Below are 52686 nucleotides of genomic sequence, written 5' to 3' on the forward strand. Positions count from 1 at the left end.
TTTAAATATGCTTGGCCCAGGGAGTGGTACTACTAGGAGGTGTGGCCTTGTCGGAGTGGTTGTGGCCTTGTTGGAAGAAGTGTGTGTCATTGTGGGAAACTAAGAGAGGTTCCTCCTAGCTGCTTTAGGCCAGTCTTTTCTTGATAGCCTTTGGAATAAGATGTAGAACTCTCGGCTCCTCTAGCACCATGTCTGCTTGGATACTGCCATGCTTCCAGCCTTGACGATAATGGACTGAACCTTTGAACCTGTAAGCCAGCCCCAATTAAACATTGTTCCTTATAAGAGTTGCATTGGTCATGGTGTCTCTTCACAGCAGTGGAAACCCTAAGACATAAGCCATGCACCACCAGGCCTTCCCTCACTCAATGTTACAGACCACTCCTATTTCTAAACTGGTAGTCATAGCAACTAATTCATGGCCTGCTCAAGGCTGCTTCAGGGGAAGATCACAAAGAAGTACATGGTTTGGGGGATCACAGAATACCAGGTCACAGATCCACTCAACTCAATTCTACACCCGACTCACATCCCACACCAAGGCTTCACTGAGACCCACGTGGAGACAAATGACACAATGGAGCAGACAGGGTCAAATGATCCCCTTTATTATGTTCATCCAGTTACACAGATAGACACTGGCTCAGGCAGGTCAACTGCCAACGAGGGGATAGCGTGTGTCTCTCAGAAACAAGGGGCAGTGGGCACCAGAATGCAAAAGCTGGCAACAGACAGGAGGATCCCCAGCATCAACTGGGCCCTCCCACCCCTCAAGCAAGCCATCTGTGCACAGCCCCATTTCTCTCATTCCCTCCTCATGAAAGTGCATAGTTGCCTGGAGATGCAGCATCCCAGGGCCTGAGCAGCTGGGCCAGACACTGGTAACAGGCTTTCTCAAGGGCAGTGCCAGGCATGGCCAATAGGTCTGAGCCAGGAAAGAGGAAAGGCAGATAGGGCAGGAAATTGACAGGGGTAACATCCAACAACTTGTGGATGCTAGGCTGGCAGCTGGATCACAGCCCTCCTGGAAGTACCAGAGGACGAAGAGAAAGGGAGCTGGGGGGAGGAGGGGGAGGAGGGGGAGGGGGAGGAGGGGGAGGAGGAGGAGGGGGAGGAGGGGGAGGGGGAGGAGGAGGGGGAGGAGGAGGAGGAGGAGGAGGAGGAAGAGGAAGAGGAAGAAGAGGAGGGGAGGAGGAAGAAGAGGAGGAGGGGGAGGAGGAGGAAGAAGAGGAGGAGGGGGAAGAGGAGGAGGAAGAGGAAGAGGAGGAGGGGGAGGAAGAGGAAGAGGAGGAGGGGGAGGGGGAGGAAGAGGAAGAGGAGGAGGAGGAGGAAGAGGAGGAGGGGGAGGGGGAGGAAGAGGAAGAGGAGGAGGAAGAGGAGGAGGAAGAGGAGGAGGAGGAGGGGGAGGAGGAGGGGGAGGAAGAGGAAGAGGAGGAGGAAGAGGAGGAGGAAGAGAAAGAGGAAGAGGAGGAGGAGGAAGAGGAGGGGAGGAGGAAGAAGAGGAGGAGGGGGAGGAGGAGGGGGAGGAGGAGGGGGAGGAGGGGGAGGAGGAGGAAGAGAAAGAGGAAGAGGAGGAGGAAGAGGAGGAGGAAGAGAAAGAGGAAGAGGAGGAGGAGGAAGAGGAGGGGAGGAGGAAGAAGAGGAGGAGGGGGAGGAGGAGGAAGAAGAGGAGGGGGAGGAAGAGGAAGAAGAGGGGGAGGAGGAAGAGGAGGAGGAGGAGGAGGAGGAAGAGGAAGGGCCTAACCCTAGAATCTCTTAGGGTAGCAGGAGCTATGACAACTGCTCTTCATAGAGAAAACAAAAAGGGAGAATCAACAAAGCCTAGGGAGCCACTAGGAAGGAAACTTTCCAGACACTCTTGGTTTCTCTTACAGGGAAGAAGTTAAAAAACAAAGCTCAAGGTGGCCCGAAACCAGGTCTTAGGCTCCAAGGCAAACCAACATGGAATAGTTTTCCAGTCTCCCTAGCCCACGTGGGTTTCTGTTGCAAGATGAGAAACAGCCAGCTGCTCCTTGGTAAGGCCTACCCACCTCAGGCCTCACACAGAGAGGGATATGCTACCAGACAATGTCCACACACCCCTTGAAAGATACAGTCCCAGGAACTAAGATGAGTCTAGAGAGAGATGAGGGTACTAAGAGAACTAAGGAAAGGCCAGGAATCAAGTCCTGTAGTGCTCTTGAATGGAAGAGAAGGCTGGAAGGGCCGAACCCACTAAACTAAAAACTAAAGGCAGAGCCCTTCTTCCCTCTCCCTGTCAACCAGGAATCCTATTCAGGACATTGTGCTTGCAGCCTGAACTGGGCCTGGGAGCAACTCTGCAGAGTATGTCCTGTAGCCAAGGATAAGTGAGACTAGAGAGGTGGGCCACCCTCTCTCCCCGACCCCCCTCCCTTCAGATCTGGCCCTCTGACCTCTATTCTGTCTGCCAGACCCAAATAGAGCAGCAACTCCTTCCAGAGTCCAGTGGTCACTCTGGGAAACTAGAAGCCCTTTGGGCTGGGGCCAGCCACCCCTCCCCCAGGGACCAAAGATGAGTCGCATACCCTCCGTTCCACCGGTGCCTTTACACCTCCAAGTGCCTCATACGACCCAGCTCCACAGGGCATACAGAGCAGCTAAAGGCAGATCTGGGCAGAAAGGGATTGAAACCAGGAGAGGGGAAAGGAGAAGGCTGCCTCTGTGGGCCAGGCTTCCACAATCATGGAGACCGGTTCTGCATTTCCAGACCCTGGGTGTCAAGTGCCAAATGGGCTCTGCATCCCGTGTGCCCCTTCTGTATCAGGGTTGGCTCAGCTCTCACGTCAGCTTCCTGGAACTGGGGAGTGGATTCGGGGGATCTGGACAGTCTTAAAAGCAGATATAACTGAGACACTCAGCCTTCGGAAGACAAAGAAAAGCCACATGGGGAGGAAAAAGATCACTGGAAGCCAGCTAGGGAAATGAGCACAAAGAATCTCACAGTGAGGGAGAAACAAGGGGAGGAGGACGTTGAGGGAGGACTACAGGGAGCAAGGGAACGTCCTCTCTGTCCCATCCCCTCGAACCCGCCTGTCACCATGAACACGAATACTGTTGCTTCCCAATGGGACTAAAGGCAGAAATAGCTTAGGCTCATAGTCCTGCACAGGGTGCCAGGCTCTCTGCTAGGCTGCCCCTGCCCCGTGGAGTCCCTGGGCCAGGGTCAGAGGGGACAGCCTGATGGCTGGAGGGGCTGGTTTAGTTCTAAACATACATCTAGCACCACGACATGAGCTCTCCACTGCACGTTATTTCACAAGGGGACATAGACTCAGCTCCCAATGCACAGAGACACTTCCTGTGCAGTACGCAGCTCTCGGAGTGCCAAGGGCAGGACCCAAAGGGTGGGGGTGGGGATAGACATATACATATACGTATACATATATATATATATATAACTCTGATTCTTTGTACAAAGTTGGGGAGGAGAAAAGGGAAGGGGGAACCCTGCTTGGTCACCACACAGATGATGTGGCTTGAGCCCCCTGTCCCACTGGCCCCCAGCCCTGCCTCCTGGTGGGCTTGGCTGGCTCACATCTCATTGGAGTATGTGTAATTGGGAGTGGCAGAATACTGAGTCTGCGGTTGGTTCATGGCGCCCTGAGCAGCCCCCATGGCTGCGTTCTGGGCAGCCTGCTGCACGTGTGGGTTTTTCCACGCTCCGGTGGTCCACTCCTCCTGGGCTTTGCTGAAACTGCCCCCGCTGCCCCGGTAGAACTTATGAACCTGTAGAAACAACCAGAGGGAATGGCTCGTCAGAGGAAAGCACGCAGGGCATGGTGTTTCGTCCCGCAATCCCTAAAGGGGCAGGAGAATCATGATTCAAGAGGCTGTCTGAAAAATAAAAACCAAAGCCAGGTGTAGTGAGTGCCACGTGCCTGCAACCCAAGCCCTTGGGGAGACAAAGGTGTGTAATTCTTCAATGCATGTTGAGTTTGAGGCCAGCCTGGGTTTCAAAAGTCCCTAACTCAAAAAATAAAAATAAAAAGTTAAAGCTGGGCATGATGGTGTACACCTTTAATCCTAGCACTCGGGAGGCAGAGACAGGTGGATTTGAGTTCAAGGCCAGCCTGGTCTAAAAAGCGAGTCCCAGGACAGCTAGGCAGGACTACAGAAAAATCCTGTCTCAACAGGCCAAAAATAAAATAATAATAATAATAATAATAATAATAATAATAATAATAAATAATAATAATAATAATAGTAATGGTTTAGGGGCTGGAGAGATGGCTCAGTGGTTAAAAGCACTAACTGGGGGCTGGGGATTTAGCTCAGTGGTAGAGCGCTTACCTAGGAAGCGCAAGGCCCTGGGTTCGGTCCCCAGCTCGGAAAAAAAAGAACCAAAAAAAAGCACTAACTGCTCTTCCAGAGGTCCTGAGTTCAATTCCCAGGACCACATGGTGGCTCACAACCATCTGTAATGAGATCTGATGCTCTCTTCTGGTACGTCTGAAGACAGCTACAGTGTACTCATGTACATAAAATAAATAAATCTTTTATTTTTATTTTTTTAAAAAGTGGGTGGGCAGCTGTTCAGGAAACAGATGGGATCCATTTGTGAAAAATCAATCCTGGGAGTAACTCACTCAGAAGACTTCTGTGTTGAGAAAGAGAAGGGGGGCGGGGGGCAGGCAGAGAGAGAGACACAGAGACAGAGCGAGTATGTCTGTGTCTGTGTGTCTAAGACTTCAGGTGTCAGAGGGCAACCTGCAGTCTCCTTTCTTGCCTTCCACTTAGTTTGAGACAAGGTTTCTTTTGTTTTGTTTTTTTGCCACTGCATGCATCAGGCTAGCTGGCCCACAGGTCTCCTGTCTCCATTTCCCATGGTGCCACGGGAGCGCTAGGATTATAGGTGCTCATGTTGCCTGATTTGCAGAGATTCCAGGCACTCACACTCAGATTCTCACATCTGCACAGCAAGTGTTTTCACCCACTGGGGTATCTCCCCAGCAGCCCACTCGTGTGTGTTCATTTGCCTGTCTGTGTAGAGGGCAGAGGTCAACTTCAGCTATCTTCTTCCACTGCTCTGTACCTCACGTTGAGGATGCCCCACCCCTCTCACCCCACCCCACCCTGTGCCCGATCTGAAGCCTGCCCTTTCAGCCAGGCTGGCCGTCCCTAAGCCCTGGAATCTACCTGTTTCTGCTCTGCTCCTGGCCATGGTGTTGCAATCATTTGCCACCATGTCAGGCTGTGGATTCTGGGGAACCCAATTCAGGTCCTCATGCTTATGAAGCAAGCATTTTACCCACCATCTCCTCAGCCTCCTGAATCCTCTTGTAACCTGGAGGAGGGATGGCTTCAGATCACAGCCCCCTCCACAGCCACCCCCTCACCTTTGATGCTTACACATACCATGCTAAGGGCAATGAAGGAAAAGACGGCCACAACCGTGAACATGACCGTGGGGATGAGCATCACCACCGCTGAGCCGATGTTTGTCCCGAAGAAGGAGATGGTGGCGATCCAGCCGCTGTAGGAAGGAGCGAGCTGTGGATGTAGGAAAAGGGAACCCAGGAGCCATCCCAAGGATCATCTCATTGTCACGGGGAGGAGCCACAGAGTGGCCACGTTTCTGATGCTCCCAGAGCTCCTGAGCTAGAAGGCTTCTCCCCAGCTTTCCTGTGAAATCTGACTCTCCTTGGCCACCCAGATACCCCTCCGGTTTTCCTTCCCCTCGAATCTACTGTGAACACTACCACACTACCCCAAAGCCTCTCTTTCGATCTATAACAAGCCACCCTATGCCCACAAAAGCAAAGTATCTTAGCACCCAGGCAAGCACACAATCCGAGTGCTACTCCACCAGCTCAGGCCAGACTTCTGCCTCTTACCAGACACCCCAGCCCGGAATCCCGACAGCCTGGATGATGCTGATGACCAGCTGAGCCATGAAGGTGAAGAAGAATGCCATGAAGCTGAAGGAGCTGTCTGTCCTGTGGCAGAGGAGAAGGTCTGTCACCTGGGCAGAGGCACTGGGCTTCTCTGCACTCAAGAGCCCAAAGCCCTTCTAGGCATAAGGACAAGCAAACAACCCAAGTGCTTTACATGGGAGCGTAAGAAGGATGGCCTTCATCTACAGATCTTTAACGGTTTCCATGAGTTAGGCCTGTGTGCAAGAAAGGGATGTCCTCAGGAAAGGACCGTCCATGGCACATGTATCAGTGACCCGACTGGCATAGAGAGATGGCGCCACTGTGGGAAAAACAATCAGCTCCATTGTCGAGGAACTGGAGCAGGGGCGGGCGGTTCTGAAACAGAAAGTCTCGGTGGCACAGAAAAGAGACCTTACCGACACCACAAACGGTAGCTAATTGGCACATAAATGGTTAGTCCTGTTGACAAAGAGATTAAAGGCTCCATGGCACTGAAATGTATATTCTGCTGGCACCAGGACAGCCTCGTTGCTATATGCAGCCCTAATGGCACAAAAATCGAAAATCCCAGTTGGCACTGGATGGGCACTCACTGGCACCCCATTAATACAGAGACAGGTAGTCCCTGTGGCACGGAGTTGGATGACAGCATTGGCATGGAGTAGCATCAGTGGGTCTTAGATGGCTTCTACTAACTCATGAATAAAGGGTTTTCTTGGTACCGACTCAGTCATTCCCCACTAGTACAAAGATGGACAGCTCCACCAAGACAGCCCAGAGGTAAATCTTAACAAGAAGGATAGACTGAAAAAAAAAAAAAAAGAACTAAAAAGGTCCCACTCCCAACCCTCTCAACCCGACCAGGAACTCCCAGGAATCCCAAGCTCCACCTGACAGTCCCAGTCAAAGGTGAACAGGGAAATAGCAGATAGAGTGTGGAATAGCAGTCAGGGGGAGACAGGGGTAGGAGCTGGGGTCGGCACCAACCACTTACTTGAAGGCCTTGTAAATGGGCCGAAACCAGCAGACGTAGGAGCAAGGTGTGAAGAGGATGAGCCAGAGAAAGGCCAGGCCAAAGTTGGTGGCTCCCCCGCCTCCGATCAGCCACGCGAGACAGCCCACCAGGTTCACGGCCAGCGTGACGCTGTTCACTGCAGACCCAGGAGCACATGCACACACAGAGATAGACACCAGATACACACACAGACACCAAAGTCCAAACAGAGATATGTGAGTGTCCAGACACGGAGACACACACCCGGGATTCCATATAGACTCACGACCAAATACATGGCAAGAACACAGACAAGCAGCAAGATATGGACATACACAGGGACATACATGCATAAATGCAAACACACACACTCGCACGCGCGCGCGCGCACACACACACACACACACACAGTACAGATTATAAGAAAGCTGGGAGCTTGGGTCAATACTTCCCTGAGAAATCCCACCAACCAAGAGTCTCTAGAGCAAGAACCCAGAGCTTCTGCCCAGCAAGGCCCCTGGAAGGATTTCAAAGCCGCAGGGTCCTGTCCTAGTAAGAAAAGTCGCTGGTGTGTTGGCGGGGGAGGGGGGTTAGGAGAGCAGCGTTAGAATTGAGCTGAGCATGCAAGAGGCCAGGATTCTCTCCACAAGACAAGTCAGTCCTTGGTCCTCCCAGACCCACAGCAGTCACCAACCCTAAAGCAAGAGATCCACCTTATCTTTTCTTACAAAGCAAGGACAGGAAATAGAAGGAGAAAAAGACCCAGAAACATCTCTTCAAACTGCTAGGCCACCTTCCTGGCACTTCAGTAGGGCAGACAGCACTGGCTGGGAACTGAGTCCTTGTCTAACCTATGATCCTTTCCTCTGACCTGGAGACCTGGGTTGCTCTGCAGTTCCCTAAGTGGAATTCCAATCAATCACCCTGACTAAGAATTCCTCAGGGGTGAGATCCAGACTGCTATTCTCTCTCACCTCACCTAAAGATCCTAGAACTCATACTATCACTCAGTCACAGCCAGCAGAAGTCTAAAGACTTCACTTTATAGAAAACGGATGTTAGCACTCACACACACTTAGATCTTTAGACATCAGAGAACTCTTCCTTGAATGTTGAATGAATCTCCAAAAACCTGCTAAGTTAACAAAGGAAGGTGGGCTCAATCTTGGCCTCAGTCAAACACCTCTGCTCCAGCTTCTGAATCTCAAGGCTCAGATACATTTTACTTCAGGACCAAAGCACCTGACGGGCACCTAGCAAGGACTTAAGGAGATATTTATAGCTCTTAAATCCAGCTTCTAGACCAGATCTTCTCATGCGGGCAGAGTTCCAGGAGCCCAGGGCCAGGCAGAATGCTCTCCTAACTCTGACCCAGCCTGACTGTGTCACCTCTGCAGCTACACCCACCTCAGGGCCCCCACAACAAATATGGATGCTTCTTGTGCATTTCAGGTGTTTCTTCCATTCCTGTGGATTGCTTCAAAGTTTCCTAGAGCTTTGTTGTTCTTACTGATTTTGTTTGTTCTTTAAAAACAGCAATTTGCGTGTGTGTGTGTGTGTGTGTGTGTGTGTGTGTGTGTGTGTGTGTGTGTGTGTGTGTGTGTTTGCCATGGTGCACACATGTGGAAGTCAGAGTCAGCTCTCTCCTTCCACTACATGGGCCTCTAAGGAACAAACTCAAGTTGTCAGAGTTGGCCTGGAAACTAGTTGGCCTAGAAAAGACACTATCTGTTATCATATTGGCTAGCATCGCTCTTCCCAGGCTCGCCCATCTCTAGCTCACTTGCTCTAGCATTTATATTGCAATTCTCCTCTCTGTCTTTGGGATGGGCACCCCTGACTCAGCCAGTACTTCTCCAGCGATGAGGTATTCTGTCTTTACTCTTCTCCTTGCCCAGCTCAGAGCCTACAATCCTTTGTTATACTCCCTTCCTTTCTTTCTTCTTCTGAGATAGGTTTTCACTGTACGACTCTGGTTGACCTAGAACTTACTCCGCAGACATGGCTGGCACTGAGCTCACAGGGATCCACGTGCCTCTGCCTCCTAAGTGCAGGAATTAAAGGTGTGGATTAACCTAGAATGACCATAACACACATCTTTACCTGAGCTCAATGCACCTAAGGAAAAAAGGTGTTGCCCTTGGGGAAGTCTGAAAGGACTAGAAATTCATAGAAACCAACCTCAGATGTCCCAGAGATCTTGGGAGGATGGGTTTTGCATCCTCACCTTCTGCTACAAAGACGAGGACGCTAACCCCACCTACCTTCCCCAAAACCCCCACCTCAGTCTTCCTCCATATATTTTTTTAAAACTGTTAGCTTTATTTTTTATTATTTATGTGTATGGGTATTCTGCTTGCATATTTATTTGTATATGCATGCAGTACCTGCAGAGGCCAGAAGAGGGCCTAGAACTGGAGTTACAGACAGTTGTAAGCCTCCATCTTGGTGGTGGGAATTGAACCCTGGTCCTCTGGAAGAATAAACCGTACTCTTAACTGCGGAGCCATCTCTCCAGTCCCCTCCTCCTTATTTAATGGGAAAAACAGAAGCCATCAAGTGTTTCATTTTCCTTCTAATATCTATAGGCTACCCATATCTGTCCAACTTCTCCTCTTCTCATGCTATAGAGGGCAGGGGACCCTTCTCTGCCCATAGGCCAAGGCAGGTCATAGAATAGTCTATGAGTCTGACCCTTGGCTACTGACTACTTCCCATGAAGGACCTGTTGTAAGGATTGAGATGAGATAGTCGTTTGCTTGCTGCTGCTGCTTCCTCCTCTTCCTCTTCCCCTCCTCTTCCTTCTTCTCTCTCTCTCTCTCTCTCTCTCTCTCTCTCTCTCTCTGTATGTGTGTCTGTGTGTGTGTCTGTATGTGTCTGTTTGTGTCTGTGTCTGTGTGTGTCTGTGTGTGTCTGTGTGTGTCTATGTTTGGGTCTGTGTGTATGTCCCGTATTTGCCATAGTGCACGTGTGGAGGTCCGAGGCCAACTTTCAGGAGCCATTCTTTTATCTATCTTATTAAGGCACAGTCCCTCTTGTTTCTGCACTCTGTACTCCAAACTCAACCACCCTTCCTAGCATCCAGGTGTTTGTCTCCTGTCTCTGCCTCCCATCTTGCCCTGTATTGGGATTACAGGTATGTAACACCACATCCAACCTTTTACATGGGTTCCAGGTATTGAACTCAGGTTATCAGGCTTGTGGGCCAAGAGCATTCATTCCTCCTTCACAAACTGAGATACCCACTAGCCCAAGACAGCATTCTTTACTAACCTCTTGATACAGCTGAGCACAGGTCTGAGTCAAGGCAAAGTCACACTACAGCCTGTCCTCCCTCACATGACTAAGCAGTATAAGTCAAGTGTATATACCTCATGACAACACCATTCCACTAGCCTGTCTCAGAGCATAACCAGGCACCCTCCAAACTCTCATCCTTAAACCCTCAGAGCATCAGACCCCTAGACCATACAGCTACCTGGAACCACAGCTTCTGTGAGCTGTCCTCTCTACAATATAGAACCTGCTGTTTGGGAAGTAGAGCATCCAAGCCAGATTCCATGTCTCCTAACTCCCCGTCGAATGCTCTTCTCTGAGCAATGCATCAAGAAACACGAGGCTTTAAAGGGAAGGCTCTTCTCCAAATCCAGAATCGTGGCAGTCACCACTGGTTCCCTGGAAAAGTATTCCAGTGGGAAGGGGTAGAGGAGAAAAAGAAACAGCAGAAAAGAAACCCCACTCTGTGACGAAGAGACAGCAAGGAGAGGAAAAAAAGAGAGGCCTACACAAAGGAAACTGAGGCCCAGTGGGCAAGCGGCCAGTGAACGTGAGCTTGCTGGGGAGCAGCGGGGGGATTTCCCAGGCCATGCAGATGCTACAGTTGGAAAGCAGGGTGTGCAGCACCCCTCCCTCCCCGAGACGAGTGCTTCTCCCTCACCCCCACAGCACTCACACATCCAGAGGTAGTAGAGGCGCTTGGTTAAGCTGAGATGCTGAGGAGGGATGTCTGCCTCGAAGTCTTGGTAGAAACATGGCTTCAGGGGGATGAATTTGGGCAATGGTGGGAAGTTGTTCACTTTCTCTGTGGATGAGATACAGGGCAGGGCATCACCGTGGATATCTCCCTTCATGGTCCTAGGGGTCCTATATGCCCCTTCCCTCCTGGCTGGACTGCCAATAATCCTATATACTCCTGGCCTTGTGCCCTGGTTGCTCTGTTACCCCCACCCAAATATCCCTACTTCCTGAACTGGCCAAGACGATGATCCCAAAGACATCAAAGATGCTAAAACAGCATCTATCAAAAGAACACACAAATAAGAAAAGCTGCCATGGGGTAAAGTGTTCCCTACAACAGGGAGCAAGTTCTCTGGCACGTGTGAGTCTGGAGATGTGGGTTCTGGCCTCAACACCATCAATTCATTGCCCCTCTCTAGACCTCAGTTGTTCAGAGGAATGGATCTAGGATACATGGTCTTAAAAGTTCCGGGCTGGAGATTTAGCTCAGTGGTAGAGCGCTTACCTAGGAAGCACAAGGCCCTGGGTTCGGTCCCCAGCTCCGAAAAAAAGAACCAAAAAAAAAAAAAAAAAAAAAGTTCCTCTAGCTTTGGCACCATGTATCTCTGAACTTCTAGAAACCAGAGGAAAAGTCTCAAAGTACAATAGTAACCGCAGAGAATGGGATAGACCACCCACGCTGCAACTTGGTCAGCTGAAGGGTAAGACAGGGCTATCAAGGTGCTCAACTCAGGTCCCCAGGCTCAAAATCTAACACAGGGCTAGATGGAGCCATGACGTTCTCAGACAGGTAAGCTGGAGTTGGGAGTTGGAGGGACAAGTAGACAAGAGTGCACATAGAAAGCAAGACTTCTGAAGGCCAGGACAAGGGCCAGATACTTTATCCTTTTGTTTTTCATGCCTACCCCAACATGGCCCACCTCTCCTTACCTGCCATGATGGACCAGCCAGCTCAGGAAGCCTGCTCACAACTCTTTGTCCTGACCTGGAAGGGAAGAAAAACTAGATGGGAATGAGGACCAGAACACCATCTCACTCAGCTCCCCTCTTCGATCCAGCTTTGCTTCTCGTTCTCTGAGGCCTGACACGCTCGCATTCCCACTGCGGAATGAACCCAAACGCAGCAGCTCTTCACCTCGAGGAGTCAGCATCAGCCACATCCTGCTAGCTGTTTCCACCATGCCTGTTAGTTTTAAATGTCAACTAGCCACAATCTGGAATCACCTGGGGAAGAGAGCCTCAACTGATGTGTTCTTTAAGTCAGGTTGGTCTATGGGTATGTCTGCAAGGGACTGTCTTAACTGTTAATCCATGTGGGAAGACCCAGACACCATTCCCTGGGCAGATGATCCTGGACTATAGAAAGGAAGAAAACTTGCTGAGCACAGCTGGTAAGCAAGCAGCATCTGTTTCCTCGTTTCTGCTCATGACTATGGATGGGATGTAATTAGCTGTTTCCATTCCTGCTTTGACTTTCCCCTCAGTGATAGATTATAACCTGGAACTATACGCATAACAAACGCTTCCCTCTCCTAAGTCTCTTTTGGCCAGCATATTTTGGTTTGTTGTTTTATTTTGAGACAGGGTCTTACTGTGCAGCCCTGGCTGGCCTGGTACCTACTACATAGACCAGGCTGGTCTTGAACTCACAGAGATCACCTGCCTCTGTCTCCTGAACAGTGAGATTAAAGGTGTGCACCATCAACCCCAGCAGGGCAGGGTGTTTTACAACAGCAACAGAAATAAAACTAGAACCACTATTTGCCTCAAGGCACAAAGTCTATCCTCAGAAAACCCCACCCAGGGCTACCAAGATAATTGGGTTGGGTAAAGGCAGCATACACTGATGGCTTTAGTTAGATCCCTGGAACCCACAGTAAAAGAAGAGAACTAACTCCCAAGCCTGTCCTCGGACCACATGTAACACAAACAATAGTAAATAAACAAGTGAACGAATAAACAGAAAGAAAGAAAGCTCACAGAAGGTAGGCAAGGACAGCCCATCCTCTGACCTGCGCAGACTAAGTCGCCCTCCCTCCTGCTGTGTGCTCACTTATGAGAACTTCATTACCCAGGCAGTGGGGACATACACCTTTGATCCCAGTGCTTGGGAAGCATAGCCAGGCAGATCTCTGTGAGTTCAAGGCCAACCTGGTCTACAGAGTGAGTTCCTGGTCAGCCAGGTACTACACAGAGAAACCCTGTCTCAAAAAACCAAAACAAACAAAGACCGCCACACCCACTCCAGTGGAGTCTGTGTGACATGAAGCTTTTGTGCGTTGTTTCTATCCAGACAGAGGCTGTGCCTGCAATGGCTTGGCCTCCTGGAGGTCCCTGGCAGTCTCCCTACAAAAAGATGATGACTAGGGTCTATGCTTGCGGTGGAGGTGCCTTCTGTGTTCTAGCCTTGGTGATCTTAGCAACTTTAAGCCTGTCAACAATATCTGATTTTAAGAATATAGCAGTGTGGGAAGATGGTCATGTACCTTTAGATATCTCAGGAACTGAAAGTTCAGAGACAGAAACGTCTCACACCATCGTGATAAACTCAACAGCTGCGATGAATTCAACTGCTGTATCCATTAGCTCCCAGTAAATAGGAGAGAAATTAATTGCAGTTACTAACAACATGACTGTTCCAGAAAAGCCTTTCCCCTCTTTTTGATAAGTTTTGTTTAGCATGATTCAAAACAGTAATGATTCTTTTAGAAAGATCATAGACAAGTTCCAACAAGTTGAACAAACTTATCAAGAGTTAACTATGGTTACAAAAGTTTCCTTACTAATCTGAGGGGCCATAAATATAGAGTTTAAACTTTATTATGACAAAGATAAATGATGAATGCATACCTGGTGCCCACAAATCTGGCAGTATAACTGCAGTTTTTTTTTTTTTAAACTATTGTTTGCAGTTGAGAACTATTTCCTAGACTGTATGGTTAGCTTTCCTCTTTGCAAGGGACATTGGTGGGGTAATGAATAAGAGCTGGATGATTGCCAATTATGATGTACCTGTTCTAACTGCTTAAATATGTGCCAAAAAGTAAAGCTTTTTGCAGCAGCACACACCTCGAGTTTGTGTCTGTCTGTCACGCCGAATCCGTTCTCGACCTGAAATCCAAGCCTTGGTCCCTCTGCTGACACACTCCCCTGGGTGGTCTGCGGCAAAAGACCCACTTTGTTCTCTGCCAGACACCAAGGAAAGAGACTGAGCAAGACACATGTGGCCTCTGCCCTGCAGTGAAGCTGTCCACAGCCCCCTGCTGTCAGTCATGTCAGAGCCTGCTGTGCTGATGTATACTTGTGGCCCTAGCACTCTGGAGGCTGGCACGGGCTCCACAGTGAGATTGGGATTCCTGAGACTAGTAAGAGGCAAGGCACAAGGAGGTGGATCTGCAGAATAAAAGGATGAAAGCCAGACTCCCATCACTTAGCCCACCAGGCAGATGATGGCGGCCCACACCAGAAGCATGGATGAGAAGTGGTCCAGGGTCCAGGGAGGACAAGCCGTGTCATGGCCATGGTGGGAAGATTGGCAGGCAGGGCTTCGTGCCAGCATTCAGAGTTCATCAGGTCAGAAACTGAGCAGAAGTCTGCTTGGCACATGCCTTAAGTCATCAGTTAAGGCTGGAGAGATCATCTCTTTTGTACTGTGTGGAAACATCACCTGTCAATAAAAATCTGATGGCCAATGAGCTGAGACAGGATTAGAAGGTGGGACATCTGGCAGAGACAGGAACTCTGGGAGAGAGTCAAGCATGGGAAAAGACTCCCTGCCCAGACTCTGAGGAAGTCAGACTATGAAACCGAGGAGAGGGAACTAGCCGTGTAACAGGCAGAATAGTACAAATGAGTTAAATGAGTTACAAGCTCATCGGGGAAGAGACCTAGCTTGGCCTAGGCACTTATTCACGAATAATAAGCCTCCCAGTGGTTATTCAGGACTGGGGTACAGGTAGAAAAGCCCACGCTTACGTAATGTAAGGAAGCCATTGTGCAAGCGCCTGCTAGACCCCAACTCTAAGTGGACACATATGTAATCAAGACCCAAGCAACAGTCCAGTCAAGGGCAATGGCATTTTCAAAGCTTTGCTGACATAAAGTTTCGTTTTGTTTTGAGGCAAAACCAATCTATAATGTCAAAAATGAGGGCACAGTCTGGGCAGGATAGCTCAGTGGATAAAAGGTACCATGGAGCCTGATTACAAAACAAGTGTTAGCAGTGAGTCCATCTGAGTGAAGACACATGCGTCCCCACTACCCTTCTCAGGTCTAAGTGGTGTGAAAGCTTCTAAATAAGAGGCTAGTGGCAAATACAGATAACGTCAGTAATGGGTCACAAAACTCTGGGATGGGTGCCGCCTGGCAGAGTGGCGCACACGCCTTACGTGATCCCAGCACCCACGATGCTGAGGCAAGAGGAGCACAAGGTAAAAGCCAGCTTGGGACATAGGGCTTGATGGAAGGAAATGAAGGGACGTTGGATATCACAGTGGGTGATTACACAATTAGCATGTAAGCTTGAGCAGGCAGGATTTCCTTAATGGGTAAAGTGCCTAAGACCAAGCCTGATGACCGGAGCTCAATCTCTAGGCCCCACATAGTGGAAGGAGAGAAAGGACTCCCACAAGTATTGCGTGAGGCTTGTACACCTATGTGCATGCATACACATCAAATCTAAAAATTAAAAGAGGGAGGGGCTGGAGAGATGGCCCAGTAGTTAAGAACACAGGCTTCTCTTGCAGAAAACTCAGGTTTGGCTCCAAGCACAGACATTACAGCTCAAAGCTCAAAATTGTCTATACTCCAGTTCCTAGGGACTCACTGTTTTCTTCTGACCTCTATGGAAACCAGGCAGGCATATAGTACTCAGTACACACACACACACACACGCACGCACGCACGCACGCGCGCGCGCAAGCAAATCATTTAGACCCATAAACTAAAACTAAATCTTTAAGAAAGAAAGAAAGAAAGAAAGAAAGAAAGAAAGAAAGATAGATAGATAGATAGATAGATAGATAGATAGATAGAATGAATGTACAAGGCCCTGAGTCTTATCATCAGCACCAAAAAGGGGGGCAGGGGGCAAACTCCTTTTTTGTTAGTTTTATTTGTATGATCTTACATGTCTAAGTTTTGCCTGAACGTATGTCTATGCATCCCATGTGTGCAGTATCAGAAAAGGGCACTGGATCCCCTGGGACTGGGATGGTTACAAGCCACCGTGTGGGACTGTAACAGCCAAGGGTTATGGAAGAATGGTGGAGGGAGCTTCAACCCCCGATACCTTGACATGAGATGAGTTGGTTACCTCTCCCATCCCAACCCAGACCATAAAGCCAGCCCCCATCCCATCAACCCTGGCAGGGATTTATGACCTTGACAGCTATCGGGCTTCACTCCTTGTTTGACCTCATAAGGTTCCCCCACCACCCTACAGCCCCTAAGTATGCAGATGAAGCATCTTCCAACACCCCTGCCCTGGCCAATGGGACACAGCCACACAAATCTCACCCCAAAGACCCTGGCCACCTCCCCAGGGGCATGAAAACCCCCTTTCCACCCAATAAACCAAACCAGGTCCCTGAAGCTGTTCCCAGCTGTGTTCTTTACCCGCACACTCACTGCTGACCTCCTGCACCCCAATGGGCCTGGCTATCTGAGGGAGCCGTGGACACAGGCAACACCACTGTGTGGATGTTAGGAATCAAACCCAGGTCCTCTGGAAGGACAGCCAATGCTATCACCACTGAATCATTACAAAGTTCTTTTGATAAAGCAGAAGAAAATGACTGAATTTAAAAAAAAAAAAAATCACCATTCTGGCCTAGAGATATCACTCAGTGGCTTTCTGCACAATCATGAGAGACTAAATAAAGAGCTGAGTATGGTTTATGTGCCTGTTCATGGCTTGTCCTATCTATTTGCATCAGAGACCCCCAAAGCTCCTCTTTTCCAGCTCTCCCCCCTGACTGTTTAACTTTTTTCTACTGTTGTGAATCTGACTCAGTATCTCATGTAAGTGGACTATGTGCCAGTTTGTCTTTCTGTGAACGGCTGTTTTTCTTTTTTCAATAACTAACCACCCTTCTTTGTGAGATGGACCTTTGGTAGTTCAGCTTGGTCTTGAACTCCTGATCCTGCTGCTTCCAACTCTTTTTTGCTGGCACTACAGGCATGCTTGACTGTGTGTGGCTCATCCTCACTTTCAGATTTAACATTTTTTGGCAACAATATTACACAGAGGATTGAGTGTCCTTCTGTGCATACATTGCCTTCTTATTCTGTTATCACGAATGCTAAGTTTAATCATTTGGTTTGCCAGATTCTCTCATTTTAGGGCTATCTTTCCTCAGAATTAATAAGCAGTCTAAAATGTGACACGCACACTGTTGCTTTTCCATAGCAACCTTCTCACACTGGTTTTGGAAGCCACATAATCCCTGCCTATGTTTGTTGTTACGCAGGGATGGCAGGGTGGAGGCGTGCGTGTGTGTGTGTGTGTGTGTGTGTGTGTGTGTGTGTGTTACATTGGTATAAGGGTCCTAAGCCACCGTGTATGAATGTGTGTGCCCATGTGAGTTCACCCAGAAGGGATGGCAGGGTGAAGGGGTGTGGGTGTGGGTGTGTGTGTGTGTGTGTGTGTGTGTGGGTGTGTGTGTGTGTTACGTTACATCAGTGTGAGGGTCCTTAGCCATGTGTGTGAAGATCCTTAGCCATGTACATGAATGTGTGTGCCCATGTAAGTTCACCCAGAGGCCAGAGGAGGGTGCCAGGCATCCTGATCTAGCATTCTCCACCACACTCCCTTGAGACACGATGTCCCCCACCTGGGACTTGCTGGGCTTTGGCCAGGCTGGCTGGTGAGCTCCACTAATTCTCTTATCTTCTGATGCCAAAGTGAGGATGAGCCACACACAGTCAAGCATGCCTGTAGTGCCAGCAAAAAAGAGTTGGAAGCAGCAGGGTCAGGAGTTCAAGACCAAGCTGAACTACCAAAGGTCCCACCTCACAAAGAAGGGTGGTTAGTTATTGAAAAAAGAAAAACAGCCATTCACAGAAAGACAAACTGGCACATAGTCTACTTACATGAGATACTGAGTCAGATTCACAACAGTAGAAAAAAGTTAAACAGTCAGGGGGGAGAGCTGGAAAAGAGGAGCTTTGGGGGTCTCTGATGCAAGGAGGTTAGACAAGCCATGAACTCAGCAGGTGGAAGGAAGCAAATGCAGGCAAGTGTGGGGCCTTGGAATGCAGCGGGAGTCTGCCCCATGCTCCCACTGACCCTGTACAAGCTGGAACGAGAGGGAGGAGGCGAGAGCAGGGCCCTCAGCTAATGGGTGGATATGACACAGTCTAAGTGCTCTGGACAGTAACTCAGAAAGCTGTGGGAATCAGGACACCTCCGTGGTGCCTGCAGCCACAGCGGAAGAAACATCAGATCTGAATACAGGAAGGGCAAAGAGGAGTTAGCTGGACAAAGGTGTGAAGAAAACAGAAGAGGCCAAAAGAGCAGTGGCCTCAGTTATGCAAGGAATACAGAGGCAGAGTGAGCAGAGAGCTTCAAGGGGAGGGAGGACAGGACATGTAAGAGGCTGGAGGGGATGCTCAGTGGTTAGGAACACTTACTGCTGTTGAAGAGGACCCAAGTTCAGTTCCCAGGCAGCTCACAACCTCCTGAAACTCCAGCGTCAGGAGATCCTACAGCTTCTGGTCTCCTGGGCACATGTACGCACATGCACATACACAAACACACACAGACACACACATGTGCACATTATCAAAATATTATTAAGAGGTGGGAAGGGATAAAAAGCAATGGGAGTTATCCCTTTCTTAAAGGCCATGGGACACAGTGAAGGATTTTGTCCTTCCAAAAAACGATAACAAAAACCCTCAGTCTACTTTGGGGTTGGTTGGTTGGTTGGTTGGTTGGTTGGTTGGTTGATTTGAAACAGGTTATCACATTGTATCCAAGGCTGGCCCAGGACTTAATAGGTATCCTAGGCTAGCTTCAAACTCAGGACAATCTTGCCTCAGTGGGTGCTGAGATAACAAACATTCCCCAACAGGCCCAGCTCAGATAGCTTTTATACAGCCAAAAGGCTAGAATTTTTTATCACATGTAAATAAAACTCTGAGATAGCTCAGTGGGAGAAGGCGTTAGCTACACAGACCTGAAGATGAGTTCAGTCCCGGCATCCCAGACAGAAATAGTTAAGGCTCACACTTGTAATCCCATTATAGCAAGATGAAAGGTAGGGACAGGAGATCTAGAAAGCCAAGCTGGCCTAAAGCAGGCAGAGCAGACACAGCAGGAGACACCCTGTCTCAGAAAAAAGGTGGATGCCAGCTACGGTGAGGCAAAGGCAGGCAGACCTCTGTGAGTCTGAGGCCAGCCTGGTCTACAGAGTGAGTTCCAGGACAGCCAAAGCCACACAGAGAGACCCTCTCTCAACAACAAAAAGATGAAAGATAAAAAGCAACTCCCAAAAGTGTCCTCTTACCTCCACATATGTGGCATGACATGCCTCTTTACACTCTTTACACACACACACACACACACACACACACAAATAAATGTACCTTTTTTAGACAGAGTCTTACTATATAGCCAGCCTATATAACCTCACTCCACTGTCTAGCCTAGAATAACTCCGTAGGCTAGGCTTGCCTTGCAGTTGCAGAAATCCACCTATCTTTGCTTCCTAGTGGCTAAAATTAAAGGTGTGGGGGTTGGGCTCAGTGGTAGAGCGCTTGCCTAGGAAGTGCAAGGTCCTGGGTTTGGTCCCCAGCTCCGAAAAAAAAAGAACCAAAAAAAAAAAAAAAAAAAAATTAAAGGTGTGCACCACCACGCTGGGGTTAAAAAAAAAATTTTTCTCTTTACCTCTTTTTTTTTAGAATTTTATATATGAATACACTGTTTACATATACCCTTCCCCCATTCCCTCATGTTCATGTATTTTTAATGTTATTATTCTCATGTGTGTGTACATGTTTAACTATATAAACACAGCAACCTGCTAAGCACATTTACTATTGTTTATACAGACATAGGTTTCAGGCTGACTTGGTATTGGACAGCCAATTAGGGAGCTCATTCCTGGGGAATGATTCTCCCCCCTAAGAACAAAAATTCTTTTTTAAGAACAAAACCAACTTTTGTAGGGCCCATACTTATAAACCTAGTACCTGGGACATAAATGCTTAGAGATCAGGAGTTTGAGGGCAGCCTGGACTATCATGAGATCTTATCCCAAAAAATAAAATATAAAAAACAAAAACAAAAATAAAGGTTAAAGACAGCCCAGTGAGCAAAGGTGACTGCCAAGCAAGCCTCGAGGCCTGCGTTCCATCCCTGGACTCCACATAAAGGTGGAAGAGAGGAAAAGACTCTGTAAAGTTGCCCTCTGACCTCCACATGTCCCCACAGAAATATCATGTGTTCGTGCACACAGTAATTTTTTTTGTTCTTTTTTTTTTTTTTTTTTCGGAGCTGGGGACCAAACCCAGGGCCTTGCGCTTCCTAGGCAAGCGCTCTACCACTGAGCTAAATCCCCAACCCCAGTAATTTTTAATTTGCATGAAATTAAAAAAAATGTTCAAAATCTACTTTCAGGCATTGCTTAAACTGCCTAGACTTTAGGCCTCTCCATTTTTGCTTGTTTTGTAGCAGAACCTCTTGTATGCTAAGCAAGGACTCTATTCCTGAGCCAAACTCCTAGCCCCACATCCTTGCTTCATTTTATTGTACAGCTACATCTATCTCACAAAAATGAGATCAAATGTGCTATGTCGTAATCCGATGTTTTTTTTGTGACAGGGTTTCAACATGTAGCTATGGTTGGCTTGGGATTCTAATTCAATGTTTCTCTCTCTCTCTCTCTCTCTCTCTCTCTCTCTCTCTCTCTCTCTCTGCAAGGTACTTAGTGCATGCAATGCCTGTAGCTGCCAGAAGAGGGCATCAGATCCCCAGGACTAAGAGTTACAGCCAGTTGTGACCTGCCATGTGGGTGCTGGGAATTGAACCCAGGTCCTCCTGAAAAGCAGCCAGTGCTTTCAACCACTGAGCCATCACCTCTTCAGCCCCACTCAACAACATCTTATAAAAATGTTTCAATGCAACTCTCCTGAGAAGCCTATACTCAGACTTGGGAGTGGCCTATCCTTTCCCCTAAGTGCCCCTCTCTCTTAATGCTTGTGCTCATGGCTATGCTAAAATCCTTTCTTAATAAACTCTCACTTTCTCTTTCCGTAAGTGGTACAAGGTGATCTGTGAAAATGGTTCACCTCTACCCTGAGTCATAGAATCATGGCGTCAGTAGCTTCCTATCTTTGTGCTCACTTTAACAACTCACCCAGGAAACCGCTCAAGCTGCAGCATGGTTTCCAAGGCACACATACCCAGAAAGCCAACAAGTATCTGTCCCTTTAAAATAGCAGTGAGTGCCATTCTGAAGGCACAGTGGCAGAGTCAGTAGATGAGCCCAGGCCAAGAAGTGCAACTGGACACAGGATCAGTGGCTCAAAGAAAATATTGATTTTTTTTTTCTTTTTTTTTTTTCAGAGCTGGGGACCGAACCCAGGGCCTTGCGCTTGCTAGGCAAGCGCTAGCAAGCGCTCTACCGCTGAGCTAAATCCCCAACCGAATATTGATTTTTTAAAAAATATTTTCTTATTTATTTTATGTATGTGAGTACACTGTCACTGTCTTCAGACACACCAGAAGAGGGCATTGGTTCCCAATTACAGATGATTGTGAGCCACCATGTGGTTGCTGGGAATTGAACTCAGGACCTCTGGAAGAGCAGTCAGTGCTCTTAACCACTGAGCCATCTCTCCAGCCCAATACTGAATTTTTTTAAGCCAGATCTGGTGGCTCATACTTTAATCCCAGCACCTGGGAGGTGGAGGCAGAAGTTTCAGGAAATTCGAGGTCATAGTTGGGCTGTTTTGAGCTTGAGAATAGAGGCACTGGAGAAAATTAGCTCAGCGATTAAGTGCAGGTACTGGTCTTGCACAGGACCTGAGTTTGCTTCCCAGGACCTGCATCAGAAGGCTTAGAACCTTGAGCAAGTCTAGACATCCAGAAATCTGGCCCCTGGTCTCCAAGGGCATCTATGCACAGACATACATAATTGAATAAAATAAATCTTTCAAAAACCAAAACCATAAGAAGCTCATTCCTGTAACCTTAGCACTTGGGACGGCCTCAAAGAGAGAGGGGGTGAGCCAGCACTTACAAAGAATAAAGCAAAAGCTGGTATTGTGCCTTTAATCGCAGCACTCTGGAAGCAGAAGCAGGCAGACCTCTGTGAGTTCACGGCCAGCTTGGTCTACATAGTTTAGGACAAACAGGGCTATAGAGAGAGACATTGTCTCAAAAAACAACCAACAATAACAAAAAAGGAGTAATACAGAACCTAAGAATTTCAACCCAGGTTCTTTGGTCATCCAACATAGCCAACTGAGCAAAATACCCAAGATGCACCGCTGTCTACACAGACCTCGTGACTGGTTCAACACATTCATAAGTTCCCCTCCTCACTGAGAAGATTCTCACTGAAGAGGAACAAAATCTTCCTAAGCCAGTAAAGGAAGCAAAAGGGTCTCTCTGAAGAAACAAGACCTCAGTGCGCGGGAATAAATACAAAGGAAAGTAAAACAAAAATAAATCCTAACTCTACTTCAAAAGAAAGGAAGAAAGAAAGAAAAGCGTGTGGCATGGGGCTTGACGGATGAAGGCCATCAAGCATGGCAACCTGAGTTATCTAGAACTCACATGCCAGAAGAAATAAACTGATTCCTGAAAGTGGTCTCTGGCCTCCATAAGTATGCTACAGCACATACACGCACGCACAATAAACGAATAAATGAAAAAAATACACAAAAGGTTTATTCAATGTGTTGGGTGTTTTGCCCATATGCATGTCTGTGCACCATCCGTGTACAGTGCCTGTGGAGGCCAGAAGAGAATGTCAAATCCCCCGGAACGAGGGTTACAGATGACCACGTGGGTGCTGGAAACTGAACGAACTGAACATAGTCCTCTCTGGAAGAGCCACCAATGCCCTTAAACACAGAGCCATCTCTCCAGTCCATAAAAATATTTTTAGAAGAATTTAGTTTATGTGCATATGTGATTTGTGTGCACATATGTATGTATGACAGATGTATGCCTGGTACCTGCCACAGTCGGAAGAGGGCACTGGAGCCCCTGTCACTGGAGTTACAGATGGTTGTGAGCCACCATGGGGGTGCTGGGAACTGAACCCAGGTCCTCTGGAAGAGCAGCCAATGCTCTTAACCACTAAATCTCCTCTCCAGCCCCAAGAAAAACATTTTTAAATAAGGAAATAAAAATTTTCCTATTAATGAGTACAGATCTATCTCAATCTTTTTTTTTTTTTTTTTTTGGTTCTTTTTTTCGGAGCTGAGGACCGAACGAACCCAGGGCCTTGCGCTTCCTAGGTAAGCGCTCTACCACTGAGCTAAATCCCCAGCCCCTATTCTCAATCTTTTTAATGACTGGCCAACTGGGTCAACAATGGCCATGGCCACGGAGCAGTCGGGTATGACTTAGGCTGACCCGACAGGCAGGAGGTCACTGCTTCAGGAGGCAGCAGAGGGAGAGCCATGCTGCCAGGGAACTGGGAAGATAGGAGTGAAAAGAAGACATGAGTGAAGGAGTTGGAGGGATGATGTAGTGGCTAAAAACATCAGGTGGCTTCCAACCTGTAACAGCCCCAGGGGATCCGACGCCTCTGACCTCCACCAGCACCTGCACTCACGTGCATACACCTGCGGGCAGTCACACACACCTGCACATAATCAAAAATAAGATCTTTAAAAAAAAAAAAAACCCAGGCTCCACGGGTGCCTGCCTATCATTACTGCACTTGGGAGGGGAAAGCAGGAGGCCAGATCCCAAATCAAAATCAAACAAGGCAAGGGCTGGGGCTGTAGCTTTGTCTGCCTGTACAAGGTTCAGGGTTCAATCTCCTATAGAATGGGTGTGGTGGGACACACCTACGATTCCAGCAACAAAGGCAAGAAGATCAGTTCTAGGTCATTATCAGCTACACAGTGAGTTACAGGCCACCCTGTGCTATAAAGGAACTCCTCACACACCCCTCATGACCTGCAAATAAAAAAATAAAATAAAATAAAAAGGCTAAGGGAACCCCGGGCTGCAGAATGAGACCCAAACAAAACTACAACAGCTATGACACTAGACAGGAAGCTTCCTCCCAGGTCAGGAAATATAACTACATCAACAAACCAGGAGGAAGACATCAAAGAAAGCAGGACAGAGGCTCAGGAGGCAGCGGAGGAGGGACATGACTGACGTGCAGTGATGCTTTGGGAGATACAAAGGGTCAGTATCCACTGTCCCATGTAGGACTTTCTACAAGGACCCTCCTTGCTAGAATTCAAGCGATGCATGGAAAATGCCCAGTGTGGTAGCACATGTCTATAATCCCAGCATTTGAGAAGCAGAGGCAGGAAGATCAATATGAGTTACACAGCAGCCCGGGCTACATGTTGAGACCGTGTTTCAAAAGAAAAAAGAGAAAGAAGAAGAAAAGGGCTAGAGAGAGAACCCAGATGTTAAGCGCACTGCCAGCTACTCCAGAGGACCAATTTCAATTCCCAGCACCCTCCTGGCAGCTCACAACTGTTCTAACTCCGGTGTAGGGGGTCCAACACCCTCTTCTGGCCTCCGAAGGCACCAGGCACTGCAAGTGGTACACAGACACATATGCAGACAGAACACCCATACCATAAAATGAAAACAAAACGTTAAAACTTTAATGCTCATATTTTTAAAAAGAACAAGTAGACAGGGAGAGGGCAGGAACACAGGCATGGCTCCGTCTCCCCCATCACCCTCATCACCCTCTACCTGAGGAAAGGACTTTGAGCATACAGTCCAGGTTGGAATATCCATGCCATGGGACAGGCTGAAGAGCAGGTGAGAGTAAGGAAGAGTTTCTAGGTGTCTTAAATGACATAAGGTTATAACTAAGACAGGACACCCTGGTGAACGCAGGGTTTCACTGCCCTGATCTAACCATTTTCTATACTCTGAGTGCAGCATCCAGAATGAGATCTGCTTTTTGGTAGGGTACATAGGCGAAATGGCCCAGTGACTGAAGGCATGGAACCAAGGATGTGAGCGACCGTATGCCAATGAGAACAAGACACGATGGTTGAGGGGACAACGCCTTCCCCAAATTGAACAGCATATGGAATGAGAGTCGACTTCCAAAATAAAGGCCTCCAGAAAAACAAGGCAGACAAGTAGGGAAGCAGAGGTAAAAAAACTAAATTATAGGAGCCTCAAGGGAGGATGCTCCCCCAACTCTGACTCCAGCCCGACCCTTATCACAGACCTCAAGTCACTGATGGGGAAGCATAGTGACAGAGAAGTCGTGAAGTCGCCTGTGAATGGTCCAGGGAGAAGTCTTGTTTGTTTCTGAAAGCAAGGACTCAGAAGGACTGCAGGAGGCTGAGATCATGGAATCAGAAGTCTGCGGGGTCCTTTGTCCTTGTTCGTGGAGAAAGGAGTGGCATAGGAAATGAAAGAAATCACTTGGCTTTTATAACCAATGCTCTTGGTGGAGAATTAGCAATCTGTTCTTCAGGTGAAAGCCTTTTGCTATTAGGGGATGGGGGTACATGTTACAATGTTCCTGAAAAATATAGGCTTAATAAAACATCTTCTTAGCAAATAAGAAACCACTCATAACTGAAATTTTGGTTTGGTTTTAGTTTGCTTTGACTCAGGCTCTTGCTAGGTATCCCTGGGTGGCCTGAAACTCACTATTTAGGCCAAACTGGCCTTGAAATTCCAGCAATCCTACCTCAGCCTCCCAGCTGCTTAGGTCAGGCACACACTATCACACCTGATCCAACAGAACCTGAATGAAGGTTGTTAACGAAACCTAGACTGCAATTCATTCAATTCCTTAGTGAGACTGGTCCTACAATCGTAAAAATAAAAGTCCAGGGTAAATGAAAGGAAGTCAGCTGTGGCTCCAGGTCCTGCCAGGGGCCTGAGTAGTTCCAAGTGTTCTGAGCTACCAGCAAAAGCCCCTCATCTCTGGCACTGAAGTGGTCATCCTTCTGTTTGCCCACAGCCTACTGGTTGAGACTAACGTTTCTACTTCCTGCTCGACCTCTGACCCTCTTCTCCTCATCTCAATCCCATCTGTAGTCCTGACGCCCAGAGCGCCTCAAAAACCAGCACTCTCCTGGGCATGCTGTCTATCATCAGGCTGCTGATGGCACTGTGGTGCTCTCCTGCAGGTACAGATGCACCTGGCATCGAAAGCTTTATGTCAATCAGCTACACATCCCTCCTCCCCACTACCCTCTTTCTCTACCACAGGCTGAAGTTCCTATACACACAACATTTTGGAGAATACCATGTCTAGCTACCCCAATGACCCCAAACCAGCAGCCTGTCACCTTCCCCAACCCTATCACTTCCCTTCCCAAACATCGATGTTCTGCATCCCACTGTGTAAATTCTAAAGCAGTCACTGGCGCTTAGCTCACCCATCCGGTCTCGTCTTTCATCCCTCACAGGTGAAGGCTATTTTGTTTTGATATAGAGCCTTGCTCAGTAACCCAGGAAGATCTTAAATACCCAGTAATCCTCCTGCCTCAGCCTTCCAACTGCTGGGATTACAGGCATGCGTCTTCCTACTGGACTCCACATAATCTGGAGGTTGAACCCAATGCTAATTTATTAATTATTAAATAATGCTAATTTATTCCGTTTCTTAGTATGTAGTTAGAGGGGACAGGCCCTGCAGTAGGGAATATCGGGTCCATGGTGGAGAGAAGATTTCAGATTGGGCCAGAGAACACTCACCCCATATTTAATACTTAAAGTTTGAATATCATCCCCAGGAAGACTGAAGCCTTCCCCTAAACAGGCAAAGGCCGCGCTTCTGTTAACCCAGCTGTATCACACTTCCTTCAGGAAAGCTTCAGACCCCAAACTGACAACAGGAAGTGTGATGTGGAGAGGAAATCTTGTGAGGAGGAGGCCAGACAGACAGGCAGAGAGGAAGAGGGAAAAGGGAGAACTCAGAGGATTCTCTTAAACTGGAACGAGACACTTCCTCAAGGGAGGTCGCTACTTACTCCACTTACCCTGTCCCTAGAGAAAGTGTTAGCAGAAAGATACCCAGAGAGGGGTATCCACTTGTTCAGCAGTGACCAGCCAGGGGGGTGGGGGGGTGCTAAATAAACGACCACAATGGGGCTGGAGAAATGGCTTAGTGGTTAAGAGCACTGGCTGCTCTTCCAGAGAACCTAGAGAACTAAACTTTGATTCCTAGTACCCACACTGGCAGCCTGCAACCATTTGTGACTTTGTGACTCCAGGGGGTCCAACGCTATTGTCTAAGGACACTGCACACAATGGTGCACACACATGTAGGCAAAACACCCGTGTGTGTGTGTGTGTGTGTGTGTGTGTGTGTGTGTGTGCGCGCACGCGCGTGTGTACAAGTTTACAATTTAAAAATAAAAAGGAAAGAAAAACAGAAATGGCCACAAGTCCCAGGACTCCTAATCCCCCTCTATTAACACTCCATTTTTGGTGCCCCCTCGATGACATGGTTTCTCTTTCAGCAATGGAGAACTGGCCCCTGTCTTTCCAAGTTCCCACAGAAGCTAAACTAGCAACCCCAAGCAAAATCTCTCTGCCAACCATGGTGGCCCTGCCAGAATCATCTCCCTCTTTCACAGTCCTGACGGTGAAGACATAATGGGTAAAGCACGGGTTGCAAATTTCTCTAGACCATCCCTCCCACACACACATCACGGACAGGGGTGGGGCGGCAGCACTTCATGCCCACCTCTGAACTCTGTCTATTACCACAACCCTGAGATGCCCTCTCTTGCCTCTGCCTCCTTCCAAATCCCACGTCCAGAAAGTCTCCTCCTGACAGCTGCTGCCACTTGTCTCTGTCTCCAGCCCTGGCCTTTGCTGATCTCAAATCGGCCTTTGACAGCCAATTATCAGTCCTAGTCTCATTCGACTCCCCCAGACTCCAGATCAGGAGAACCCCAAGGCAAGGACAGGGATTGGTTCTTACACATTTCCCCTCCTTCCTCGTGACTGACTGGTGCTAGCGTTGTTTGCGCTACATCCAGCACCCCCATCCCACTACCCAAAGCCCTGGTGGTATCCGGGCACTAGGCAGTGCACCCATCCCCCTCCTCCAAAAAAACCAGGTTGCTCAGACCCGCGGTACAAAGGTCGGCTTCCCAGGGGTGAGTACAACTTGAGTCCACCTGCGGTGCCTTTTGTGATACCACGGTCACCAGATTCCAAACGTTCCCATCCCCGGCCGCATGCGCCATCCCAAAAGGAGGAGGCCAGGTGGAACTTGGGGTTTGTGGGGTGGAGGGCCCAAAGCTCAGGCTCCATCCAAGGGCCTGACGTCACCCAAATCCCGGGCTCCCTCTGCGGGGACAGGGAATGGGGAAACAGGGATGGGGAGGAGGGCTTAGGGGTTTCCAGGAAGCTCTTCACCACCCCAAGCAGGAAAGGTCACCTCGATCCCTCACCTCTCCAGCAGCTCGACCTGCCCCCTCAAATGAAAAGGTACGATTTGGAGGCAGAAAATTGGAGCTGCTGACACCTCTCCAGCCCAACTCACAGCTTCCCATCAGAGCCCTCCTCGGGTCTCCAGGCCCAGGACTCACCAGCCCCGACCGCTTAGCTGCAGAAAGGTAGTCGCGTTGCGCTGCACTGAGCTGCGATGCACCAGGCGATCAGGCGCGGAGCCGGCCGCGAGCGGCTCCCGGATTGGGGGCGGGGAGCGTGTGCGCGCGTCCGAAGCGGGCCCGCGCGTTCCCGTGCCTCCCTGCCTGCTGCAACCACTCTCGCGAGACTCCCACTCAGCTCGTAAGGCTGTTCCACTAGTGCTCGCGAGAAGGAAGGCACAGTCGCCTCCGCACCTTGCAGGAGCTGTCCAGGGTGCTAGATGTTCGGCCATGCCTCGTTCAGGTGGTAGGTGGGTACCTTGGGGACAAGAGCACAGTGAGTGCATACAAAGGAGAAACGTACGGTAGTGCCAACAACCAATGCCTTAGCTTCCAAATCTGTAAAGTGGGGAGAATAACCTCCACAGCAATCTCAGGGACCTCTGGGATGTACCAGGAAAGAGTAAGAAGCAGCTTGATGAAGGGCTGGAGAAATGGCTCAGTGCAAAGGATTGGGGTTTGAGTCCTAGCACCAATATGGTGGCACCATAACCCCGGCTCCAGGGGAACCAACAGGCATCCACATAGTGCACACACGGATAAAGGCGAAAAATTTATACACATAAAATAAAAATAAGTAAATTTGTTTTAAAAGAAATAGATAGCCTGATCAAATGAAATAAGAAATAGACATAGAACCCGGGCATGGTGGTGCACACCCTTAATCTCAGCACTTGAGAGCCAGAGACAGGCCAATCTCTGCGAGTTCAAAGACAGCTTAATCTTCATATCTTCATAGTGAGTTCCAGGACAGCTGGAGCTACATAGTGGGACCTTGGAGAGAGAGAGAGAGAGAGAGAGAGAGAGAGAGAGAGAGAGAGAGAGAGAGAGAGAGAGAGAGAGAGTTTCACATCTATAATCCTAGCCCTTCCAAGACACAGGCAATGGGGTCAAGGCAAGTTCAAAGCCAGTTTATCTACACTGCAAGTGGGCAAGTATCAGGCTATCAGATTCTCATGACCTACTGCCTCAAAAAAAGGAAGATGGAAAAAGGAATAGAAGGATAGGGCATGGCTCTGAAAAAAGATAGAAAAAAAGAAGAAAAGAGATGATAATATACAGATGTTAACAGCAAGAATGAGAAGGGACCAAGACAAATGCTTACGAGTGTAGACCATGTGTAGCTCTGAGAGTACTTGGAGACATGGAGCTGGGAGTAGGAAAACAGGCTGTTATTGTGAGTATTTACATAGTAAAGCCCTGTGGGTTCTCCGCAGCCAAGGCCATCCCCTGTCCTGCCAACCAATTGCTTCGACCCCTCACCCACACCACCCTGGGCCTGGAAGAGGGCTTCAGTGGGTGGGATACACTGCAGGGATTCTTTGCCCAGACTAAGGGCCCATTGTGTGGCTCTAGCCTGCCAGCACTGGGGCCTCACTCCCACAGCTGGCATGGAAAGGGAGGGAGAGGAGAGGAGCAGACAAGAACAAGTGCAGAAGAGACAGAAGGAGGGCTGAGCGGGCTGACCAGGAAACAGCATAAGCCATCAGACCAACCAGAAGGAAGAATCCCAGCTTACAGACAGAACTGGGTTCTCTTTAAGATCTGTCCTCAGGGGGTTGGGGATTTAGCTCAGTGGTAGCGCGCTTGCCTAGCAAGCCCAAGGCCCTGGGTTTGGTCCCCAGCTCCGAAAAAAAGAGGAAAAAGAAAAAAAAAATCTGTCCTCAGGACACGCACATGGTCATTTACTATGATAGCTTGTCCTATGACAACTCTATTTTCAGTTTCTTTTTAATTTTTCATTGCTATTTTTATGTATAAAAATTATGTATAATTTTTCATTATTATACTTTATGCAGGGTGTCTTGCCTGCATATATGTCTGTGCACCATATACACGCAGTGCCTGTAGAAGTCAGAAGAGCACGTGGAATGATGCCCCCAGAGACTGGAGGTGGTTGTGATCTGCCATCGTTAGGGAATTGAACCCTGGTCCCTCTGGAAGAGCAGCCAGTGCTCTTAACCACGCAGCCATGTCTCTAGCCCCCCATACTTCCAGTTTCAAATGACTGAGTATATTAAGCAGGTCGCAAGCAAAAGTAAAAGAACAAACAGCAAGTAGCAGAGTAAACATCATGAGATCAGGCTGACAACATCTAAGCAGAGACCTGGGGTGGGGTCAGAGGACAGCCATGCTGTAGCTTCCCCCACTGACAGTGTCTTGGTCAAAGAGTTCCTGTTCTCATTGTAGGCAGACTTAGACCAGGGGACAAACAGGGGTAACATTTGGGGAAGGTGCACCTTCCAGCTGTTCTCAAGAGCACAGTGTTTTACTCTTGGGTTATTTTGCTCTACTCTCTGCCTGTCACAGAAGCAAGGGGGCCAGCCTGACCCCAGGCAAGGGGCTTTGGTGGACATTTTATATAAGAATGCTTTGGTCAAAAAATGCTAGGGGGGAATCCACCCCGCATCCAGTTTCTCAATAAAGGTTAACAGCACACGACCATTGATCAGTATGTTTTGTGTTACATCACAGCTGATTATCCCTTAAATAAATCAAGTTCATGCTGCTTCACAAACCTGTGGGGAGAACCAATGAAATTCCGAGGCCTGAGAGAGACTACTTGGTCAAAGGGGGTCCTGGGGAGATGATAAAGCACTGCTCCCTCAGGACGAATATCCTGGAATCCACGTGGAATTGGTAGGAGATAACTTGTGGCTCATATGGGCCCTACAGGGAAGATGTTAGTGTTCTCATTTAATAACTGTACTATTCATAAATAACTTTCCCATGATCACCCAATCAAGACTCTTATCGATTTAAAAAAAAAATGAGGTAAGGAGCTGGAGAGATGGGCTGGAGAGATGGCTCAGTGGTTAAGAGCACCGACTGCTCTTCCAGAGGTCCTGAGTTCAAATCCCAGCAACCACATGGTGGCTCACAACCATCTGTAAAGAGATCCGATGCCCTCTTCTGGTGTGTCTGAAGACAGCTACAGTGTACTTATATATAATAAATGAATAAATAAATCTTTAGGGGTTGGGGATTTAGCTCAGTGGTAGAGCGCTTGCCTAACAAGCACAAGGCCCTGGGTTCGGTCCCCAGCTCCGGAAAAAAAAAAAAAAGAAAGAAAAAAAAATAAAATAAATCTTTAAAAAAAAAAAGGAGCTGGAGAGATGGCTCAGTGATTAAGAGCAGACAGCTTTCCCAAAGGTTCAGAGTTCAATTCCCAGCAACTATATGGTGGCTCACAACCATCTGTAATGGGATCCGATGCCCTCTTCTGGTGTGCATGAAGAGACATTGTGCCCTTTGCACTTGTGGCACTTATGTGAATGGAGGGGAATATTGGCATTGTAGTGAGCATCATTTAAATAAATGCTTATTTAACCAGCATTTGTCTATCACTTACTAGAAGAAGTAACATAGAAGACAGGCAGTGAGGTAAACTGCCCCTTTCTGGAGTGTAAATGTGAGCTAGATGCTTGTCCCATGACCTGCAGTTATGGGAAACCGCAGTAAAAATGACAGGCCCCCAAAGTTCAGCAGTTTGTGAAGATAAAATGAAATAGCCCACTGTCTTAGTTTCTTTGCTTGGTGTTGTGATAAAATACTCGTTCAGGAACAAGAGAGGTGAAGCAGACAGTAAAAAAAAAAACCTTGCCACCAAGCCTGAGGACCTGAATTCAAGCCCTGTAAACCACAGTTGGAAGGAGAGAACTGCTTCCCAAAACTTGTCCTCTGACCTCCACATGTGATTTATTCCACGTGTCCACTTGCATGCACGCACACAGACACACACAGACACAGACAGAGAGAGAGAGACAGACAGACAGACAGACAGACAGACAGACAAAAAGACAGAGACAGAGGTGGCTCAGTGGTTAAGAGCATTGGCTGCTCTTCCAGAGGACCAAGGTTCAGTTCTATATGGGGAGCAGATGAAATCCTGAGTGAATGTGTATTATTGTTATGAGCCCAGACATATCAAGGACCCCAGCGTCTCACATATATAGAATGGCAAAGCCTTTCCCTGATACAGCTAATGGTGTTCAGGAACTTTTAACCTTTAGCTATAGTCAATGTGTGCACATGAGTACCAACCACAGCCTCCTCATCTAGACATTGACCACAGCTTCCTGACAGCCTGAGGCTGCTCCCCTACAGAGACCTCCTGGAACTCATGGAGATTGGCTAGCCAGCCTTCTCCTCGTTTGCTGCATATAATAAATGTGCCGAATATCTAGGCTGTTGTTGGTGCATGTCCATCATGGTGCACAGCCTACCCAGTCCCAGCTTTTCTGTATGCATGTCTGTCATTTCTCCATTCTCCAGAGACCCAGTTAGGTTAGTCCCTAAGCTATGCAGGTCTTGACATATGTAAATAAAAAAAATTTTTTTAAAAAGAAGGTGATTCCCCACAAGCATGCCGAGAGGGTGGTTTCCTTGGTAATTCTCTATTCTACCAAGCTGACAATTAACACTAATGATTACACACATGTAGACATATTTTATATATGAAACAATATCTGGTGCATAAAAAACAGTCAATGAATATTTAACTCCTATTGTGTATCAGCAATGAGAATGTGTGTGTTTTTTTTAATTTTTATTGGATATTTTATGTGTTTACATTTCAAATGTTATTCCTCTTTCCTCATCTCCTATCTCCCACTCCCACCTCAACACCCTGGCATTCACCTACACTGGGGAAACAAGCCTTCACAGGACCAAGGGCTTCCCCTCCTATTGATGCCTGATAATGCCATCCTCTGCCACATATGTGGTTGGAGCAATGGGTCCCTCCATGTACACTCTTTGGTTGGTGGTTTAGTCCCTGAGAACTCTGCGGGGTCTGGTTGGTTGATGCTGTTGTTCTTCCTATGGGGTTGCAAACCCCCTCAGCTCTTTCAGTCCTTTCTCTAACTCTTCCACTAGGGTCCTGATGCTTACCTGCATCCTAGGGTCCAATGGTTACCTGCAAGCATTCTCCTCTATATCAGTAAGACTCTGGCAGAACCTCTCAGGAGACATCCATATCAGGCTCCTGTCAGCAAGCACTTCTTGGCATCAGCAATAGTGACTAGGTGGAGTGTGTGTTTCTTATAGGCAGAAGTGGGAGAGCCACTTCTGAGCCAAACCATGTAATAGCATTAGCATTTCAAGCTTGAGGGATGTCACATCTGCTCCCATGCCTTTACTCAAAGCATGTCATAAAGTTAGACCTAAAATGGGTCCAGAGAGGAATGCTCCCCATGCAGGATGATGAGGAGAGACACAGGAAAAATAGCAGTGTTTAATCCCATTGTAGTAGCTGACAAGATCAGGCTCTAAGCTGCTTATCTGCCTTGACTAGCTATGGCATGCCCACCCATGAATCTCCTGGACAACGTCTACATTACAGATCAATAACCAAGTGAGAATATCAGCTGAACCTTTAATCCATCAAAGGACATGTTAAGCCTTGTGCCTGTCTTATGAAGCAACCACTATTATCCCCATTTATTTTTTTTTTTTTGTTCTTTTTTTTTTTCGGAGCTGGGGACCGAACCCAGGGCCTTGCGCTTCCTAGGCAAGCGCTCTACCACTGAGCTAAATCCCCAACCCCTTATTATCCCCATTTATAAACGAAGCAAGTGAATATCAGAGAGGTGATCAATCTGCCCAAGGAAATAGGATGGGTGGATCTAAGAAAAGAAAGATCCATTACCTTATTCCAGATCTATTTAATTTATTGTATGTGTATATGTGTTTTTTCCTGCATGTATATATCTTCATACCACACATGTGCCTGGTGCCCTTGAAGGCCAGAAGAGGACATCAGATCCCTCAGACATGAAGTTACAATGGTCATGAGCCACCATGTGTGTGCTGAGAATCAAAGTAGGGTCTTCTGAAAGATCAGCCAGTGTTCTTTTTTTTTGGGGGGGGGTTCTTTTTTTCGGAGCTGGGGACCGAGCAGCCAGTGTTCTTAACCTCTGAGCCATCTCTCCAGCCATTATCTTTAGGCTGGGTGTGGTGGTTACTGTTAATCATCAATGCGGTGTGGTCTAAAATCACCCAGGAAGGGAGTCTCAATGAAGGATTGTCTGCATTAAGTTGGTTTATAGCCACATCCATGGAGGAGTGTCTTGATTTTGTTAATTGAAGTGAGAAGATTCATATACTGTGGCACCATTCCCTATCAAGGGACCCTGAACTATTAAGAGTGGAGAAATGGGTTTAGGCAGTAGCACACATGCATTATTTCATTGCTTCCTGCTCTTGATTGTGAATGTAATGTGAATAGCTGTCCCCCTTAAGTTGCTTCTGTCAGGGTATTTTATCACAGCAACAGGAAACCAAAGAGGCTGGTTTTTCCTGAGTCAGACTCTGCAGTAAGGGAGTAGATATAAATGATATGCTTTAAACGAAACAAGGAAGTCAAAGAAAACAATGTAGAAAACAACAATGTTTACGTTACTAATGTGGACAAGCTTTTAATGAACATGTTACTAATGTGGGCAACCAGAACTTGGTGCTCCCGGGGGTCTTAAAAGACAACTCGGACATTCCACCAAAGGACTGCCACCCCTGGGACTTCTGAGCCCACGCTCTCAGGCAGAAAATACCAGGAAGTTGCATAAAAAACCATGAGGAATGAGTAAGGGTTTGGAGAGGGCACTCCACTGCCTCTCTGATAACCCCTGAAAACCAGTTATTACCCATCCCTGTGGGTGTCTGCACTATGGAATCTCCTTTTTCTGAAGTGGGAATGTGGATGGGAATGGAACTCAGAACCCTGTGTATTCAAAAGAAAAAGACTCCAAGGATTGGAGATGTAACACATTTTGGAGTCTCCTTCCTGTGTGTCTGTAGGGAGGGGTTTGGGGAGGGTGTTGCTTTGGGGTTTTAGTGGTGTTTGTTTAAGATTTATTATATATTATTTTATTTATTTTGAAGTTGTTTGATTTGGTTTGGCTTAGTTTTTTGGTTGTTATTTTCTTTTTGTTGGTGGTGGTAGTAGTATTTTGAGTCAGGGTCTCTCTATGTAGCTCAGTCTGTTCTGGAACTCACTAAGTAGACCAGACTCGCCTCAAACTCAGAGATCACTTGTCTCTGCTTCCCAAGTGCTGGGATTGGATTAAAGGAGTGTGCCATCACTGTCTGCCTTTTTTTTTTTTTTAATGTATGTGTCTGTCTCTGTCTGTCTGTCTGTGAATGGGTTTGTGCAGGTGAATACAGTGTTCATGGAGGCCAAAGGAGAGTGTTAGATCCCTTGAACCCAGGCGGTCACGAGCAGCCAGTGTAGAGACTTTGGCTCAGGACTTCTGTAAAAGCAATACCTAACCACATTTCCAGCTCTAGTTCTCAGTTGTTAAAAAAAAATAGTACTATTTAGTGCAAGAAAGCTTTGGATTATTGATCCTCCTGCTCCAGCCTCCCAGGGCTGTGATTACGTGTTGTGGTTTGCCCCGGAGTTATCTGTATTTTGATGCTAATTCCACTGCCCCAAGGACATTGTACTTAGGACTCAGGTGACTTCACCAGAACCTTCTCCCCACTTAATTTGTAAAATACAGGTGAGGGCAGGTATAGGATAGAAGGAGGCCTGTCATTGGATGGGAAGGAAGAATGGGCAGGAGAAAAGTTTGAAGGAAGAGGAGGAGACTGGAACGGAAGGAGGAGAGACGGGGACAGAGAGAGGAATCTCGGCAGAGAGAAAATGGAAGCTGACGTTAAGATTCCACTCTGTGTGTTTACAGGTTGTTATGAATGTTCTTAAGGGATGGATGTGTACTGGGCTTTGTATGTTTAGGTGGGCAATTATATCTTATCAATTGGGTCAAAGGTTATTGTGTTGTGTGTTCTTTTATGTGACTGTTTGAGTGTAGGAAAGTATCCAGCAGCTTCAGAGACACTGGGCCGCTGCAGAAGTGGGATGTGTGTTTCTGGCATGGAAACCTGCCTTGGGAACTAGATAGGTAGAGAGATTGCTGCCAGGCTCAGAGAGAGGCCTTCAGCAGTGTGATACGGGATGGAGCACAGCGGGTAAGAGGCTTTGCTGACTAAGATTAAGATATCCAGCAGATATCTTGGGGCACTATGGTGCCAGATCTAGTGAGGGGGGAAAAGACAGCTTTTTATTTTTTATATTTTTACAACAACAATTATAGACATACACCACCACCCCCAGCCGTGGAACTTCTTTTCATAAGTAAGTCTCTTGCTTTCATGACCCTGGTCCATGCTCTGGTTCCATGAAATGCCAGGTCTCTGACACTTAGCATGCATTACTGATTGCTCAGCACTAAGAAACCAGCATCAAACACTCCTGCCTGCAGAACCTTCCGCACAGTAGGCGACACCTCTGGGCTTCAGAGTTTCCTAGATTTCTCTGTGCTGGACTTCTCTCCACATCGACGTGTCTTTGTGTTTGCTCTCCTCCCAAACTAGACTGACAGCACCCAAGACAACCCACAGAGTGTGAAGAAGTATTTACAGATCATGTATCTGACAAGAGACTCATATCCAGATTTATGAAGAAGTCCTATCACAAAAAAGGCAAACAACCCACTTAAGAGGAGTAAACTAAGAGCTGGCTGGGGTGGAACATACCTTTAATCCCAGCCCTCACTCCAGAGGCAGAGGCAGGAGGATCTCTGAGAGTGCAAGGTCAATTAGGTTTGTATAGTGAGCTCCAGGACAGCCAAGGCCACATAGTGAGACCCTGTCAAAATAATAAGAACACCAAGCCAGGCCTGATAGCACAGGTTTGTGATTCAAGATACGAAGGAGGCTCAGGTAGGAAACGAGAAATGTAAGCCTAGGCAACACAGTGATTCGATGCCAATCTGAAAGACTTAGTAAAATCCTGTCTCAAAAAAGAAATGAAAAGAGGTGGGCTGGAGTGCAACTAAGACACGATGTTGTTCTTGCAGAGGACCTGGGTCTGGTACCCAGCACTTACATAGTGGCTCATACTAAGCAGTTTCGGCCCACACTATTCGAGCTCCAAGGGATCCTATGCCATCTTCCAAACTCTCACCTCTGTGAGCACCAGACATGCGTGTGGTTCATATACATATATGCAAGGCAAAAATCTCATACACATAAAATGATAAAAATAATAATTAAAAACTTAAAAGTGAAAAGAGGACCAGGACTATAGCTCAGTGTAGATCACCCATCTAGTACATACAGTCCCTAGGTTCAATCCCAAGTACTCTAATACGTAGTTGAACCAATTTAAACTTATCCCCACCTAGTTTATGAATGAATGGGACTCAGACTGTGGTTATTTTATTTGACTTTGACAATTACTGGAGGATAACTTCTAATCTAATTTTCTAATTGCTGGCCTGCCCAATTCCCCAGCAGTGTAACCCAAAGGCTGTTTCTTCTGGCTATGTACTCATGGTCCATCTCCTCTCATGATGGCTTCCTCCCCTCTCCGCCTCCTTTCTTCTTCTTTCCTCTTTCTCCTCTCCCTCTCTCTGCTACCCCCAAACCAGGTAACTCAAAACCCACCTACCTCCAATCCTTTCAGTAATTGGCTGTAACATTGTTATTTAACCCATAGTTTTAAAATAAGGTTTGCACAACACAAGCTGGTAAATGTGAGAATTCACTTATAAGCAACTAGACCTTTGGGCATGGAATTTAGCATTATAATACATAGCAAAAGATCAAACCTCAACAATTCCCCTTTTGTCTTAATAAAAAGGCTCTTTCACTTATAATAAATAACACACAGTAGGAACAATTAGGAAACAATAATAAAAATTATTTGGTAAAAGGTACATTAAAAAAAAGTCCAGTCTGTTTATATTTGGCAACTGAGATAAAGTATCTATTCTATCTTGATGAGTTCAGAGTTTTGTATCTAAATCATTTTCTATCCTGATTTCATTATCTAACCCTAATTTGTATCACTACCCTAGAAACATCTTCTTAAATCCTAAATAGTTTAAGTAATTTATAGTAAGACTATGACTATCTAGTCTTCAACCCCATCAGAGACCCGAGAAAGATAAATATTACCTGAGTATGTAGGAAGTGGAGGACTGCAGCTTCCAAGAAAAGACAGACGACTGGCTATCTGGACAGTCCCCAGTAGTCTCTAAAACATTAACGCATCATATTCATCCTTCTGGCTGAGAATATCTAACAGACATTTTGTAAAGCAGGAACTATGAAGGACTTGCTTACCTTGTAGAGCTTGGCAGTCAACTTCCCTGCATCTGTTTGTCCTTTCTGGACAATATTCTGTCTGCAGATGAAGTTGGGGTATTTTCTTTGTCCAGTGGCTAGCTTGCCGCAGATGAAACCATCTCCAATTGGAGGTCCTTCCATGTTCATCATCTTCTTCCAAGTTGAGCGGGGTGCTGTCAGGGGCTGACATGTCTCAATGTCAAAAAAGGCTGAAATTAATAAAATCTTTTAATGTCACATTCTCTGAGTCTCTGAGGTTTTTGAAGACCATCTATTCGTAGCATATATGAACAAGGAAATGTTGCTTCCAGTTACCTATTATCTGTTCAACCCGGGATGCATATTTCTGTGATAATCCAGACTAGTAACTGACATGACCATGAGCTTGACTTGTGTTTCTCAACCATCCCTAACAGTTTGCAATAGCATCTATTAAAAGGGTTGGGACTATACCTTGTATTTTTAAATGAGTTGCATAGGTATAATACTCGAAACATACATACATTATATTGTAACAAAATTAACCTCGAATGCAAAATCTCCTCCCCGATATAACATACCTTTTGTTTTGGAGTTAGGATGTCTGTAGGCTGATCAACTCAGCAGCAGTCCTTTCTAAAATCCAGGGTATATTAGCGGTTGTGCTATTTGCATCACTGACTTTTAAAAAAATTTAAAGTCAATAAATCACACCTTAAACCACCTTTGGGTGATACCATATCCCCCTTCTGTCCTAAGAACATTTCCTTCCAAGTCCTGTTAGATATTTTTATAGTGGCTTTACCTGTAGGCCTGTAAGGCATATCTGTAATGGTTTTTATGTCATAACATCTAAAATATTATATTCTAATGTACATATATGCCTGAGCATCATAAGCTTTAATTGCACAGGCATTTTTAAGACAGTCATTATCCCTAACAAATGTGCAATCTCAGAATCATCCCCCTCAGAACTCAAGTCCATTGGGACTCTAAACATTTATCAACTGTTTGATGTATCAACACGTATACATATTTCAATTTTCCAAAGTCTATAAAGTGAAACACACAGTCCATTGTGTGGCATTGCTTTAAGTTAGCACCAATAAGCAGAATCTAGATTCTTAATTCAATATCCCTATGGGCTGCCATCCTAATTTCTCAAGCCCCTGTGGAACCTTCCCATCTGGAACTATGTGTGGTTTTTGTTTTGTTTTGTTTTTTGATGTTGTTATAAATTCCAGATTGAATTCCTCTGAGTGTTTCCTATTTTGATTTAAAGGTTCTTTCAACCTCTGTTTTATGGTCTCTAATATAATTTCTCAATCTCTTCTTCTCCAAGTCTGTCTTATTCTGATCTCTCCCAAAGAGGACATACAAAACTGTAATCATTGAAAAAACATCCATTTGTATGCTAATAAGCAAAGCAAGATCATACAGAATCCAGATCCAGTGTGGCATTATCCTTCCCTCCATCCCAAATATAGATAAAAATTTTTCCTTTTTAATCTCAAAACTTCTCCCTAAGGACCAACAGACCAACACCAATACATTAGGTTTTAACTAAAATGGGCAAATAAGGGGGCTGAGGATGTTGCCTTGGTAGCCCAAGGCCTCTAGTTCAGTTTTCAGCCCTACATAAAACTAAATGTGGTGATTCAGGCAAGACAAACAGAAGTTCAAGATTATGCTCAACACTGCATATCATGTGCTAGGCTAGACTACGTGAGATCTGTCTCAAAACAATGAAATAGGCAAATAAGCTGGAGATGTACCTCAGTGGTAGAGCACTTGCCTGGCATAGTCAAGGCCTTAAGTTAAATCCTGAGAAAGGGGCTGTCAGGAGCAAATGATCCAAGAAATCAGAATAAAAATCACCCCACAGAGGTATCAGAACGGCTATGTGAATGCACGCTCCACATAATTAGCTATCGAGTGAGTGTATACTGACTCACACTCACTGGGGTGACGTGTTGCTAACTGACAGTCATGTAAGTATTGGTGGGAATGGAGCAGCCACACAAATGCACTGTTGACAAGGGTGCAAACGCCGCCATTTTGGAAAATGGCTTCTCTATTCCTTAAATTTAATTAATTTTTTATAATGCTAGGGATCTAAACCAGGGTGTGGTGCATGCTAAGTACATGCTTCATCACTGAGCTACCCTCCCAGCTCGCCTAAAACATTTAACCATAGGATCAGATATGGTGGTGTGCACACCTGTGATTCCAGTACTCAGAGACCAAGGCAGGAAGATCATCATTCTAAGGCCTGTCTGAACTCTATAGAGAAATCTTGTCCAAAGAAAGAAACTGTCTTAGTTAGGGTTTTACTGCTGTGAGCAGACACCATGACCAAAGCAAGTCTTATAAGGACAACATTTAATTAGGGCTGGCTTAGAGGTTCAGAGGTTCAGTCCATTATCATCAAGAGGAGAACATGGCAGCGTCCAGGCAGGCATGGTGCAGGAGGAGCTGGGAGTTCTACATCTTCGTCTGAAGGCTGCTAGCAGAATACTGACCTCCAGGCAGCTAAGCTCACACCCACAGTGACACACCTACTCCAACAGGGCCACACCTTCTAACAAGGCCACTTTCTGAGCCAAGCATCACAGAAACAAACACAAACAAACAACAAAGAAAACAATTTGGCCCAGCAAAATTTTCCCCTAAGTATATTCCCAAGAGAAATGAAAACAGACACAATGATCATTAACAATTATTGGGAAATTTAAAGTAGTATTTAGGAACTGGGACCAACCACCAACAAGACTATCTTATCTTATCTTATTTAAAGTACAAGCTGTCGCTCTTGTCAAGGCCCCGGCTTTGACTCCAGCACCCATATGGTGGCTCATAACCATACTCCAATTCCAGGGCATCAGATGCCTTCTTCTGATCTCCTCAGGCATCAGGCACACATAGTACGTGTGTGTGTGTGTGTGTGTGTGTGTGTGTGTGTGTGTGTGTGTGTGTTGTGTGAAGGCAAATCACTCATATACATAAAATAAAGTTTAAAAATCTAAATAAATGAGTAATTAAAATATGGACCAGCCATATTTCTTTTTTTTTTTTTCTATTTTTCGGAGCTGGGGACTGAACCCAGGGCCTTACGCTTGCTAGGCAAGCGCTCTATCACTGAGCTAAATCCCCAACCCCAACCAGCCATATTTCTGACTTTAATCCTACCACGTTGGAGGCAAAGGATCTCTGTGAGCTCAAGGTCATTCTGGTCTACATAGTGAGTTTCAGGACATCCAGGGATACATAGTAAAACCCTATCTCAAACATAATTAAATAGGTTCTTCTGCCCTTTGGGCTCTCTGAGTGGTACCACGGCTGTCGGCAAGAACAAGCACCCGATGAAAGGCGGCAAGAGGGAGCTAAGAACGTGGTTGATCAGGGCTGGGGATTTAGCTCAGTGGTAGAGCGCTTACCTAGGAAGCGCAAGGCCCTGGGTTCGGTCCCCAGCTCCGAAAAAAAAGAACAAAAAAAAAAAAAAAAAGAACGTGGTTGATCCATTTTCTAAGAAAGGCTGGAATGGTGTGGAAGCTCCAGCAATGTTCAATATTAGGAACATCGGGAAAACGCTAGTCACAAGGACTCGAGGAACCAAAATTGCATCTGACGCCCTCGAGGGTTGTGTGTTTGAAGAGAGCCTTGCCGATCTACAGAATAATGAACTTGCATTTAGAAAATTCAACCTATGGGGTTGGAGAGATGGCTCAGTGGTTAAGGGCACTGACTACTTTCCCTGAGGTCCTGAGTTCAATTCCCATGGTGGCTCACAACCATTTTTAATGGGATTAGATGCCCTCTTCTGGTGTGTCTGAAGACAGTGATGGTGTTCTCATATTCATAAAATAATATAAATTTTTTAAAAAAAGAAAATCCAAGCCAATTACTGAGGTCAGTCAGGGCAAAAACTGTCTAACTTTCATGACACGGCTGTCACCCGGGACAAAATGTGTTCCATGGTCAAAAAATGGCAGACCATGACTGAATCTCATGATGATGTCAGGATGACCAATGGGTATTCACTCCGATTTTTCTGTGTTGGTTTCACTAGCAAACTGTAGGGCGCCCTCCAGTGGTGAACAACGACACTGAGCATACGCAGGTTTTGCACCTGGTGTCAGTTGGGCGGTAATATGCTAATGAGGGGGCGGTACCATGCCGGTGAGGTGATTCGTTCTCCACCAATCCCTGGAGGACAAGTAGTGGGGTGATAGTGGGGTGACCTGTGCCCCACCAATCCCTGAGAGATTATTAGCATACTGTTGTGTTTACAAGGCGAGTGAATTTGCCACTCGTGGTCCCCGTAACAGCAATGAAGGTGTCCTGCAATAAAGGCTGTTGACAAGGATCCGACCGTGTTGCGTCTTCCTTGCCAGCCGAGGTGGGCGTGACAGCAAACGCAACAACCAGATACGCAAGGCATCCCATGAGCAGCACCAGCAGGTCTGCCAGACCCGGAGGAAGATGCAGACAAATGACTTGAAGGAAGTGGTTAGTACTGATTGCAGACAGCACTGGGAGAGACATAGAAAAGGCTTTCCAGTCCATTTGTCCTCTCCACGGTGTCTTTGTTAGGAAAGTCAAGGTGCTGAAGAAACCCAAGTTTGAATTGGGAAAACTCACGTCGCCCCCATGGTGAACTGGAAAAACAACTGGTGACGAGACAGGAGCTAAAGTTGAACGAGCTGATGGATATGAACCACCAGTCCAAGAATCTGTTTAAAACGCAGATTTTTTAACAGTGACAAAAAAATTCCTATATGTGAAAAATAATAAAATAATAAATAATCATATATGATTGAACAATGGAATTAAACAACTGACACAAAATAAAGAGGAATCACAAAACCAAGTTGGGCAAAATAAGACAAATCAGAAAAATAATTAAAGGGCTGAGGGGTGAAGCTTAGTGGCATGGGACATGTCTAGCACTGAAAAAGGAAGGAGAGGAACTCAGAATAAATAGATCTGGATGCAATGGCAGACACCTATAATCCCGGCTATTTGGGAGGCTAAAGCAGGAAGATTGCAAGTTTCAGGCCAACCTGGGCTATATATAAGACCTTGTCTCAAAATGAAAACAGAGAAAGAAAAAAGAAGCTGGGAATGTGGCTCAGTTAGCCTAGCACTTGCCTGATAGACATGAGGCCCCAGGGTATATCCTCAGCACTGCATAAGCCAGAACGGTGGTGCCTACCTATAATCCCAGCACTCAGAGGTAAATGCAGGCCGTCCTTGGCTATGGGATTTCTAGGCTAACTGGGGCTATATATATGAGACTCTGACTTGAAACAACAAAAAGATATGTGCATTTTGCTGTGTGTTGACTATAATCAGGTGAGACTGCTTTCATTAAAAAACAAAAAGAATGATCTATAACCAGCAAGAATATAGAAAACAAGAACAAACCCACCCTCCTACTTTATTCAACATCCAGTTTCCCCCTACTAGCAATGCCCACAGTGGACCACTGGGGGGCATGCAAGCCAAACGATCAATGCTTGCAGAGCTAATTCTCCATCATCAAGTCCGCTTCGCCTGTAACCAGAAGAGCACCAGGCAGCTCGCAGGCTTACACATAACCAACCCTAATCACCCTAGTGTTTTGCAGCCTAGCCAGTAACTCTGGTCCTAGAATTCAGAGTCCAGGCTGCTGCTCATAATCCAGTTAAAACAGGAATCCTGCGGCTAGTAGTGTCCATCCAAGCCTGTTCCAACCAACCTCCCAGGAAGAGAGAATGACCTCCACACATCCTAGACTATGGTCTGACCTTGGCCACAAAACCACAAGATACACTCTGTTCCCACCTGCCTGACCTCTTTCACCGGCACTCTATGCCTGCTTCTCAGCCCGACACCCTCCGAGCTACTCATGTTGCCTCACCAGGTCCTCAGAGTCCTTAGCAGACCCACACCCACTCCCTCTGCCCAGAAAGTCTTACTTTCTATTCTTTAAAAAATATGTTTGCATTTATTTATTTATTCGGGGGTGGTGAATGTGCCACAGGACACATGTGGAGATCAGAGGGAAATTTGGGGAATCTGTTCTCTCCTTCCATCGCATGGGTTCCAGGGATTAAACTCAGGTCATCAGCCTTGCCCGAAGCCACCCTTGCCCATGGAGCCACCTTGCCAGCCCACTTCTTACTTTTCTTTTAGGACTAGCATGTGGATACCCTCAAAAGCCAGTGTTAACTTCCTCTCCAGTTGGGAGCCAGGAGAGTACTCCATGACCACTGCCCTCCAGGACAACATGTCTTGTTTCTGTTTGCTTGTTGTTTTGTTGTTGGTGTTGTTTTAGTGCCCTTTTGTGCTGATTGTTTGGTTATGGGGTTTTTTGTTTGTTGGTTGGTTGGTCAACTTGACACAAGCTGGGGTCATCTTGGAAGAGGAAACCTCAACCAAGAAAATATCTCCTTAAGGTTTGCCTGGAGCCAAGTTTCTGGGGTATTTTCTTGACTGATAATTGACGTGGAAGGGCCCAGCCCCCTGTGAGCAGTGCTGTCCCTGGGCAAGCTGTCCTGGGTGGATAAGAAAGCAAACTGAGTAGAGAGCACAAGTCAGCACAAGGCTCCTGCATAGCCTCTGACTCTGGATTCTGCCTCCAGGTTCCTGTCCTGACTTCCCTTGTGATAAAGTGTGACCTGGAAGCCATAGGATGAAATAACTTTTTCTTCCCTGAATTGCTTTTGGTCACTGTGTTTGTCATAGCAACAGAAAACAAATGGAAGACACTTCTGTATTTCAATTTTGCTTAGAACAACTGGGCTTTTGTGAGTGCTTCTCCTCAGGCTGGCCAATTCCTACTCATCCTTTGAGACATTAGTCTTACTTTCTCTGCACACCTCCCTGAACTAGCTGGATGTCTTTTTTTTTTTTTTTTTTTTTTTTTTTCTTCTTTCCGGAGCTGAGGACCGAACCCAGGGCCTTGGGCTTGCTAGGCAAGCACTCTACCACTGAGCTAAATCCCCAACCCCAAGCTGGATGTCTTTATTTGGTCTTAATACCTACCCTGCTGGCCACCCAGCACCATTACCTAAGAATTCCCTGAGTTTAAAATCAGGCATGAGGCTCAATCCACATCAGCATAATTCTCAGTCACAAGGCCAGTCCCAAACAAAGGAGATTGTGGCCATGACACATTGGTGAATGTTGGAAAGTGGTTCTATGGGGGAAAATGTAGTATACATAAATATGTGTGTTTATTGTTAAATTTTCCTTATAAAAAAGACATTTATGGCTGCTGGGAAAGTATATATGCAAAGCCCTGAATGATGTGGGAGGTGTGAGTGAGAGTGTGTGTGTGTGTGTGTGTGTACCCCAAGTACTATGACTATAAGTATGTACCACCAAGCCTGGTTTATTTACTAAGTTTCATAGTCAGTACAAAACAATATCTTGCTTATTAGATGTTTCTCTCTCTCTCTGTCTCTCTCTGTCTCTCTCTGTCTCTCTCCCTCTCTCTCCCTCTCTCTCTCTGTCTCTGACAGAGTCTCATTATGTCATTCTGACTGGCCTAGATATCTTACTATGTAGACCAGGTTGGTCTCAAACTCACAGAGATCTGCCTGCCTGTGCCTCCCAGGTACTGGGATTAAAAGCAGTTTGCTCTTTGTTTGTTCCTTTGTTTTCTACACAAGGTCTCATGTAGCACAGACTGTCCTTATGTAACTGAGGCTGACCTTGAGCTTCTGACTCTCTTGTTCTTACATATCAAGAGCTGGGATTATAGGCATATGCACAACCAGTTTGGGGATTTTTACTCACCTCCAAAGTGTAAGGGACTTCCACTACAGCTGATTTTGTAATGGGATGTCACTGAGTTTGATGTCACCGAACATGACATCCCTGTGTATAAGGACACTGAGCATGACATCCTGGAGTGTAACGTCACTGGATGTGAGGTCTCCGAGTGCAGAATTGGGCTGAGCTGCCACACCATTGCTGAGTATTTCCTCCACTGGGATACAAGAAACAAAGTAACTTTAAGAGAATGAATAATAGTAACATTTGGGCCTGAGTTGCAGCTCAGTGGATAGAGTGCTGGCCCAGCGTGCACAGTACTCTGAGTTTGAGCCCCATCGCCAAATAAAACCAAGAGCGCCATGTGTATGCCAGCATAACAGAGGTAGAATCAAAAGAATCAGAAGTTCAAGGTCATCCTTGATTATATAACTAATTCAAGGCCAGCCTGGTATAAAGAAGACATGGAAGAAAGAAAGAAAGAAAGAAAGAAAGAAAGAAAGAAAGAAAGAAAGAAAGAAAGAAAGAAAGGAAGGAAGGAAGGAAGAAAGGGAGAGAGAGAGAGAAAGAAAGAAAGAAAGGAAGAAAGGAAGGAAAGAAGGAAGGGAAAAAGAAAGTTATTACTGTGATCAGTTTCAATATTCACTTACTAAAGTTCGAATATTTGTTTTAATATATTTTATTTAATTGTAAGCCGATATAATTAAAACTTTAATAATATCTCTGTTTGACAATCAGTTCATAAAATTAAACATTTAACAGTTGGTTCTCTTGAGCTGCTGATAACATAGTGTAACTTGGTCCCAAGCCCAGGTTCATTTCTAAGCCCTATTGGACTGACAGTTCAAGGGATTGCGTTCTTCAAATATTTATCTATTTATTTATTTATTTTTAGATAGGCGCTCATATTTCTCAAGCTAGTCTCAAACTAGCTATTTATCCAAGGGACTTTGAACCTCTGTTCTTCCTGCCTGTGGTGGGATAAACAAAGATGGCTCCCATAGGCTCAGAAGGAGTGGCACTATAGAACCTGTGGCCTTGTCTGAGGCAGTGTGTGACTGAGAGTAGGCTTTGAGGTATCAATTGTTCAAGCCACACCCAGTGTCTCTCTCTTCCTGCTGCCTGTTGGTACAGATATAGAACTCTCAGCTCCTTCTCCAGCACTATGTCTGCCTGCTTGTCACCATGCTGCCCACTGTGACAATGGACTAAACTTCTGAACCTGTAAGCCAGCCCCAATGAAATGCTTTCCTTTATAAGGGTTGCCATGTGATGGTGTCTCTTCATAGCAATAGAAACCCCAATTAAGACATTGCCTCCCGGGGCTGGAGAGATGGCTCAGCGGTTTGGTTTTTTTGTTTTATTTTGTTTTGTTCTCTATTCTTTTTTTCGGAGCTGGGGACCGAACCCAGGGCCTTGCGCTTGCTAGGCAAGCGCTCTACCACTGAGCCAAATCCCCAACCCCGGTTCAGCGGTTAAGAGCACCCGACTACTCTTCCAGAGGTCCTGAGTTCAATTCCCAGCAACCACATGGTGGCTCACAACCATCTGTAATGGGATCTGATGCCCTCTTCTGGTGTGTCTGAAGACAGCTACAGTGTACTTACATATAATAAATGAATAAATCTTTAAAAAAAAAAAAGACATTGCCTCCACCTCCTCAGTGCTACAATTACAGGCTTGTGTGTCCTGTAATCACATGGCCATTTTGTGTGATTGGACATTGAACCCAGGGCTTAATGCATGCTAGGCAAATGGTCTACGGCCAACTGACCCATAACCTCAGCCCTCAAAAGATTTTAGTCATTGGATAAGAATACCTTGGGTTGTGATTCCTCTTTAACTCAAGTTGTCTTTGTCTCTCTGCCTGACCCTTAGTTGCTCCCCTGTCCCCTCTGCAAGTCTTCTTGTTCCCAGAACCTGTTTTACCTAAGAATCTAAATCCTGCACACTCATGTTAGACTATGCCTTCTTTCCTCCAAACCCTTGAGTATTGACATCAATGTCCTTCCACCATGAAGAACACAATTTCCTGAACACTCATTGAGCTTCCTGGTCCTTGGAGCATCTGCCTTCTTTGCTTGTCATTCTATTAGATTGACATTCAAGACTCTAACCCTGGATATAGAGCACCTGCATAGGGAACCAATTTATGTTTACTAGTACTGTTTTATTATATTTTTATGTATATGGGTGTTTTACTTGCTATGTGTGTGTGTACTACATATATACAGTGCCAAAAGGGCCAGAAGAGGACCTTGGATCCCCTGGAACTGGAGTCACACACTGATTTTGAGGCACTACATAGGTACAAGGGATCAAACCCAGGTCCTCTATAAGAGCAACTGGTGATCCTAACCACTGAGTCATCTCCCCAGCCCCACTAGCATTATTTCAGTAGAAGCCCTCTTACCTGCTGCAGTTGAAACAGAAGTTGGTCAATTAATCAAAAACAGACATTTAATTTCTTCAAGATTTATTTATAATTACATGTGTATGGGGATGAGTATGTATCTGTAAGTGCAAGTGCCCTCAGAGTCTAGAGGAGGGCATCAGATCCCCTGGAGCTGGAGTTACCAGTGGTTGTGAGTCAACTGATGTGGTGTTTGGAACCAGATTCCGGTCCTCTGCAAGAGAGTACACACTCCCAACCACTGTACTAGTTACTGTTCCTATGATGAAACATCCAAGAAGCTGACAGAGAAAGGATTTATTTGGTTTACCTATTACAGTCCTTTGAGGGAAGCCAGGCAGGAACTCAAGGGAAGGAGTCTGGAAACAGGAGCTGATACAGAGGTCATGGGGGGTGGGGGGAGGAGGTGGATATGATGCTGTTTATGGGAGTGTTCACTCATCATGACTTGCCCATTACTTGTCCTGGGGGTTGAAGTCAGGTCATTGAGCTTGGTGGCAAATGCCCTTAACCACTGAGCAATCTTGCTGGCCCTTGAGAGCTTTTTGAAGCAATCAACTTAATTATTATGGAAATAACAACCCTAGTTCTTTTCCCCTGTTCCTGTGGTTTAGCTATGGCTTCGTAATGTATGTGATCAAAGCAGTAATTACGACAGCTTGGGGGGGTGTTTAGTCTCTCTGAGGCAAGATAGTGGGACCCCCCAAAACAAAATTAAATATATAAAATGGGGATGCTGCTTTCAAAACCCTCTCTGCAGTTTATTACTTTCGAGTTTCTCTGCCTGTACAAAGTGCCTTCCTGAGAGAATTCTTAGCATTTTATTGTACTAGAAAATGCAGGCAATGTTTTCACAAAGGTGATTTGAAATACAAGAAATGAAGACAATGAATGGCCTTTCCAATAGAAGACACTTGGAGACTGAAACATTAAATTAAAAATTAAATACGTGAACTATTTATTAGAGAAATCATCTCTTAGAGAAACAGGAGAGAGCTGGGGGAAGTTGGGAGAAACCCCAGAACATTAAGCAAACCTGGTGCTCCTAAGGGATAGTGGAAAGGTGGAAGATGGGTAAAAGCATGCTTAGAGTTAAACACTTTTAATTTATTTATTCTGATGGGAGAAGGAAGGCATTGCACACATGTGAGGAGGACACATTTTGTGGAGAAAGTGTCCTCTTCCCACCGTGTGATCCCAGGGATGGAACTCAGGTTGTCAGCGGTGAATGGTGAACACTCTCACCCATTGGTCCATCCACCAGCCTTGGAACCCTCTTTCTAAGGAACACACTCTAGACCCCATCCATCTTCAGTCCATTCTAGGAATGGGTCTGCCTATTGCCCAATCCATGCTGTCATTGAATGGCACAATCTACGTGAAACTCAGCCTTGCCACAGCACAGTAAAGTGATGAATTTTAGAGTTATCCTTAGATAATCACACTCTTTGCAGGCAGTTTGAAACACTGTTCCCATGGCTACCACAGGCAGCAGGTTAATCACACTCTGCAGGCAGTTTGAAATGTTGTTCCCCTGGCTAACACAAGCAACAAATGTAGCTGAACCTTAGCATACTGGCTATGGATTCAGCCTGGATACATATAACAGAAAACGCAAGTAAGTAACGTGGTCTTGGATCAGAATGATCTCTCTTTTTTTTTTTTTTTTTTTGGTTCTTTTTTTTGGAGCTGGGGACCGAACCCAGGGCCTTGGGCTTCCTAGGCAAGCGCTCTACCACTGAGCTAAATCCCCAACTCCGAATCAGAATGATCTTATTCTCATGGAAGTAGACATTCAGGACAAGTGGACCAGCCCTGTGTCTTTAAGAAAGAAGGCAGTAGGGGCTGGAGCAAGGGCTCAATGTTCTTCCACAGGACACCTGTAAACACAAAAGAAAGAAAGAAACCTTAAAGAGATCTCCCTGTCACGATCCAGTTCAGAAAATGGTATCTTCCAGCCTCAAGATCTGGATCACGGGTGTGCCCTCCAATTCTGGATTGTACAGTTCATTCCAGATATAGTTAAGTTGACAACCAGGAATAGCCACTACATTATTACATGCAAACTAGTATGCAAATTACATGACTAAGAGTATTGCTCCACAAAACTGACTCCTTTTAGACTAATTAAATAATAAGTAGTCAAGGCCATTTAAACTGTTCCTAGGGCTGGAGAAATGGCTCAGCGGTTAAGAGCACTGACTGCTCTTCCAGAGGTCCTGAGTTCAAATCCCAGCAACCACATGGTGGCTCACAACCATCTGTAATGAGATCTGATGCCCTCTTCTGGTGTGTCTGAAGTGTACTCATATATATAAAATAAATAAATCTTTAAACTGTTCCTAAAAGACTTGTGACATTTCTGACCTCTGAGATCATTTTGCAACCTTTGTTGTGACAGGAAGCCTTCGTGAACCGCAAAAGACCACCAAGGAGCCGATTCTGATGCAATTACACTAGGGTCTCTTTATTCAAGCTCAAGCTTGGGTCACACCACTGTCTCTAATGCAGTAGAACAGGAGGGTAAAGCCATGAGCCTAGTTTCAAGCAAGCATTTATAGAGGCAAGAAGTGGGTATCTAGCCTGGTACACATCTCATTGGGGCGGGGGGCGGGGGACGGGGGAGTTATGGTCTTTAATGTAATTGGCTGGTGCTGGGAACCAAGCCATAAACTTCTGTTTTCCTCCTGATTGGTGGTTTTTAGGGAGTGAAGTATCAGGGGCAGACTTGTAACTTGGAGGTGCAGAATTGTTGGGGAATAACCTGGAACTGGTGCTAGATGCAGGTTTTGTTGAAGTGGGGGAATGTCTTAGGGTTTTACTACTGTGAACAGACATCATGACCAAGGCAGCTCTTTTTTTTTTGTTTTCCTTTTCTTTTTTTTTTTTTTTTTTCGGAGCTGGGGATCGAACCCAGGACCTTGCACTTGCTAGGCAAGCGCTCTACCTCTGAGCTAAATCCCCAACCCCCAAGGCAGCTCTTATTTTTTTTTTTCCTCTTCTTTTTTTTTTTTTTTTTCGGAGCTGGGGACCGAACCTAGGGCCTTGCGCTTGCTAGGCAAGTGCTCTACCACTGAGCTATCTCCAACCCCCAAGGCAGCTCTTATAAGGACAACATTTAATTGGGGCTAGCTTACAGGTTGAGAGATTCAGTTCAGTATCACCAAGGTGGGAGCATGGCATCATTCAGGCAGGCATGGTACAGGAGGAGCAGAGAGATATAGATCTTCATGTGCAAGCCTCTAAGAGAAGACTGACTTCCAGGCAGCTAGGAGTAGGGTCTTAAAGCCCACACCCACAGTGACGCACCTACTCCAACAAGGCCATAGTTCCTAATACTGCCACTCCCTGGCCCAAGCATATACAAACCATCATGGCAGGTAACGTGGAAACTGGTGCTAGGCCTGTTAGTTGAGTTCAACCTTAGGTCAGGTTTTCTAAGATGGAGTCTTGAACCCAAAAGATCTGGTCTCTCACCTTCCTTCCTCAGTGCACCCACAGGACACTGAGCTGCACAAGACTCCTTTGCCCCTCAACCTCCTCTCAATGCTGCTGGTGACAGCTTCATAATCCCTCACCCTCGCCAGGCATAGTGATGCATGCCTTTAATTCCAGAGATCAGAGGAGGGCATCAGATCCGCTGAGACTGGACAGTTACAAGCCACCATGTGAGTTCTGGAAACTGTACAGAAGTCCTC

The 52686-nt window shown here is 46.4% G+C and overlaps 1 protein-coding gene across 9 annotated transcripts; it reads right to left on the reverse strand.

Moving 5' to 3' along the window:
- Nucleotides 1-592: 592 nt before the first annotated feature.
- On the reverse strand, nucleotides 593-39337 carry Scamp5 (secretory carrier membrane protein 5). Of its 9 annotated transcripts, NM_031726.2 has the most exons (8): nucleotides 28642-28740; nucleotides 13978-14093; nucleotides 11839-11893; nucleotides 10844-10972; nucleotides 6892-7048; nucleotides 5856-5957; nucleotides 5377-5494; nucleotides 3377-3747 (listed from the first exon to the last, which is right to left on the reverse strand). In NM_031726.2, the coding sequence occupies exons 3-8, from the start codon at nucleotides 11843-11845 to the stop codon at nucleotides 3553-3555; spliced, it is 708 nt and encodes a 235-aa protein (NP_113914.2). In that variant the 5' UTR covers nucleotides 11846-11893; nucleotides 13978-14093; nucleotides 28642-28740; the 3' UTR covers nucleotides 3377-3552. The 9 variants fall into 9 exon arrangements, with proteins under 9 accessions (XP_017451385.1, XP_017451387.1, XP_017451386.1 ...); XM_017595896.3 differs by lacking the exon at nucleotides 13978-14093 and having other exon boundaries at nucleotides 593-3747; nucleotides 28642-30197; XM_017595898.3 differs by lacking the exon at nucleotides 13978-14093 and having other exon boundaries at nucleotides 593-3747; nucleotides 11839-11910; nucleotides 28642-28805.
- Nucleotides 39338-52686: the final 13349 nt, after the last annotated feature.

This window comes from Rattus norvegicus, chromosome 8 (genome assembly GCF_036323735.1).
Source record: "Rattus norvegicus strain BN/NHsdMcwi chromosome 8, GRCr8, whole genome shotgun sequence".
NCBI classification, from domain to species: Eukaryota; Metazoa; Chordata; class Mammalia; order Rodentia; family Muridae; genus Rattus; species Rattus norvegicus.

Bases quoted from the DNA above. Each gene is read 5' to 3' on its own strand.
- Scamp5 (XM_017595896.3), bottom strand. The intron at 7,049-10,843 runs GTGAGTGCTGTG...CTGGGTCTGCAG, and splicing joins CCTCTACTACCTCTGGATGT to TGAACAGCGTCACGCTGGCC. The intron at 5,958-6,891 runs GTAAGTGGTTGG...CCTCTGCCACAG, and splicing joins CCCATTTACAAGGCCTTCAA to GACAGACAGCTCCTTCAGCT.